Source organism: Amblyomma maculatum, chromosome 6 (genome assembly GCF_055883805.1).
Source record: "Amblyomma maculatum isolate TAMU_Amacu chromosome 6, ASM5588380v1, whole genome shotgun sequence".
In the NCBI taxonomy this organism is placed as follows: Eukaryota; Metazoa; Arthropoda; class Arachnida; order Ixodida; family Ixodidae; genus Amblyomma; species Amblyomma maculatum.
In genome coordinates, this window is record NC_139349.1 from 19016121 (window position 1) to 19088209 (window position 72089).

Below are 72089 nucleotides of genomic sequence, written 5' to 3' on the forward strand. Positions count from 1 at the left end.
TGTCGTTGGGTGGCTTCGGGTTGTCTGGTGGCAACCAGACCCATCAGGACGATTTTATGGAGGCTACGCTCGGGAAGTTAGCACACGACGTATATGTGGTGTTCAAGTGAGAGCAGGCGCTGCCCACTTTACATGGACTAGAAGTGGCGTGGCCGCATCATTCTCGAATGCGACGCAGGCGCTCATTTTGACTGGTCTGAGGTGCACATCATGAGTGTCACATGTAATGCATTTTGAACGTGTCGCTGTGTATATTATGTTCATTTCATGAACATCGTATCGCGTCTTGCTATTCGCCAGCGCAGATGTAGATTGCAATCGCTAGTACGCGCAAAATGCATGTACGTCGTCAGCATGTGAAGCGCGATGCGAGCATATGATCTTTCACGTTTCAAGATGTGCAGAAATATTTCACGTCCCAATTTACTTGCCTTATAGCCTTACAAAATAGAAAAGCTTCCCAGTATAGCCATCAGCGTGTATGTAAGCGTAGAATGCGTGAGGTGCCGAAACAATAGGCCGGATAGTCATGCTTTTCATCAAGTATTCCCTCACTATAGCGAATCTGTGGCGCGTAGACACAATAGGCCGCTTTTGTTCATATTCAATTTGTAATAGAGAACTGATCAATATTATGCTGCTAAATGGTGTGATAGCAGTGAGGCCAGATGAGGAGTTAAAATCAAACTGTTTATTATTACTTAAAAATAGATTCGGTTGATCTGCAGAGGGTCGCCTGGCTGGATGTGGTGCGCCTCCGTGCGCGTCCGTGCTTCGTCTCGTCTCGGCTCCGAATGCCTTCTTCCCGAGGCGTCGGGTCCTCGCGTTTCTTCTCCGAAGTTCGAGGGGAGACATAACTCAGGCGGGGTTCGCGGGGCGCGAAGTCTCCGCGCCGTCGTAACGGTGGTGTGAATAGACAGACAACAGACCGACAAGGCGAACGTGCTCTTCGCGGTATCCGCGCGGTCGTAACGGAGGTGTGGAGAGATGAACACACCGACCGAGCGAATGTGCTCTTCGCTGGGTTCCGCGTGGCGTAAGCACGCCCTCTCAGGTCGCCGCGGTTACGGGAGAGTTGGGTCGTCTTGAGCGTTGTCTGAAGTGATGAACTGCGTGCTGACAGGTGTGTTGACTGTGCACACGCTTCTGTAGGAAAGCGTTCGACCGGCTGGTGTATGCATGTCGAGTTTACGCGGGAATACGGCGGGCGAGAAGGTACAATTAAGCGAAACGTTTATTTTTCACTGCTCGTAACCCACAAGAATAAATTTACTCATGCAGAAATCAAAAGGCCTCATATCAGAGCGAATAACAAGGGATTGCTGCTCTCCTATGTAATTACTGCGCCATCGACGGTCGTAAAAACCTCAGCACACCATGTGTCGTTTACTCAGAAGCGCGCGAGCAACGTCTTTCACTTGGTGCCAAACGAAACATATTACAACACGCGCACGGTTTTGAAGAATTCTCGAAGCTTACATGTATGCTTTATGACCAAACTTACACCACTCGCCTCGCAGTCTCGAAGCATACAGAAGCGCAATCACCTGTTTGCGGCTGTCTGCGGTTGTTCTCGATAAATTCTCGTCGCTTCGTTTGCACCCAAATAACATATTTCCAAGGTAAGCATGCATTGCAACGAAACGATGCTGCACGCAAAAGCAGCGTTCTTGAAGGTAACATTCGTGGAAAGCAATTCGAGGCAGTTTGCAAGCGTTGCATTTGGCCGCTGTTATATTAGCGTCCATTGTGAACGCTGTCTAGGCCGGCTGGCTCGTTGACATGGCCGACAGCCAATATCACTATGGTGCCACTTCCAGTCGGCAGCGAGGTTCCTGGTAGCTACCTCGTAGCCTGTGGGCTGCCCAAGCTTGATAAATTGCAGAGGCTAGACTGAAGATTTTGACTTTTTGGTGGCTCATTAACAGCACTGCTACGGTTATGGCGGCATTCCTTGTTTTATTCGTGTGAACCGGGGGTCAGAGATCGGTGTACTCGATGGGCTGAGAGAAGAAAGGAGGTCATCACTCTGCCATCAGCACGACGCTCTTCTGACTGCCTCGTCGTCGCCTGTTGACATTAGGATAACTGATATTCTCCACGCTTAACTTCCTCTCTCTGAGTAGTAAAACTGAAGGAAAGCGTGAGTATCGCAAATACAGCAAATAAGGGAGATTTCAAGCCAAAAATAATATCGGTAACTGCTCATCACGATTCTGCAGGCTCAGTTGCGGTAGTCGCGGCCACATTTCGATAGGTTCGAAATGCGAACACGTTCATGACCTGAAAATTTCAGGAGGCTTTGAAACACGCATGCTGTCAAAATGAATTCGGAGCTCTCCACTTCAGTGAGAGGTTGGTATTAATTTGTTACTTTAAAAATAACCAGGGGCATCAATGTTTACGAGAAGAACATCAGTCCGTTTCTAGATACTGCAAACTTGAACGTACCTTTCGAAATCCAGTTCCATTTCTTGTCAGGCACCTTGAATTGATTTTATGTAGTAACCTGTAATAACCATCCTATAACAACTCACACCACCCCCTGTATCCTAAGTACCTCTAACTCAATACGTTCCAGTCGACCACATGTTAAAGGATGTTTTGTAGGGACAGCTTTCTTTCAAATGGAAGTTTGCAATCGTCATTCTTAATGGCCGCTGAATGAACGCTGCTTGTGGGTCATCAATAAAGGTATTCGCTACTGCACTTTCCTTTCTGCTATCAATTGCAGAACTGCTACGTTTAAGCCTAAAAGCTGAGCAAGTGGTATGGGATGTGCTTTGATAGTTCTAAGCTTGGGTCGTCTCCTTAAATTTTATTCAAGTGTGACAGTGTCTTTTGGCTGCTATGTACCTTTTACCAGAAGTGTCGTTTGAAATACATTTTTAATATAACCGGTGCTGGGCTTCGGAACCAGGGCCCGCTTGCACAAAACAATCTTAAGACTGTCTTAGCTAAGTCCAGACTTAACTGGAGTCTAAAGAATAGGCCACTAGCATGGCCGCTTAAGATTGGAGTCAAGACTGGGCTTCAGTCCTGACTTGAATAAGTCGCTTGTATGATTACGACTCTAGTGCTGTCTTGGTTAAGACACAAGGACGCCAGGTGTCTAAGTAGAGAAATGAGGGAAATACAGGGATGCGCTGGCACTGTCCCTGCTGTAAGATGTACACATTCCGTCAATTTTGCGTTGTGTAAAATCCGTGCCATTGCTTTTTGCGGCTTAAGATTGTGTTACAAGGAAAAATGCCCCAAGTGGGTGCTGAGGCCGTTCTGGGAAGCCACTCTGGTGAACATGAACCCGAAGCGTTCGACGTTCGGAACACGAGCTGTCTCAAATAAGCGTGGTCTTTCTAGAGACACCCTTTAAGTCTGGACTTAGCTCGGACTTTATCGTGCAAGCCGGCCCAGGTGTGACTAAAAATTGTAGAAGCTCAACTATCATTGAACGAAGTTTCAGGAGCTTCAGCCATCGGCTGCCATCGATGTTGCAGCTTCGATATTGACTCGCTTCCGCTCTTGCTAAGCTTCTCAGCAATTGCTAGTCTGACTTCAAGTTGTTTGATAGTCTCGGCACCCTATCTAGCATGGCTGTGGTCGCTGTCTCTAGAAAGATGGTGTACGTGCATGGCGTGTTCACCTGAGTTAAATGAAGGAGCGCCCCACATGCAACATCCTGAAGACGCCGATATTAAACGCACATTGTGAAAGTGTGCGGCAATCGGAACTTGATGAAGGTGGCAATGTTTACTGCACAGAGCGAGAGTGTGTTGCAGTTTTACGCGAGGCTTGATCAGCTGCGATGACAGCGTACTGTTCTCGTGCGTGGGAATGACGTTCAAAGCGACGATGTTTGCAGCACAGCGCGAAAGTTGCACCGTCCATGGACCTTGAGGTTTGTGAACGGGAGGAGTAGGTCTAACACCCCATCCCGCCTGCTCACATCTACGAAAAATATGGCTTCCAGTACGGCTTAAAGTATAAATTATGTTTTAGAATAGCACAAGAACATTCAGTTCCTAGTATTGAGCAGGTGCTTCCATATATGAATACAACACCAGTAGTCTCGCAGTCCATATGTGCATAAGAGCGGATCCTTTCAGGGACAACGTCGAGATTGAGGAGCGTCAGAACAACCGTCGTCACTACTTCGCTCTTAATGAAGCATAAATGGTTCTTTTTTTCTTTTTGGAATAGTTCACTGATGCATGCCATGTGCATAAAACTAATAGAAGAGAGCAGACAAAACCACAGACCAGGTTCTCAGAAGCAGGATATATATATTTGAGAAAATGTAAGCATGTGGTACAAAACACAAATACAGGCCGTGTTTTTAGAAGTGTCAAGCTCTGCTTTCAACACACCATTTCCACACTGTGAGGAGCAGGAATGGTTACAGCGGCACCACTCGCATGTCTAAAGCAAGAATGCGCCGGTGCGTGCGAGAAATCAAAGCTGGAAGGTGCAGTGTAAAAAACTAGGCAATGTCCTTTGTGTTGAACACTCAGGCGCCACATCCTCCTCTAAAATGTTGTGGGAGGCACTAGCGCTAGTGAGACTAGAATAATTGTGACTTTCGTTTTAGTCCAACTTTGAATGTCGGAGACTGGGCGCTAAATTGCAGTGCCTTAGCATGTGGCAGAAGAGAGGAAGAACATGCGAGTGCATGGGTGATATGATCTTCCTTTCTCAATTTTGTTTCTACAGTTAAATTGTGCCCCGAGAGTACGTGTGCCCAGGCTACTGACTTTCTTTTGTTGCTTGGTAGAACATCACACTCTGCACAATATTTGTGGCATGGTCATTTGAAAATGAAAAGAATAAATGGGATCGAAGATCTGTCGGTATCCCTGAGAAGGTATATACTTCTGTGCATGCTCTATTGTGTGACGTGCTCACGCCGTAGGAGATCGCGCAGGGCCCCGCACCACTCATCGCGAGATTTTTGCCTGTTAAAACCGCCTAGCATAAGCAGTAACATCATGCTTCGGAAAACATATGCTGCCATTATTTTTTGTTTACTTGCCTTTACTTGCCTTATGCATGTAAGAGTGCCAAGTATAATTTCTAGACTGGTACTGTTCAAATCCAACGAGGTGGGCACTGGGCAGTATACCACAATCACCAATTAAATTACTGATTAAAGGACCAAATCTGCTTCATCAGCTTGGTTCGGTTCTGGCTGTAAGGACCTGCCGAGCATGATTTCGCGCGCAGCTATTGAAAAATAACTGGAATGCAGTCGAGCATCAAGAAGCGATTTTTTGCTTTCGTTCGTTTAGAGTGCATGTTGTCAAGTACATCTAGCATGAAAACTATGGAATAAGACCAAGTTGAGATGCATTTCTACGAGGCTATTCAAGTTTGTATAGCATTTTACGGTCTGTTTGAATGATACGCAACAAAATGAGAAGCCTGTTATAGATTATGTCCTGGTTGCTCTGACGCTTTTCAAGGAAGTGTAGAGGCAAGCACGTTTTCCCATATTAGCCATTCTGCCTCAAAACATATCTTTGAAACAATAAATACCGCTTTAGTACATGCAAAAGCACGATGAGAAGAAATTTTCTCTGCAAGATTCCTGGCGTTGGCCATTTTGCAGGCAAAGCCTTCTATCTGTTGCGCTTGTTATAACACGACAGATAGGATGCATTACTATAACAATGCTATAACAATTCCTATCCGTTATTGTTATAACAGATAGGAAGATTTAGCCTGGCAGTCACTGTCGTGATGTCCCAGGCTAAATTTTCAATCAGCTTTATTATAAATTTTGAATTGTCGCAGCAGCTGAGATGCAGCGTATGACCATATTTTGTTCCGAATGCTCCGTGTGTTCTTTTTAAAAGCCAGAAACATCCTTTGCTGGTGGCAAAAAGAAGTTTTTGCATGACGCTGCACACCAAAAACGAAGTTTTTTTTTTTCACCACAAAATACATCAGCAAATCCTTCATAAGGCGATACTAAAGTCAAAATAAAGTAAAGAAACAAATGCTTGGGCAACAATGCACAATGTATTTCGATAAACAAAACAAAACAGCTCACACAGACAATTAAACAACACAAACGGTGTTGAGCACCGGAAGGTGAAGGCATTAGAAACTGGGCCGCCATGTCAGCTTCTTTCAGCCAACGAAATACACAGGTTATGTTACAGTCTAACGGCATATTTATGTTCATGATTGCTCACAAAACACACAGTAGGATATATTAGAAAAAAAAAATCTCGGGAAATGTTTAAGAGCAGTGATCACTGAGTGCATCCTGACTAGCATATTATCTGTCCTTGAGTGTCCCTCCAACACCACTGTTGTCTTTACGTTTTGAGAACCGTTCTCTGCTCCTACAAACTACAGCTCGTTTGCGATAAACTCTCTGCATGATTTTTATGTTGCGAAATATGCCATGCGCCATTTTACAGATGCCCTTACTGCCCGGAGTATCAAGAACCTTATGCGAAAAATAAAGCAAACCTATAGTAACCTAATATAGAAGGCATGCTTGGCAGATGACTTGAAAACATTTTTTTAATGTCCCGCCAGTAAACTTACAGATCGCGATAAAATATATCTCCATCAGGAGGCTTTGAATTATTTCTTTATAATATAACAGCAGTACAAGATATGCTTAGTTTCGTGTTCCACCAATATATATATATAGTTGTATTTCGCAGGATACAAGATGTTCGTGTCAATATCGAACGACGAGAAAAAAAAAGAGCGCTCAAATAATGTTTTTCTTAACAAAAACTATTGCTTCAAGCTCTAAGCTCTCGCTTACGACTTGCGAAAATACCTACTGCTAAATATTTTTTACATAAGAACTATTTTAATCATCACTGAAAGATTACTTTTACTGCCGAAGTGGAAAAGGACGCTGTACTACTGTGTTGTGGAATGCGCTGCTTGCCGAAGCGTGTATACAAGTTTTTATTTCTTGCGACGTTAGATAGGAAAATATGTATATTTTTACACTTATCAGATGCTTAAATTGTGATAGATTCTTGGAGGGCTTGATCATGGTGGTGTCTGCTCGTCTACTTAAGAAACAGTGACTTGCTGAATTTACAGACTACGTACTAGATCCACGTGTGCGCGACTACAGTGTGTGTATTACAAGTGAGTGTGGCGATGATGACGAAAACAAGAAACAGCAAACAAGATAAACTACTTAGGCATTCAAACCTAAAGTATAAAAGCAATAAATAGCATGACTCATGCAAAAATAGACTCAAGGTTGGTAGTAGCACCTTCCTGCCTTGAGATCTCGGCAAATATGATTTCTACACGCTAGAGTGGCTGTACAAATCAGTTATGAGGCATGCTTTGTTAAGTGGACGAAGAAGCGCGCAAGTAATTATTACACTTTCTATGAAATAGAGATATAAATAGCTCAAACACACCTGTTATTTCAGAGTGTGGCTTCTTGATTGTAACTCACATTAAGGACCACACATTTTAGCCAGCCATTTTTACAGTAGGAGGCTGAAGAACAAACAAGAAAAGTGATCTTCGCCATCCCTCTTCGCCGTCACCCAGGCAAGATGTGTGGTTGATTTAACAGCTTCAACATCAAGCGTAATGCACATATTATGTAAGGCTATTACTACACTTCCGCATGTTTTATATTTTCACATAGGTTTCAAGAAGGACAAACACTGTTTGGTATGTGCACTTCTCTCACCGAAACACGATGCAGTGAAGTTTTAGGGAAACATATTCTGTATCGTGACTACACGTTCTTAGCTATGAAGTTTGCTGACGCAAAAGCGACCTTTTACAGACAGCCTTGTTATGCACTATTTAGTGTCTAAAAAGACAAAGAAAACTGTGGTCAAGGCAAGGTGTCTTTTTTTTTCTTTACTGCTACGGCAGTGCCTTAAGCACAGGCAGGCGAGAAAGCAGTGCGTCATGGTAGAAACTGGAACCAATTAGCCGGCCGAAGGTCACCCAAAGACAAGGTAACTTTCAAGTAAGCTGCGGTAAGCTGAGAGCAGATAACAAAGGCCTGGTCATGCTAGCCTTATGCAAATGTTATGCAAAAGCTTTACGATGACAAATGTCACAGCAGCAGGTGAAATACACTTCGCAATAGGCTGGAGTCTCGTTCCAGCTCAAATATCAGACGGGTATAGCCTGATGTGGGAAAGGGGGAGAGGGAGCTATACGCATGCACCGTTTGTGTGAAAATCTTGCTGTTAAAAACAGCCTACTGCCATACTTTATACCGCAATAAAGAATCGCCAGAAAAGGGGAGCAAGGGATGTTTAAGTGTTCATGGTTCTTCCTAAAAATTTCCTCGACTTCCCTGTAGCAGAAGATTCTCGCTCTTTCCTCTCGGCCGACTTCTCCTCGCTTAACAGTGAATGTGTGGAGGCTTTGCTTTGAGCCGTATTTTGTCAACGGGTGTTTAAAGAGCATTCATGGATGCTGCAATCATGTTTCATGTCATGGGGAAAATGCATGCGTTTAGATTTCTCAGTTAGATAAGAGGTATGCCATCAGAAAACCAGCCAAATTGCCGCCTCTCGTTGAACAGCAGGTAGGGAACATAACTCAGGATATCCACCTTTTGATCTCTGAGGATTAGATGTTGATGGAGAGATAATGAAAATCCATGGCAAATTTTGACAGCTGCCTTAGCTATGCTGCGGATTCGCAGATAAAGGAATAGTGTGGAGGGACATCATGTAGCCCAAATGTCACACAAATAACTCTTGAATGCCACGTATTTTATCCGGTCCGTTTTGCAAGCAATATTTTTCATTGAACACTGTAGCGCCAACAAACACACTGAAGACTAGGCGTAGATAATAATGCAGCATTCGACTGTCATGATGCGGAGTGCATGTCACCTGCAGACGTGATAATCGAAGACCAGAAAAGGTCCTTTCAGATTCTATTAAATGTTGACAACTTCGTGCAGCAAACTTCAGTAAGTAAAATAAGATGTTTTCTGTGTTCTTAAGTACTGTGGATGTCTATATGCGTAGCACGTGTTCAGAGTTGAGCTAAAACACGACTTTCAAGCACACACAAGGGTTGATTAGAATTATAAATGCTGCCAAAAGACTTGGGCCACGGTATCAGTGTGGCCAGCACGTAGGTTTCCTCATTGCAGGGCTTTATGCATTCGGCTATTTATCAGTCGCAGAGTCTAACAGCTACAAACCTTTCGGACGACTCATAAGTGCATCGTTTATGCGAACAAAGATAGCAAATGAAAACACAAGTTGGCAGATGATTTTTCGAAGGCAGGTTTGTAATAACAAGAAATATGTTATGAACACCTTATACTTCAAAATGCGTTCGCAAGGGGTTGCATTGTCACATCGTAGAAAATGAATCTTACATCACAAACTTATAAACGCAGGCAGCTAGCTGGGCGCATTCAGAAAGTATGCTTTAGCTTCGTGACTGATTTAATTTTCGGTATTGCTATCTTCGCGCGCGAAGCCTTTAGCTTTGTACGCTGTTCTGAGAGCAAATTATGTAACAGATTTAGCGAGTCTAGTGCAGCTATGTAATAAAGCTGTAGACAAGTGAAATAATTTTTAGGGTGCATTTGATAGATGGTTTGCTGCAGCAATATACAAGGGCAGGTCTAGTCTACCAAAACATATTCCCGTCGCTCAACGTAACGCTTTTTCTCCGATTGATAATCACAAGGGCTGGCTGTTGAACGCATGCTACAAACGGAATAGCATAACAAGTTAATCAACACAGTCACGTGCGTCTAGCGAGAAATGATTTAGATTCCTGACTACTGTGAAAAAAGAAAAACGGTAGCCAGCTACTAAAGAGCGTTGGTTATACAGCCGAATTATTACTTGAGTTGCATAACCTACCGCCAATGCTAACATAATGCACCACTACATATATAATCACAGCTTACCATACGCAGAAAGCCCCACAATGAGTCCATAATCGTGCCAACTTTGCGTCCCGTTTCAGAGCTCTTCGAAAGCAAACAACAATCGCTGAAACAGCGATAGGTCCGGACTCTTGGAACGACCTTGAAGGAGGCAGCGCGACGTCCCGTGAGTATTCGTGAGTGTATAAGGCCGGTGGCGGGGGTCCCAGGCACACCGCCGAAGGGTAGGAAAATGGAGAAGGAGCAGGTTTGGAGGAGCCTTTCTGCCGAGCGCTTTACAGAAAATACGCTATAAGTCACGAATCCACTCATTTTTGTGTTTCATAGATGTGAAAAAATATAAACAAAAAATTTTGCGAATTTAGAGATTTACAGTAGATAATTCCGGGCCCGCGTAACCGCGCTTATGAAAAAAAAAAAAAAATCTGATCACGATGGCAGACATCTGCTGCGGGCCACATTCAGAGTACCAGATGAAAGCATCCCCTCCGATACACCTGGTCGGCATTTCTCCAATTCTATTGCAGTTTTGGCCTTAATTAAATGGCACAGATGGCGCAGAAATTCGCTAATTTACACGGACCGATGAAGTCTAAGCCTTCACAGTACAGGGGCCAGCCGGATAATCTCAACTAGTATCAAGGCTCCACTCCTATTCCTTTCCTTCCTCCATGCGTAGGAACGATCGACCGCCCCTGGGAGCGGGCTGCGAGAAACGGGGGTGAAGGATTACGCGCTGAGCGGGTGAGAGAACCTGTACAAATGCACGCGGAAATGCTGCGACTCAGAAGGCGGTGTCCCGTGCGTGCAGAGGAAGCTTGTTGACCAGAACGCCCCACTTGTTTCGCCACGTGTCCTGAGCATTCAGAGTGGCCTCGATTCGAGCCTTTTGTTCCAGCTCCCGCCTGTAGTGCTCGTCTTGCTTTGCGTCCTTGTGCTGCTGATGCTGCAGCAATTGCTGCTGATGCTGATACTGCTGCTGCTGTTGCTGCTGCTGCTGCTGTTGCTGTTGTTGTTGGCGGTGATGTCGCTGCTTGTGACGCTGCCACCAACGTTGCTGATGCCGCCGCTGTTCTTGTTCGTGGTTTTGATGGTGCTTGTGGTGCTGCTGTTGCTTTTGCTGTTTCTTTTCTTGTTGCTCTTCCTTCTGTTGCCGCTCGAGCTCAAGCTGCATCATGTACTGCTTTCGCTTCGTAGAGAAAAGAAAAAACGGGGTTGGAAAAAAGGGGTGAGGGAAAAGGGTGGATAATATGGCCGTTAGAGATCCTTTCTGGCTATATGCACACAAAAGAAAATAGTAAGAATAACTCTGCAATGGCGTACACCCGCCATACAACTTTCTTTTTGCCGCCCTAAGACTACTCTTAAGCTCATATAAGAGTTCTTCAATGCTCAAATAAACCGAATATACTTCAACTGCTTCAAAATTATAGCATCACTGACAGCAACGATGATTACTAGAATGGCTTAAAAAATGGGTATCAATTTATAAGAAACGAGATAGGACCACTGGGAACACACACTTAAGGCAGGCGCATAACAATCGAAATACGAAACACAAAATGCGGCAGAGGAGCATCTTTGATTATAAAAATAATTCATTTCACCTTCAACAGCAGTTCAATAACGTTTCTTAGTTCGTAGAGTTCATTAATAGTATAAGTTCAATTCGACATGATCAATGATGAGAACACTAGCGTTCTTTTCTTGGAATAGGGCGGAGAGAACTGCGACGGTCAAGAGGGCGTTTGCACTTGACGTCTGACTGGAGCGCAAAAGCAGCAGCACACGACGAGCGCCGTTACTTGATAATAATGCTATCAAGCGAACGCATACAATACGCAAAGGGAAATCACCCATATCGTAGATGCAATGTCATTAGATCAAGGATCTAACGACAGACCAGCTGTGCCTATCATCTATCGTTTCATTATGGGCTTATTGGGACTATTTTCTGGAACAGTGAATAAATAACCCATAAACGTGGCCTTTCTTATACTGAAAAAGTTTCGGCTTAAAGTTTTTCAGACTGAAATTAAAAAAATACAAAATATTGCAACGAATTGATGCCACAGCTCGGTTCATTTATCTCTCTCAAGCTCAATTGCATCTAACAAGACTGCATACACGTTTATAGAACCATCTACCAAAACTCTCACGCATTTTATTAAAAGCGAAATTTTTATATTTTATTAACAATCTGCTCTGAAATAAACACTGAAATAAAAAACAAAAATAGTTAATTAACTTGGCACGCATAAGCAAATGTATATGCTTCCCGTTAAGTCTCAAGCACCGGGCTGACCAACGTGTTCTAAGCACAAAGATAATACCTGCGCTTTGAGACACAAGGAAACCCCCCAACCAAAGAAACAGATGAAGATGATGACTACGAATGTATGGTCAGTGACTTAGGTCTTGTTGGTATGATACATTTAACGTTTCAACCTCGGCGGTAATAGGAAAAAAAGTATAGCACAAAAGAACTTTACGCTTGCACTTGTTTTCAGTAAAAGAAAATCGCCAGAAAAGAATTACGCGCTTGAAAGCATGCGAAAATGATCCAAGAAAGCATTACCTCGAGATCCTTCTACCAAGCCTGCATGAAAAGGAAGGAGTGAGCAGAGCAGAGTGAATGTCAAAAATCTATGCTCAAACAACAGTTCTAAGATTAAAGTTAACAAGTTTGTGTTTCTGAGAGTGGGAAACATCTGCAGCGCTGACACAACGCTAGCAAATAAAGACTGAGCCGTGGTAAAGGTTACTTTCGAATTATTATACTATACTGTAAGTCTTTGGGCCCCATCTAATGGCTTCAAACGGGCGCATGCCAACGCTTTCGGTTCTGTGGTCGCTTCAGCACACACTAAATGAAGGCAATTAATCGTTACATCAAAGTAACCTACATAAAAGACAGGGACGGGATTAAAGGATGCAGGGAACACGGCGCTCGGCTCACGCCGTGGCGCTGCAGTGGTTAGTGAGCTCGACTACAGAGGATACGGGATCGATTCCCGGGCGCGGCGGCCGCCCTTCGATGAAGGCTAAAAGCAAGACACCCATCTGCTGTCCATGTCAGTGCACATTAAAGAAACCCAGGTGGTCTAAATTTCCGGAGCCCAGCATTGCGGCGCCTCTCATAGCCTGAGTCTCTTTGGGACGTTAAATCCCACAAACAATAACATTTCTTCGCCAAAAAAAAAATTTAGGGGGCACTTTGACGACCTAAAGTGCGCAGAGGCGAAAACCGATTGCGCAAGTATGAAGTCATTGCGCATGAGCAGTTGTGTTTGCTAATAGGTGTCGGTAGAGGCTCGCGCACGAGGACACAACGCATGCGCAGTGCGTAACTAATTAACTTATTATAATCAGCGACTAATTAACGCATTATCATTGAGCAATTAACTAATTATCGTCAACTAATATTCATACCCATACTAATACACCCTTGATTCATTAACGGACGGTTAGTACTGAAACCATCCTAATCCTTCCGAAGATGATTGACAGCGGCCGGAGACTAACGGACACACGCATGGGCACGCCGGCGAGTCATGAATTATAAAAAGCTTCCACCTTAAAAGTATGTATTCGAAAGTTCCTTAAGCATTAACTAGCACACATCTGTACTCACTCGTAAATGCTTTTTAGCGTGTCCAGATATTTCGTTAGTATTTATCGTCACGGGTTGCTTGTTCTTCGTCGCGCCTCTTACTTCCTGTCTTCGGTGGCCGAGATTTTATTACTAATGATGAACACCTTCCGGAATAATGAGTATCCCGTTTTTTCAAAGCCATACATCTTTAAACCCGCTGTTGAACCGCAGAACAAACCAGTCCCAAAGCAAAGTAAATTTCGCACGAAAGCGATCGTTACTACCTTATCTCACAGCCAGACCCTACATCAGGAGGATCGCACGCTTCACAAGAAGGACCGCACAAAGAACAACATTTTGCGCGTGAATTTGGTCCATGGCTAAAAGGCCAATAGATGCGAGCCTCCCATTTTGCCTTGCTTATTCCTTTCCATCATCCGGAATTGCCTATCCTGAAAATTCTGTTCGTGTTTCAACAGACCTGTAAGTAAAAATTATTTAGCGGTTGTAGTTACTTCAAGGCATTGCAGTAAGCCTATATATGTATGTGTATATATATATATATATATATATATATATATATATATATATGTACAATTTATTTATGCTACGTATCTTTTGCCGATATTAACATGAAACCGACACGCGTCTGTACACTGTATTCCCGAGGCTGGCCCATTATTACCTTGTACCGTTCATCGAAATGGAACGGATCGTGAGGCGGCGGCGAGTGCAGGTCCTCGGTGTCGTAAACGCTGTCTGCAGCGAAGTTCTCGTACGACGCCGCTAGCTTGCTCTCCCAATCCTTGCTGGGAGATGACGTTACGTTCTCCAGGTCGTCATCTTGCAACCGGCTGCTGTACTTTCGCCGCTCAGCAGTGCGACCGTAGATCTGCAAGAGGCCAAAGTATCAGGAGAAGAACGAAAGAAGAGATCTCAATGGTACTGAGAGGGCTGCTTGTGCTACTGTGTCGGTACTGGCGCTAGATAATGTCAATATGACCCCCTTCCCCCCCTCCCCTCCCCTTTTTCCGCCTCACATACATACATACACAAAGAAACTCGTACGAAAGTGAGAACACTTGCGCACATGTACACTTTCAAGTAGGGAAACCCGTCGTGAGCCCTTTGGAACCTCCCGACGGTACCTGCATTATGCATCCATTACTTCATCACACATCTTGCAGGTTTGCTGTTATCTGACCCGCAAAGAGAAGCCAGTCAATTGAAGCTGAATAATAAACATAGAATGTGGATGGAAGATGGCACAAAAAAATATAGAGGAATGCGACCGCGCCTTTGCTTCTTTTTGTTGTACGCCACGGCAGTACCCATACACAGGCTCCTACTTGACACAAACACTGAAAGGGTTTCTTTAGGCTCTCTTCTAACACGCTTGGACCAACGAGCATTATACAGCCCGGCGACTTGAGCCATGAGCTATTTGAGTTTCGTTCCTAAAAAATGTTCCACATGAAAGAAGTTGCTAAAAGAAAGAAAAAATTCATGCACTGCGTGTAGAGTGCTCGTTCGGCACACTTAGAATTTTGACTGGATGTCCAACACCCGTAAATAGCACTACATTATTAAAAGTTTTTGATTTTCTGAAGTACATCTGTTGCAGGATCCCCACTGCCACGCTCGAGTTCGTTTTTAGCCAGCCTCTAATTTATAGGCTTCAGTTTCACAATCTCGAATCCTTGTTTTCGACGGACACCGGACGGAAGGCGCCGAATTTTCTCCGGCAGGAGCTCTCGAACGCTATAGCAGTAATAGGACAAAAATTAGAGATTGATGAGGTTCTTTAATAATTTACGTGCGTCCACCGCGCAGTCCTAGACGTTCAAATACATAAGCGCAAAGGTAGACACGCGCAGGCAGTAAGTAAAACAACAAGAAGCAAAATTTATAATCTTCAGCGTGGGCGACAACTTTAGCTCATTGTTAAGACCAGACACATGGTATCTAAAACGAAAATATTTTTATTCTGTTTTCCATCCTGACGTGGCGCACGTCATTTATATATGCAGTGGGGTATACCTCTTCAGCGAGAGTTGTTTTAATACAATAGAACGAACTAGAAACTTCCGAACAAAGCGGAAAGGTGTCAAAAAAAAAATAAATAAAAAGAAACATAAATATAGTCTAGACAAAATAAAACTATAGATCACGTAACAAAATACTTCTCTGAGCCGGAAAGAAGCCACTGAAGAGCGGAAGAAAGCATGAACAGAGACCGGATGCAGAAAAACACCGAAAATAGATAAAAGGCAAGGCATGGGAAGTGATGGCTGCGCACAAAAAAATAGTAGTTTCTTTGGTCTTGACAGTAGAGGGATGTTGGCGAGGAGTCTCCGGAAGATGGGGAACATTGAACCCAGGCCCCGAGTTGGCGGGAAGCGCGAGCCTTAAAGAGCACCAACTTCCGGATGAAAATCCCCGGCTCTCGCTCGAGAAAACAGGCAGAACGAGTGAAAACCCCAGCGTAGTCCTCACCCACCCGTTTATTTCTCCTCTTCAACGCGCGCCACGAAATATACGAGAAGCAAAAGCGGTCTTCGAGTAGTGTGACCACTTTCTGAATTTCTATTTCTTGCCCGCGTTGTTGCCTTCCCACTGCCCTTCACTGTTGAAACACGTGCGCTAAAGTATACGGGCGCATCGCAAAAGGCGCGATGTCTGAAACAAAAGCTTGCGGGCTGAGGGAAGGCCATATTTTACCCGACTTATCTTTGATCGCTTTGAGAAGAGCAATAAAAAAATTCAAAACAAAATGACTAAACTTCGGACGCTGCGAGTGCGGAAATCTCGTCATGACGTGAAGCTGTCTTGGTTTTTAAAGTCGCTCTTCTCAGGAAATAGCCCTACCTTCTCGTCCCGCTCGCAAGGACCGGCGAATGCTGGCATTGCACCTAGATGAGGCTAAACGCAAGTAAGTTATTCAGATTTTTGAGCGTAAGCTCTGGCGCGTTGCTCTCGCAAACGGGGCACTCCTCTTTATATCAAACAGGCACAGAGTTCGTAACAACCTACAACTGGAGACGGGGTTATGAAGTGTAACGCGGTTGAATTATGCCATGTGGGAAATTATAATGTTGAAGCGCACCGAACAATATTTTGCGATAATAAAATTCAGCATTATACTGAAATGTGCACGATGGAAAGAATAATCGTGGTAATTTTATTTGTACTTCTCCTCATGCGTGGTTCAAAGGACGCTTCAGCGTTGGGAAGCTAGCGAAGAAAATATAGTCGTTGCAGTTACCAATGTACTTGTGCTACCGTTCATAGGGAGCAGCAGAGGGCGCAGTTATTACGCATACAAGCTTAACCCCTTTGAGCAGAAAAAAATTCGGTAAACGTTTTAGCAATGTTGGCATTCTTGTCTCCTTACGCTTCGCTTTCAAGCGCCACGGTTCCCCGGCGCATGCTTTGCCAGGAATTTTTTAAGAGGCAAGTAAAGTGTGAGCACAAAATATGAGGGTACGATTTTTACTAGTTACTATTCCAAACAAGCATGGGTGACATCGCGCCACGAAAGTTAACAAACCAGCTCCAGTCAAACCATGGCAGCTTTTTCAATAGGCTTACTTAAGTTGAATTATTTTTATTTATTTGTTTTCTGACGTACAAGCCAAAGTGAGAGGAGTTTTGTTCTCCAAGCTTATAAGGGAGATCAAATTACCTGTATTAAATCTGGGTTCTTATAAGCGGCATATTATTTCAGTTCCACAAGATTAAGTCATCTAGCAGTGTGCTTTTTGACATTGACAGCCTCTGTTGTTGTTGCCCTGTAGCGGTATTTATGTGCTGCCGCCACAAGTTTAAGGAATTAAATTAAGTACGTTTACTGGAAAGAGAAGGCGCAGTTTCTGCCACACTTTTGCCGTTAACCCCTAAACCGAGCCGCGAGGGAGGGAGGGAGGGAGGGAGGGAGGGAGGAAGAAAGAAAGAAAGAAAGAAAGAAAGAAAGAAAGAAAGAAAGAAAGAAAGAAAGAAAGAAAGAAAGAAAGAAAGAAAGAAAGAAAGAAAGAGAGAAAGAGAGAAAGAGAGAAAGAGAGAAAGGAAGAAAGGAAGAAAGGAAGAAAGGAAGAAAGAGAGAAAGAAAGAAAGAGAGAAAGGAAGAAAGGAAGAAAGGAAGAAAGGAAGAAAGGAAGAAAGAAAGAAAGCAAGGAAGGAAGGAAGGAAGGAAGGAAGGAAGGAAGGAAGGAAGGAAGGAAGCAAGGAAGGAAGGAAGCAAGGAAGGAAGGAAGGAAGCAAGGAAGGAAGGAAGCAAGGAAGGAAGGAAGCAAGGAAGGAAGGAAGCAAGGAAGGAAGGAAGCAAGGAAGGAAGGAAGCAAGGAAGGAAGGATGCAAGGAAGGAAGGAAGCAAGCAAGCAAGGAAAATGAAAAGAGAGAAAAAGGAGCCTTAGTGGAGGGCTCTGGAGTAATTTTGACCACCTGGGGATCTTTAATGTGCACTGACATCGCACAGCACACAAACACATCTCCGTTTCATCGAAACGCACCCGCTGGCGGTAGGGTTCGAACCCAAGAATCTTTTCATCTAGTGCGTATTGGTGGCCTGAGTAAAGCAAATGATCAAAGGTAAGCTTGAAGTGGTGACCTCGGCCCATAAATACCACCAGAGGGCAAGAAATAAGTTAAGGTCAGAAAGTGCATAGTTAGATGATTTATTCATGTGAGAGGCTGAAATAATACGCCCCTCATAATATATATATGAAGGGGAAATGAGGGTGCTCGTTATAAGACATGAAGGAAAGAAGCCAACAGTCGGCGAGGCCAAGGAAAGCATTAGGGATTGTATTTTGTGTCGTTTTTTTTTTTACTTGGATAAGCACAGAAATTAGTAATGTAATATGTTTAGGGGAAAGATAATTAAACACAAAGTAGAAGAAAAAACAATGTGCCGATGGTGGGGACCGAACCCACGACCTCCGAATATGGCGTCCGGTGCTCTTCCAACTGAGCTACATCGGCCGCTGTCCCCCCTGCTACTTTCTTGGGTATTAATGTTGTCTGTATACGAACCTTGATAGTGTTCACCAGCGCCACCCTCAACCATAGCGGCGGACGTGGAACGTCCAGTGTTACCGCCAGCGTCACGTTGCGCTTCGCGTGCACCAACCCCTTTCCTGGGATGCTCCTCGATAGGACAAGTATTGTTGAAGCACTCACCGTGACGGCTCCGAAGAGGACAATGAAGATGAGAGATGCTGTGGCAATGACGATGACGGCGATGGCCCACTGCGGCACAGGAGGCTCTGCAGAGGACGATGCGAGGGGTTTGGGCCGCACCACCCCTACCACTGGAGAATAGGAAGAACGCAAGCAAGGAGAGAACAGAGGAAAGCCATTTTAAGTAAGAAGTACGAACACCGTGTTTTGAAGGAAAAAAAAAAAATGGTTTTGTGGCACCCGGTATGCGCAGCAGCACGTCTGATGAAAGGTTATGATATGGCAGCGGAGATGTTAAGCACCGTTTCCACTTCTTGCTGAATGAATCTTTCCTTGAGCAAGCATTTTTAGCACCATTTGTCAAGCCTAAATAACATGGACTTCTACACCGCCGACAACAGAATTGCGGAAAGGGCTCCAGCATGACTCCTAATGGGAGTTCTGAAAGCGCAAACCAAAAAGCGGCAGCCCTAAACAAAAAAATACCGCCGTGCATAAACGAGGGAATCTGTCACCACCAATATCGGGAGACGCGTTCAGAAGTGGCGTTTTCATCTCTGATATTCGCTATTTCTTCCCGTAAATGACAAAATTACGTTTCTATCCTTACTTTCCTCACACCTATTATTCAACACTCTTCATCTAATCATCTTCTCACTTCGCGCACTCCCACAGATTGCGTTCGATTTCGGATTCCCTCCATTTTTCGGAGAATCGGACAGATTTAAAATTTGGCGTCATTCTTCGTGGTCCGATTTATATTTTATTTCGGTTACAAAAGGCTCCACTACCGTTCGCGAGAAATGTTCCCGTGCTGCCAATGATACGGAAATTCGCGTGCCGCCATTTTGGAGTCATGGACGTCTCTATGAGGAAAGCGCTGCCGCATGTTACGCTGTTTCGGCCGCGACCCACCCGGCCGCTGGCGCAGAACATTAAAGGTACTGAAGGTGCGTAGCATCCATTCATGCCGTCTACCCTGAATGGATGTCCGGAATCAGTCAGGACCCTCAATCATCTCAATTTTGGAAAGACGAAAGGACCGCGCACCTGTTTCTGCAGCGAAACCATAACAATTATTCTTACAACACTTGTCCTTACAAAGTGACAAAGTTTGTGGCGAGACTACTAATGCATGCGGCTACTCTTTCTGGGCTGCTTGAATTGACGTAATTCCGAGCATCAGAACATGCAAACCTGAAACGGTGGCGCCACTAAACGGAAAGGGGAGCTTGTAGAGGGAGAAAGTAAGGCTCGGCGAGCCGCGTTGTGGCATCGACTGGCAGGTTACCATACAAGACCGGACAGCTGACGGAACGCGTTCCTGCAATGCTTCGTTGACGAGAGCGGGAAAATGAGGTGCCACCCGTTGCTGACGTTCGCACGCAGAAACCCGGAAAAATATTATAAATAAATAACGGTTAGAACGGGTGCCGCCGCAGCGCATTTAATGATGCAGACGCGTGCGTGTTGTCGTTGCGAGCCTAATCGTTCTTGAAGAGTTTTTGGCGTTAAGTTTAGCGAGACTGTGACAGTGTCGGCAGTGTGTTCGTTATATCGCTTTTTTTCGTTGTTCATGACCGCGAGGCCGTTTAACTCGTCTATCTGACAGAAAATCTCGTCAGCCCGTTCGCAATACTTATAGGAAGCCTTCGAAATTGGTGTTTCGGCACGTATATGCCCCCGAAAAACATCTGACGCACTGTTAAGCTACAGAAGTCTTTCAAACAACATTAATAGCCTCCCGTAACAATGAGGCGATGAATAATGCGTGCTAGCTTTTGCGCAGAACCAACTCAAAAGCATGGATCGCTCTGCTTTCCGTATACCAACGGGCACCCGTTGCTAAGCGCAAATATGGCAGTCTGTGAAGCGCGCCGCCGCAGTACTGGAGAAAACGTTCCTCACGGTAGCTACGATCAGTGGCAGCAGTAAGCTTGACAAAGCGGGCTTCAGGAGTGACCCCCCATGACATTATATACGAGCGCGCCTAGAAGATTAGCTTTCGTGCTCGAAACAATGGTGACGATTTGAGTCTACTTAGGGAAGGCGATAATATTGTTAAGTGAAGATTCAATCTATTTCCAGTATATTTACAAGATTGCAACTGGCATAGCAGTGAGCAGCACCACGGAAAAATAGTACGACTTCGTCGTTATCTATCTTGCCGCGAGGCAAGGGAGGAAAACACGTTTTGTCTCGAGTTATCGAAGACATCCTCCGTTCATGTTCTCCGAAGCATGAGCTCGCGACCGCGTACCATCCCCAAACCAACGGCATTACGGAGGGTTTCAACCGGACGCTCACGGATGTCTTGAATGATCATCACGACTAGGACCTCGCTCTGCCATATGTGACCTTTTCCTATAATTATTCCAAGCACGACACGACGGGTTCTTCACCCTTCTTCCTGCTCTTTGGCACGCTGATCCCGCCCGCTGACCGCCCCATAACACCTACGCACGTGACGCCATTGCTCAAGCCACTGAAGCGCGCCAAGTAGCCCGTCGTCGGCTTCTTGCCTCTCAGACTTTCCAGAAGTTTGCCTAAAATAGGCGACATCGCCACGTATCTTATGACCCTGGGTCCTTGGTTCTTCTGTCTCCTGCACGCCGGGTTGGCTTCTCGCAGAAACGTTTGCCCCCCCCCCCCCCCCCCCCCCCCCCCCACAGTGGCCCTTATCGTGTGGTGCGCCAAGTGACCGATGTGCCGTACGAACTTGCTCCTCTTATGTCTGCGCCCTCCTCCTCTCGCTCCGCTACTGACATTGTACATGTTTCCCGGCTTAAGACATACCAACTCATCCCTTCTTTGGCAGTTTAGCGCCGATACGGCGCTTACACCACCGGGGATCATGTTACGCGAATACGAAGACGAGGTGTTTTCCTCCCTTGCCTCGCGGCAAGATAGGTGACGACAAAGTGGGACTGTTTTGCCATGATGCTGTTCGCTGCTATGCCAGTTGCAATCTTGTAAATAAACTCTAAATAGACTTAGTCTTCACGAAACAATATTATTTAGGATTGTGAGCTTCGGATATAACGAAAGCATCCTCGCAATATGAACGCGAACCACGTACAGTGCAAAATCTAGAATGTTGTTTCACAGACCACAGACAAATCCTAAAGACCTGGCTTAACAGTACGGTGGGGAAAACCTCTGTTATACAATTGTGGACCACAGCACACAAAACAAAAAAGGAAACTAAACACAAGCGGGAAGCTTTCTGATGCATTGTATTTACAAACAGTTGGTACGGATTACTGGCCCATAGTTGAAAGCTAGTAGCTTAAATAGCGCCTGAACTGCTCGTTTTATTGCTTCAAAGAACAACTGAAGAAACTCTTACCTTCGAACTGTGTGTACGTGGGGTCAAGATAAAACTCCTCTCCAAGTGACCCGTTGGTACCGAGCTGAGCGTTGAAGGCAGAGGCAAGCTCCACAGGATCAACCGGACCGCCTCGCTGGTAGAACAGTACGAAGTAGTCCACGATGACACTGCCAGGACTGAAATCATAGAGAAGTATCAGAGCCGTATCAGAGTATCAGAGCTTGAGCCGTATTTTGCGCGCTTCTATTTTTCATTCCATTTGTTCGGACGTCAATACGACAGCATTGCGGAAGGAAAGCAGCGAGCGGCCAGTCACAGAACTCGTAAGATAGCAGGTGCCGCCATCGGCGACAATCACTGCGATTCGCCGTAGGGCCAGATTGCCACTGGGTGCATTGCGTATCTAATTATTACGTGCATCCAGTCGCCCAAAAGCCGAGGCAAATGATAGGATAAAATTGATCCGAAGTGGAAAATAGAAAATGGGGGCTTATGGAATACGGCTCTTCGACATTTGCAAAAAATAAAAAGGTGGCTGGGGGAGATGATTTAAAGAAGCTACTTACCGCAAAGATGGGATGGCCTGCACATAAGTTACGAAAAAAGCCTTCAATAAATGATTCCTAACTGCTTTAACAAGGCAAAACAAAACCTCCATTTTCGAGCAGATATTTATCGCTCACACCAGTAAACAACTTTTGCAGTTGTGTTTTTGTAATGCAGCTTAGGTATCATTAAATATGAACTGGAGTCAACGTTTACGCGCAGTGCGTAGAAACCTGCGTCGCATTAAAGGTTTGAAATGCTGAGACAAGATACGAACTATTGAAAACCAGAAAAAAAAAAAAAGGATTCACGTTGTAAAAGACGCAAGAAAAGTAGGCTTCCACTTAGCTTTGGTAGATGGTTTTAAATACACAACAGAAAGGAAACTAAAGGGATACTAACACGTGAAATACCGTCTTAAGATGCAACTGCACATTTCTATAGCAGAGGCCGAAGCATTATTCACATCTGGAATACAATCATGAACGAAACATTACGTGTTACTTTGGGAAGAAAAATAAATGGCAAGGAAGTTAGCGGGAATGAAGGGACAGTCCGTCTAGCTCAGTCGTTGAGTTTAAAAGACCAGCCGGATGCATAATGAAGAAAAGCACAAAACGAAGCGAGCGACAAAAACAAAGTACTGCAGCCGAACAAATAAAACTAAAGGGTGAGAAAGATCATTATATCGCTCGGGAAGATCCCAGGCTAGGGTTATTTAAGAGGCATAATAACGAAGTCTCAATCAACGCATTTCAACAACTAAAGGATATTTTAAATATTGAGATAACCATAAAACTGGGAGACAAAATGCTCGAATTTTAATTCTGGAGAAAAAAAAAATGATCCCGGAATGGGGGAGGGGGGATGTCCGAGACCAGGGGATAAAGAACTGTATCGCTCAAGATAGGTGGGAAGAGAGTTCTAGTTGTACAGCAATGGAAGAGCGTGAGACTGGGGAACGTATATTGCCGGGAGCTCGCTCACACTATAAGAGTAGAGAAAGCCGCATGGGTAAGCATGCTGCAATGCAGACATGAAAGCTTGCTGAAGCGTCCTGCGCAGTTATCGACGTTTCTTCAAAGCGCGCGAACCGCCACGCGCTCGAAGCGAGGAGAGCCTACTTTCACGAGGAGGGATTTGCCGATATTAAGTCGTAAGCTCTCTTGCCTTGCAAAAGAGCTATATCCGCGTCCGTTCCATCGACACTGCCGTTGTAGCGTCCTTTTTCTTTTATATATCCTTCTGGCTCATCAGGCAGGAAAGCATGTCGGACATCAGATAACAAAAAGAAGAGCCTCGCAAAGAAAGTCAAAGGAAAATAGCAAGGAAAGTAAGCTGTCTGTACATTCGGCGAACACCTTCTTCCTTGGACACGTGATGAAGACTCTAATACCGATATGATAGGCTCCCCTGCCACAGAAGGGGCTTTCCGGAACAGAGTGAAGAGACCAAATAACAACATTTTATTTCTTACGTAGACACGCAGCAAAACCAACATCTAGAGCGGATTTAAGTCACGGATTCTTTTGAAGCGACGGACTACTTTTCCTTGGTTGTAATTAAGCTAAAGAAGACCAAGGAAAATTGGAAGATTGTTAGTTTTTTCATGACAGCATTGAAAATGGAGTGCCGTTGCAGGACTATAGAGGAAAAAGAAAATGCACTCGCACTAACAATGAAGGAAATCAAAGATAACAGCGAGTGACACAATAACATTTTTATGCTTAAAATATTCATAGCTCCAAACCTCTGCAAATTCAGCAAAACGTAGTGCCGAAATCGCGGCTAAAGTAAACATTAAAGAAATTACGGGACTACGCTTAATTACGTCCGCCTCGGAGAGGAAATGGCGGAAGCCACTTTACAGGACTGTTTTCATTAACTGTATCGTCATTGTCATCCCTTCTACCATCATCATCATCTTTACCACAATCTCTCTGTTATCATCACTATTATCATCATGTTGTTATAATTTTCATCACCACTATCACTATTATCATTGTCACTGACCGTCATCACAACTGGAGGGGATTACGATCGGTACCTCACGAGTCAGGCGTGAATAGCTTGAGCGCTCGGATGTCATCGAAGGGATAGTGTTTCGAATCCCGGTGGATACATATCTTTTCCTTTTTTCTGTCAGTTAGTGCGAACATTTCCTGCGAATATTTCCGCAGCCCATGAACCCAGAAAGGTCGCCTTAAGAAAAGACGGCTTTGAGGCCGAATTTTCAGCCCAGATTATTTCTTGCCAAAATATAAGGAAACCTTTCCTATATAGCTCACCACGCGTGATTCGATACGACGCCGGTGAAATTCGAGCATCTCTACCGACCTGACGCCTCGGGTGCCTCTTTCCGAAATGATACACAATGCACTGTAATCGCAGTTTCTGTCACACGATGCCACCAACTGCAAGCAAGCAAAATTGTGCTCGGTTAAAATGCAGCGCCGTATCCAGAATGTTGGCACTTACGCCCCAAAGAAAATCATGATAGCAAAAAATAAGAATGTTATTGATCGTAATGATCAGATCTTATAATTTTAACTGTTGTACCGAAAGGTAGTCGTTGATGTCAGCTCCAACCGCTCTTTTCGATTGACGCAATGGGAAGAGTAAAAAGTCATTTTATTCGTCCTTTATCAACCTTCATGCCTTCTTCATTCTGCGCCTCCGCGTGCTTGGCTGCTGCATTTGTGACACCGTACAAGAATGAACAGGACGATCCAGGAACGAGGAAGCGTCTTCTAAACGGGGATCGACGGGGATCGATATGAAAGGTTTATAGTAGAGGGGAAAGTCACGGCTGTGTAGCTCTGAGTGGCGCCACGCGAAGGTGAGAAAGCGGCAAAAGCTGCCTAACGCATCGCTACGGCTGAAGAAAAGTAGGCGAAAGCTGCGCTGTGTTAGGCAAAGAAAAGAGCGAGGGACGCCGAACGCGCTGCCTAGCGGGAAATGCTAGCGGCGGCGGCAAGTCAAACACTCAGAAGATGTGTGCGAGACTGGCTTAGGGGAAGTAAATGTCCCCTCCCAGAATGTGCCACACGGGCCCTGCAAAGCTTACATCTCCGCCTGATGAGAGATTATGTCTTAAACATACGTATGCGTCCTTGTCGATGAAGTCCTGTCGGACAATACCATCTAAGAGCAAATTTCTTGCCCCCCCCCCCCCCCCCCCCACCCCCACCCCCCCTTCCCAAAGCGAACACACGCTTTCTTCAATTCCCCCGCGTAGGATAAATGGCAAGACTAGCTCTTCCCGAAGGTGTTCGTTTCTGACCACGAAAACTGGGCGTTCGCGGAGGTAAAAATAAATACTAAAAAACTGGCCCACGGCATCCTATCCGGCTAAGTAGATGCGACGAATCGGGGCCAGCTGTCTTTATTCGTTTAAAACAGATGATAACGATTTTTTTCACGCACGTGGACAGGCCTCTCGCCTATCGGATTCTACCATGTCACCGCTTCGAACTCTGTTGGTCTGCAAGACGAAGATGAAGGCACATAGGATAAGCACGCAAAAGATGGCCATAATGAGAATAACCCGAGAAGCTATGCATAACATGGAGATATAGCTACAAATACGATTAGTAGCCAGTCATGTCACGATGAGTACGCCAGGCTGCGCCGTTGGGGGCCCCTCCGTATCGCTCTAGCGGGTAATAGGTACTTCCCTCGGAATTACCGCCGACGAGCGCCGTAACTTTTCTTGCTGATGACTTGAGTTTGTGCTCAAACGCATGCTGAAAGTAGTTATTTTCTTTGCGTGATCCAATGTGAAGGAATTGCCTGAATGTTCCAAGTGGAAATGAAATGTGCGATTTCGCCAAAACGGTAAAGAGTCACAAATGGTCACACGCAAAAATTGCACGTCGGACTTCTGTAATGAATTTCCGAAATACTGCATTTGGATTCTGCAAGAAAACTGAAAAAACTTGGCTGAAGGAACCTGGAGCACCGATTCTTGGTTGCGCAGCAGCTTCAAGAAAAGAAAATTAATATGCAAAATACTTTCACACTAAACACATTTTTTAGGTTTAAATAATAACCACGGAAACGAGCTTACACAGGAGGCCGCACCTGAGAGTAGGAGTCGAAACATGCAGCCATATAGATTTAAAAAAAAGTAAATTACGCACAGCTCTGCCTAGTTATGCATAAAAATAAAGGTAAGAAATATGGACTTCTACCGGGTGATCTTATTCTAGCTTTTGTACACTCGAATTCCAAAACGCATGAGAGATACCTGTAGGGGGCCTTTTAGACGCTACAAAGATAAATATTTTAAAAGCTAACGATGAAGGATGTCCATGTCATAGAAATTATATACGGTTTTGGGGATGACGTAAGGAGGTAGCAGCACGGCAAAGGAGTGAACCACCAGGAACCCTATAGTTATCTTTGGAAAAGAAGGTGCATCAGAAAGCATAACGATTGACGATTACCTATCTAAATTTCGTAACCATTTATTTATTGAAATGTATTAAAAAGCACTATTACAGGGCGTAGATTGATTTCTCGACTGATATCTTGAAGTACATGCGTTAATCTGATATATTATGTAATCAAGTTTGCGTTCCAGGTGCATTGCTTCAAGTGGGTGACCAGTGTGCAATTGCTATTGCGTTTAATAGCTGTGCGACTCTATACATTTTTAAGCAGTGTTTACCAGCTTTCGTATCCTTGCTGAGTAAAACACATAGTTGTGGGGCCATGTATACCTTCGCGCTCATCAGAAAATCCATCGAAAGGATTACAAAGAAGTGCAGACGCGTAAAACGCACACTAGTTAGCACCATGTAGCTGCGTTCGCTCCTCGAAACAGAAGGTAATGAAAGCACAGAGATTAGAGCACAGACACACTTTTACAATAATGCACTAATCTCTGCTATCGACCGATAAAACCTGCCGCGCTTTTGGATCGACTTGAATGACAGGTGCTATCAAACATTTACAAGAGCTGAAGAACTGGTTCAGAGAACTTCACCCCATCATGTACTGATAATCCATTGGTCAATTCAGATTCTTCGCAAACCTCACCTGAATCCGTCAATGTCCACACGGTACAGGTATCTGCCTTCAGTAGTCCTGCGGAACACTGAGGCGAGCTGGGATAGAGAAGGAAAAAAAACCTAAACATATATGTTCTTTATGACTGCATCGCTTTCGCTCTAGAAACCAGTGATCATGACCACGCTCGCGTCAGAAAATCTGGTTATCGGCAGCATAATGTGAACCCAGCAAGAAGAAAGTTTTTCTGCAAAAATATAAACTGGGGCAAGCGACGATTATTTCAAGCTCGACAGTAAGCTGCCAGGTTGGGGCCCTGCATAAATGCGTTTAATCTTTCTGCTTTTGCAAGCCAGAAACTTACTTCGTTGGTCATGTTATCCAGATCGGGAGCGTTAAGCCTAACTAGAAAAAAAAGAATTACACGTGCTATTCTGAAACTGAAATATATATATATATATATATATATATATATATATATATATATATATATATATATATATATATATATATATATATATATATATATATATATATATATATATTGTGAGCCTTCCGTGGATGTTCTTTAATTTGTACATGCCATGATCTTCCTCTTTCATTTGTACATACCATCATCATCGCCCCGCGGCGCCGGCTCCGGCACGCGCCTGGGTTCTGCCACCGGATTAAAACGCTAGACAAGGCATCGCTGGCCTTGCCGTCACGACCTTGCCGTCTCAACCTAGCCTTCTTTCAATATATATATATATATATATATATATATATATATATATATATATATATATATATATATATATATATATATATATATATATATATATATATATATATATATGAGAACTTCTTAACGCAATAGCGTTAAATGCATCTTTTTCCAAACACTGCGGCGCTTTTATTGTTGGACGTCGGCGCTGTAAGTGAGAGATGTACAGTCGGAAAAAGAAAGATGAGAATCTAGCTGAAAATACTCACTCACTGAAAACTCGAGGAATCGGCATTTTTTTCACTTAATTATGAATGCTATATTTAGGTTTTTTACTTTTGTGACAAGAACAATCATTGAGAGATCTCATTTCATTTTTTTTTCTCTAACTTATAGCTGGTGGCTGGCATGACCGGACACTGATTATCTGCAAGGCTGTCTGACGTCATGCGACCGCACGACATGGCTTCAAAGTCAGATGTACGGGTGTGATCAGAACTCAGCCTTAGAGGACCCTTGCACCCTGAGTCAGACGCGCTGCCCTTAGCTCACGCAAGCACGTTGGTGCGGCTTGGTTTATCGAGGCTTTATATCTATACTGAGTGGCTTTTTACATACTCGAACGACTGTACGCTAAAGAGTGTGCGTAGGGTACTAGAGGAACCAGCTAAGGAATCAGTAATTCGGCCAGTAGTAATGTCCATATACGGAAACCAGGCCTTTAAAGGGCCGATTAAATATGCTCGCAATCCTTTGCTGGTCTTTTTGCTATCCGTTGTCTACGCTACGAAATATATTACTTTCGGCAACTGAGATGACACTCGAAAACACATATTCCTTGCTGAAGTCATTCCCATTACGGGATGATAGATAGTGGTATATATTTGAGGTGTTGGGAACTGAGTTTGCAGTCAAAGAACGCAGCGGGTTTGCGCAGAAGTTTCAAGGCACACTCCCCCGAGAAAGCTGACCGAAGGACGTCGACGATTCTACCTTACGACACAACTCTTTACTCACAAGAAAACCTAATTATAGAAAATAAAATAATATTATGTCTGTGCGTGTTAAAAGGAGCCAGAAATTGAGCAAGGGATACAAGAAAAAATTTGCAAAACTGTAAAAGAAAGCGCTCTCCACCATCAGCTAGACCAGTCTACCGCTCTAGGACGTGCCAGTTGTAATTATAAGGGCAATACTGGCACAACATTACTATATGACAGAAAAAAAATCGTTTCGCTTACTTGTTCAACAGACCTGATTTTTTCTGCAAAAATAACTAATAGTGCAATCGTCGATAGAAACTTAAGTTGTAAATAGCAGTAAAGGCATAGTACAAAAAGAATCTACAATACGCCCAAAAGGGAAGAATAAAATGAGAAAGGCCGAAACGGTGAACTGGTTATAGCCTAAACTTCTTGCCCAAATGATTCTTTTTCCGATCTATTCGTTTATAAATATGCCACAGGCCGGCCCTATCTTCGATGCGTCACCGGCGATAGCATTCGGAAACAAGTGGTCAAAAGAATGGCTAGCAATAATATAAGGCCCTATACCATTCGCTGGGCAGGGAAAGCAAGTTGGGAAAGGAGAAATAGAAAAGAAAGCCAATCCCCGCCCTTAGTTAAAAGTTTCCGGGCAGGCAAGTCCCGTTGAGTGCACAAAAGGAGCCTTATTAATCTCCTTAGCTCAGCTAACAAGCCGCAGAAAGCTCGGATACTATGAGCGTAAGACTGCAGATTTGTTTACGCACACTGGATGAAATCAAGCTGTGAAAATACTGGCTTATAAGTGGTCAGTTTATTAATTTAGTGAACTTTGCAAAACTTCACCTTTCTTGCTTGTCCTAGTTGTAAGGAATTTAACGAGTAGCTGTCGTCGCAAACTGGGTTTTCTGATCGTTTCTTTATTAAACCTATATTCCCAAAAGCCTTGCGGCTGATTCTCTGACGTGATGAAGAAAAACTACACTGGTGCAGAGGCTTACCAGGCGCCGAGTGGTGTAGGCAAGATACCGGTACTCGTGGGTGTTATGATCGCCTAGGAGCGGCGACCACTCCCAGCCCTCCACGATCTTGGCGATGCCAGCCACGCGAATCACGGGCGCCTCCACTTCGTTCGGTGCCGGTGTCGGGTCGGTCAGATTGAAAAAGGTCGTCCGCCACGTCGGCTCGGGGGGCCGCGATGGTCGCCTGGTCACGTGCAAGAGGCGCGTGTACGCGTCTAAGTCGAAGGCTGTCTCGTTGGCCAGCGTCGGCTTCGGTCCAATAGGGAAGCCCTTGCGCACAGGCTTGCCCGTCGTGATGCGCATTCGAGGCCCACGGCCTGGCCGGGGCGTGGTCGCCTTCGTGTGAGGCCGCGTGCGTGCTCGGTCGAAGATCTTAGTCAGTGGCCTGATGGTAGCCTTGGTCCCCAGCGTCGTGCGGCGCGTGCTCCCGATGATGCCGAATGGAGCGCGTGTGCCACTGCGGCCTATGTGTGGCTTGTGTGTCGAAGAGCCCGAAGCAGCCACGGTCGTTTTGCGCGTGGGTAAATGCAATCCTGCTCGTTGATGTTGAGAGAATGCGGGACCCTTCGGGGCGACGGCAACGGGAGTACTTAGCGATGGTGCGACTGTGGTCTTCCGTGTCGGAGGGCTGTACTTGCGGTGATGCTGGGAGCCTGGGCGAAAGACAGAGATGTGACCACCGGAACTATTGGAACTGCTAGCGGAAGTGGTATTACGGTCCACTTCTGCGGAATCGGCACTGACGTTTGAGCCTAGGTTCTGTAAGAGTGGCGGCTGAGACGGCTCTGACACTGGTATCGAAAGCGTCGCGTTGTTCTTCGTTGTCGTGAAGGTCTCATTTTCCTCGTCGGAAAAGGAGACGCTCACTACGACTGAAGTTGACGAGTTCAGACCAGACACGTTGATCGGAGGCTCTGGAAATATGTGCCGCGTGATGTTTTCTTGTCCAACCGAGACAGGTGGAGAAAGGGGCTGCAGAGTTTGAGATGCAGCTGGATGTGATGATAAGATCGACTGATGCGTATCTCTAGTAGAGTACTCGTGAAAGTCTATCGTTCGCAGGTCCGTCTCCTTGCCATTTTCGACAGTTTCTGCAGGCGAGGACTTCACCTGAGAAGTGTCATCGCCAGCTTCATCTGAGCTGTAGTTCACGTATGAAACTGGGTAGCTTCGCACTGTTGCCGTAGTGCTTGGTAACGCCAGTCTCACCGAATCAGTTGTAGTCTCGCCAGATTCTTTAGACGTAACGTTTTCTGTTCCTGTACCGCGTAGAGAAAGCTCAACCTTTGGTTCTGGAACCTCCTGTTCCGGTATTATGGTGATGCTGACCTCCTCTCCTTCGGATATGTTCGTCATTGCTGCGACCGAGAGAACAGGGTGTCTTGCAGGGGACGAAGCGGAGCTTTCAACTTCTCGGCGTGTAGATTGTGTGGTAGAGTTTGCAGAATCTGCATTCGTCTCAAAAGTATTAGTCGAAGAGGTCTTTGGTGGCTTCGCGATTACCTGAGGTAACTCATCGGCCTTGGGAGGCGTGTTGTCAGATACTCGCGGACTGCCTTTTGCCGGCGATGCTTTTGGTAGCTTGGTAGTTTCAGTTCTGCTCGCAGGCATGGTCGCTGGTTCTGGTCGCAAAGGTAGTGCCGTCACCTCTCTGCTACTGGGCTCGGAAGAAGAGACCGCTTTCTGAGTCGTCGAGGCTTTGGTGGGAACCGTGACTGCCACGCTCGGAGCCTCCTCGGCTCCTTCACTAACGACGTCTTCTTGCAAAGGTTTGCGGCTAGTTGGGCCGCTGAAAGCGACGGTCGGCATCTCGGACGAAATATTTTGAACGGTAGTCATCGAAAGTGGCGCTTCTGAGGAGGCGACGCTGCCGGCGACTTCTTCTGGGGCAGCAACAACGGAGGCTGGTTTTGATGACGTCATCGAAGTGTCATGAGAGACTCTGCCGCTCGTGTTCCTAGTGCTAGAGTTTTCTGCGGGTTGATCTACGTTAGCAGGAGAAGGAACATTTCGCGACGAAGACGTGGTTTCGACGATGCCCACAGCTTCGTCGCCTGTGCTGTTAGCGCTCCTGGAGCTTGGCGCCTGGGTGCTTGGTTCATCTTGTTGTGGAGTTGTAAGTACCTCGACCGCAGCTCGCTCTGAAACGAAACAAAGGAGGGCATTTGCTGTGGTAGGTTGTCTCTAGATTTAGATATTGCGTGAGAAATCAGCTGAACGTTTCCTCACGTCGTCCCTTATGACGAAGCAGATAAAAATGTATTCCTTAGAAGATTCTGTATAGAGTTTTATAGCATAGCGAGAGATAATTTTTCATTGTTAGTGAAACGTGTCAAATCCTCGTGTGCCCAAGCGCTGCCATAGCGAGCAGCACTACGACTGCTAGTTGCTGGGTTCAAACTAGATTGCTCAAAACGCCACCGACTAATTTGTCACCTGAAGCTAATAATGTGGCAATTCAGAAAGCCAATTCACGCTTCAGCCGTCACAATATATTAAGGCGAAAGCCGTTCCTAGCTCGTGAGTGGCGCCAGCCGAGGTGTCTCAAACGAGACAGATCTAAAGTCAATCCAACACAAGCCACGTAACAAGCCAGATAAGAATTTAACATGAAAAATAAAGCGTTCTCCACAGGGAATTGAACTCCTACCCCTCTCATCACAAGCCGAGGGCGATACGCCATGATAGAATTTTGTTTCTTCAATACACAAACACAAACAGAGTTATGAAGAAACTGTACAAGTTATGCACACATAAAATGTACTAAAATCAGGAGCCTGTTTTCGGCTGACGCGGTCGGTTTAAAAATCTCTGATATTTGTCAGCAGTTCAAAGTGCGCTAGTCATACTGAAACACATTTCTGCACTTCTTCCTTACTTACGTTTTTTCGAATGGCTTCTGTAAAGAACTGTCGCCCTGAGTGGATATGAACGGCACCATGGTCAGTAGATATTCTGCTTTTCCTTATGCAGCGCAAAGCAAGTAACGTAATAAGGTCGAAAAGTGCGCCGTCAAGGGTCTACAGGGAGGAAACGGATACTGTGTGGGTTCAGGGGAAATTGTTTCTGAAGCTCCGTTCAAGGACATGCCAAAAAAAAAAAAAAAAAAACGTGCCTTAGTGAGTGTTACATCTTATTTTTCGGCATATAGTACGATGCACCTCCCACGATACGTTTCTCACATGCCGGGCGTGGCGTTCCTTTTGGGGCGCCACGCCAGGCACGCGATAAACTTATCTTCATTCTCCTTGTCTAGCATTCCTGCCGTCTCTATTAAAACGTAGGGCGCAACAACGACGGATTCACCTCCGTCTCCAAGGGGGAGCGTGACTGGTCGCAGCTGGACGTCGAATAGAGCGTCGACCACCTACGCACGCCACCTGCCGTTGCTGTGAAGACGCGCCATCGCCGCCCGTGGTCGCCGAAAGATTTCCGCCTTAAATAGGTCTTAAGTGCCTCATAGAATTTTTTTTTTATTTGGGGGCGGCTTTTAGACATTGGAGTTAATGTTAAGCACGAACTTCAAAAGCTACTGGGTGGTAGAATGGTCGGTCCATCATTCATTTGTTGCAAAAGAACCAAACATAAAATAGGCGCTTTCTTTGCTTGTTCATCATTGGCTACTTTTAAATAAAGATGTCACGCACTTTTGCTCTTCGTTTGATACTAGCCGCTGTCAGTGCCCATGCCTTCTGGGCCCGTGTGTCTTTGGATTCCATTGATTCAATAATCCAGGCACACCCAGGTAATCAGTAATATAGCCTTAAAAGAAAAGAAAGCCCTGAGGAGAGGCCTAAGATTTATAGTGCAGATGGTTGTCTGGAAACAGGTTGGCGTTTCTCAAACTTCACAGCGTTTTCCTTGGAGGACGAGGCTGCCCATATTCGACGGAGATGGAACGCAAGACGCTCTTATATTGAAATTGTTGTTCACTCGAAAAAAAAAAAAAGCAATACGTGATGAGCTTTGATATGAAGTCTTTCATTGCTGCTCCTTTGATACAATGATCTTGCAGTTCGGCAAAAGAGTACAATAGTTCTATCATTTATTGAATGAAAGAGCAAGAAAAAAATGCTTTAGTGTTTTTCAAATATCTTACTAAGCTATCAAAGTCTTCTGATTTTGTTTGTTTCATACGGTCAACTACCCCAAGCTATGCAGTTTAGAAGTGACGTAATATATAATGGAGCGCTCCATGAATATCGACTATGTGGGGGTCCTGAACTACTACTATCGGTTTTTACCTGCCTCTGCAAGATGCATATCATGTGATGCTGATTTTATTTTATTGATAGTTTCTTGAGACTTGTTCATTATGTTTATATAAGCGTGAATATTTTAAAAGTATATATGTTTGGGGCCTGTGTACGTTATCTTGTGCACTTTTTCCATGAGATCGATCTATAGGCATTTGCTAAGGGCCAAGATTAACTTCTTACCCATGTTGTGTAAGCACATTTAAAAATGAATGAATGAATGAATGAATGAATGTAAAAACCAGCTTGTGAATTTATTGCTCAACTTTTGTCCATGCGGGTGTCTGATGCGCACTGATTCAAGTAAACGCAGCTAGGGAGCCGCGGTGAAGAAAAGCAGCTGCTTGCCGGCGTCAACTTCGGGTAATCAATACCGCTGACCTGCGCCATAGCTTCGTTCCCATAGAAACGGCGCGCGAGCACTTTCAAAACATTCCTCTTCGGGACGTTCCTTAGCGTATAACATTCTTGCGTATACCCTCGCTTCTCTCGATGCCGGAGAAACGATCGCTTCAGTGTCACGATGACAACGGTCGCAAGTTTAAGCGCGCGGAAAACACACAGTGTCTCGAAGAGGCAGCGAATGTTTTGCTTCTAAGGCACTGTTTTTCCATTTTCTAATACGATCACTGAGAAAGGGGTTTCATTTACCGGAACTGTGGTCAAACGAAATAGAACTACACATTTTCTCTGTTCAGATTTCTCGCGGATCGGCACTGATAAAAGGCGACATAAATTTATTTGTGCTGAAGGTTTTAGTGTGAAAGCAATGTTATATGGTCAAACCAAACCATAAATTTTGTGCGAGGCCTCTGCCGATCTCAAAAAAAAAAAAAAAGAAAGAAAAAAAAAAAACGGTCGGAGTGGATTCTAACGCAGGAATTTCTCGTGGGAGGAGTAGGGACTTCGTAGATATCATCACAGCCGGTTACGTTACATGTAAAATTGCAACACATCACATCACATCCCATCACATCACTCTATGTTCCTTAAAGATCCCTTTTGGTGGCATTACATAAGAGATGGGGTTTACAAAATACAGGAATCTACAGTGCTTGAAAATGTGATGAACTTGTTATGGCAGCCACATTGTGGGGAAGGCCGTTACAGTCAGCTGTTACGCAAGAAAAAATGAGTTAGCAAAAACGGTGGTTATGTGCACATGGACGCTAAGTTTGAAGAGAATGACCAATGTAATGGGATCTGTGTTATGGGAGTGCGCAAATGTATGGTTCTTGTTTTAGTGGTGAATAAAAAAAAAAGTTTGTGAAACAAGACAAGACTTGCTATACGACAGCGAGTAGAAAGATTAGCTGGAACTGATTGCGATTTTAGGGATGATATGCTCACGTCGTACGAGTAAGAGGAGTGAAGGAATCTGGTGGCCCTGGTTTGAAGAGGTGTGATGGCGCTCATTAAACATGCTTGATGAGGCTTCCAGATGGGTGATGCGTATTCCTGTTTAGTTCTAACGAGTGAGATGTATGCTTGTAGTCTCACATGTTGTGGGGATTCCCGCAGGTGACGTTCTAAGAAGCCTAGTGTTTTATTAGCCGATGATATTAGGTTACTCACGTGCAAATGCCTAGACAAATCATTAGAAATGATGACAGGAACGCTGTCCCGCCACACTGCACGTAGTTGCCTCCATCAGCTTCCATCTGGACGCAAAAGCTTCCGCACGTCCTACTCGACTTAACTAGTAACACAATGGAACCACGTTAAAACCCTACCATTTTCATTTCAACGCCACATGCTCATCTTCTTTTCGGACAAAAAAATTACGGCGAGATTGCTGTGCGTGCGTAACGCCATTGTCTAGCTTTCCGAAAGGAATTTGTTGCTATGCTGGCTTTTCGGCGCTTTGGAGAGGGCGTTTGGTTGACGCGAGGACGAGAATAGGAATTAGCTTCAATAACTGGCAATAATTATGGCCGATTTACGTCTGCAGAATAAGCAAAGATTTTGGTGGGCCTGCTTTCTTCAATACGCAGGCGTTCCGTGCAGGGCAGCTACAATATTTGCACTTAGGTTTCTTGTTAGATCGGTGACGCGAAGATGAGAGGATGTGTGAAGAAGGGACATTGCACCGCCGCAAAATGCAAATCTTTAATCTTTACCCGAGCAAAATGTTTGATATTTTGTTTTCAAAATTTTGAGCGCTGATGCATGAAATGTCGCCTTCACTGCGACATATTCTGTCTAGTCTTGTGAGAGGCCTGAAAGCGGCATTCAATAGTGTACTACTGCACAAACCTTGCGGTGGCGCAACAGGAGTGCTGGGGTAAAAATTGTTCAACAAATCTTCATTCTAAGTTTTGGACATCATGACTAATTAAGTCTGTAATCTCAATGTGAAAATGCTTTGCAACAAAGGATATAATTAAGCACCCGCAGAGACTGGAGCTTGGAAAACTCTTGAGATCGGCAAACTAATTAGAATCAGTCTGCAGTCCGCAGCACTTCAGGCATGATGTGAGCAGTAATAGGAGCTTTTTAATGAAGGCACCTTGCGCAATAAGTTATTATATGCCGCAGCGCTTTTGACAGTTTTGTACTAGGTACAGCAGTGCAAACAGGATTACTCAGCGATAAAAATGCGTGATACTGTGTACACAAGTCCAACCAATGTCGAATAATTGCTCGACTAACTTGACCTCGTACACTCGCTGATGCACGTACGTATGTGGCCGGGGCCACATACCTTATAGGATGCGGACAAAGCGCAATCATACTTTATACACGAATGACAGACCAGTGTTCGCCACTTTCCCATCCTTACGGACTTCTTTTCTTTGATAAGTCCTGCATGTATGTGTCGTCTGTGCCAGAGTTAAGCAGGCTGCCATGTATGCTCCTCATTCGTACAGCGGAGCCCCTACCCTAGCACTTCAAAGCTCCGCCGCGGCGGTTGCAGTGATTAGGGGCTCGTTTACTGTCGGCAAGGATGCGGGATGAGGGGGGACTCAGAAGTTGGAATATATTAAGGTTTCTTGGCTCATGAGTGACGTCCGCGGAGGTGTGTCAAACGATACAGGTCCAAAGCCAATCCAACACAAGACACATAACAAGGCAGATAGCAAAGTTAACTTCTAAGAAAAAAGTCTCCTCCACTGGTGATCGAACTCCTATCCGTCTGTTCGCCAGCTGAGAACGCTAACCAAGTACGCCACGCCGGGCATTTTTTTTTTCGTTTGTATTATCGCAATGTTCATAAAACACAGACAGCGTTAAAAACAAAGAGCAAAATGTAACACACATAAAAGGTACTGGAATAATCAGCCTGTCTTCGGCTGATATCATCAGTTTAAAATTATCAGATATTTGTCAGCAGTTCAACGCACGCTAGCCATTCTGACACATTTCTACACTTTTTTACTGATTGACATACCTTCGAATGGCTTCTCTAAAGAACTATCGTCCTGAACGGTCATCAACATCACCATTCTCAGCAGACATTCTGCTTTTCTATATGCGATGCAAAGCAAGTAACATAATAAGATCGAAAGGTGTGCCATCATCAGCACCGTGGCGGCTGCTTTTCGATGGAGGCGAGATGCTAGCCTCCCGTGTGCTGCACGGTGTCAGCTAGTGGACGGTAAAGAAGTCAGGGTGTTCAAAATTTCCAGAGCCCTCCACTACAGCATCCCTCATAGCCTGATTCGCTTTGGGAGGTAAACAACATAAGTCAAACCAAACGTTTTCAAAACATCTAAATATCTATTAGGTAATGAGAACAATGTTACCTAATAGATATTTAGATATTGAGGGATGGAATAAGTGCTACGGTATAGCAGTTACAAGGAAAGCATGAAACCTCGTTACCGTTAACAAAGAAGGTGCACGTAAAGTAAAACCACGACGGATGGGTGGACGGATGGATGGAATATAGGAGCGTCCCCTTTGAAACGAGGTGGTAGCAGTTGCTATCATGCTCGTTTTTTCTCCCATTATTTTAATTATTGTTTTAGGTCACTAACTATATTATCATTTTATTTATTGAATTTTTGCTTCTACGTTACTAAGATCATGTTACTTTTCTGCTTTTAAGCCACCAATCTTCCAATCGTTTTTTGCTAGCTTCGAATGAAAGTTCATTCACCCGCCCACTGGTATCTCCAAACCCCAGGGCCTCAGGAAGAGTGAGTGCGCCTGCATCGAGTTCCGGATAGATACCATCACATTTGAGTATAAGATGGTGACACATACTGCACATGTGTCATCTTCATGGTTAAATTCCTTTTTGTAGCTGCGTGTTCTAAGGAATCCCAATCTAGCTTCAAAAAGTAGGGCACTGCCTCTTGAGTTATCAGAGAAAGCTTCCTTCCTGATCTGTCTTTTGCACTTTTGGTATATTTCTACACTCTGTTTCTTTTCCATAGAATTTATCCAATTTTTACCTTCTGTGTTTTTCACCTGTTGCTTAACGCTCTATTTCTTCGTCCTTGTGACCAGAATACTTACTAGTTAGTTTCTTAGTTCTATTCCTTCGTCGTGAGTCAACGCTTTTTAGGTACAGGTATTTAAAAACTTTACCTGCCCACCTGTTACTGTACAACTTCCTCAGGCGTTCCTCACATAATATTTTACTCTGAGCTCTCCGTACTTCGATAGATGCCCAGCCCATATCTCCCTGTACCGCCTCATTTGTGGTTTTTCCGTGGACACCCAGCGCTGATCGTCCGATGGCTCTCTGATTTATTTCTAATGTTGACTGTATCTCTGCTTTTAGGCCCAAAACCGCATTTCCGTAAGTAAACCCGGGAACCATAATTCCTTTCCAAGTACCCCTCAGCAGCTGATACAGCTGATAGCTGTTGTATCCCCACAATGCTCTATGGTTCATTACCTCGTATTTCTTCGCCTCTTTGCCCTAAGTGACTGCTCATGCCTTTCAATGTATACCAATCCTTCGTTTACCCATACCCCGAGATATTTATATTCTGCCACTCTGTGTATTTCATGGCCCTGTATTTTAAGACCCTGATCAGTTGAGCCATTGAAAATCTTCAGACCCTACTTAACAGTTCCGTTTATGAGCGCCGTCTAGAGGCAGGAAGCTCAGGGGATGAAATCTTTGAGCTTGCTTTCTGTCCCCTCTTCGATTAAGTTAAGCTGCCATTCTGACACATTTCTGCATGTTTTGCTGGTTTACATCTAAGAGCTTTAATTCATTTATCAGCGCACCGAGAGTACAACGTATAAGTATTGCAGGCAGGTATTCGGGGCAACAGGCAAGGCGTGGGTTTATTTCTGAAAAAATGTTTGTTTGATTGAAGATTGAATAGTATTGCGCGACTCAAGCTTGCCTTTACAAGCGCGGCAAAAAAAGCAGCATTAAAAATACGAATGAAATGAACGGAGAAGAAAAAAAATGTCATCAAAAGTTTTAGCGCACATGTCAACTAAAGTCGAGTGTGATCGTTTGAGGCCGCCCGGGCCTTTGAGGCAACGGCATAAGTGCACTTGGGCGCGGTATCCAACTGCAGTGCCTCGGGGCCATTCATATCCATTAGGGGCAAAAAGAGCACGAGAATGGAAGGCAGTGGGAAGAGAAGTCATCTCGTTTTCCCCAAATGAGAAACGTCGGCGAGCACCGCGGCTGTTGTTGCCCCATACCATGCACGCCCAGCCCGCTGCGCGGAACTCAGTGCGCGGGGCAATTTGTCACGATTATACGGCGAACCCACCGTTTGCTTCAGCACCGCGAGGTAGCGCGATGTCGCCTTAAGAAGGCGCGAAACGTAGGTCCTAGTCTCCTTGCGTTTGTCCCTCCGTAATTTGAGCGCTGCTTGCGTGAAACCCTACTTGCTCATTGCCAATTTCATTGCCAACGTCTTTTTTTTCTTCCCAACGCGCTGCTTGCAGCATCATGTTTCGTTTAGTTAAGGAGTAACCACCATAGTGGTGGGAAGTAGACGGGTCGTTTCATTTCATTGGTTCCCGAAGTCTTTGAATAGAGCTGTAAAGTTTTGGACCAATTAGCCAGGTTATGAGTTTTCTGTTACAATGTAGCGTTGAATTCAAACAATCCTGGATGGAGGCTTGACGAGATTTCCGTAAGTTATTTATTTTATTGATTCATTCAGATAGCCTAAAGGCGTCCTGGGGGTATTACATATATATATATATATATATATATTTTTTTTTTTTTTTTGGGGGGGGGGGGGCAAGAACAATCACCGACAAAAGGCTGAACTGTAGAAGGAATATTGGCAGTTATATCATTAGTGTATATTAGGAACAAAAGCGGGCCTATTACTGAACCTTGAGGGACAGCAGACCTGACGGGTGTTGGGCTGGAAATAGGACCGTTCTGTTTAACCGCCTGAAGACAATTGGCAAGGAATTCTTCAATCCATCTGGCTGTTTTATTATCTAACTGTAGGTTGCTTATTTTCATTAGTAATATTTTATAGGATACATGGCCAAAGCCTTTGAAATATCAATAAAAATACCATCCACATAATGAATCAGGTGTAATCATGTTTGATTGCCTGTTCCTAGTTCGTAAATTTGAGGTTGGCATAAAAGCTTCGGACGGAAACTGTGCTTATTGTTTATCAGCAAATTATTTGATTCCGGCGGGCCGTATTATGGGTGCAAAGAATGCGCTCGAGCAGTTTACAGCTGATTGACGTTAACGAAATAGGCCGGTCGTTGCTGAAAATTGTATTATAGGCAGATTTAGGTATTGCTAGAGCATAAGCTATTTTTCCGTCATCCGGCACACATGCAGAGTCAACTGATTGCTGAAATATAAGGAAAGGTATAACAGCTGAAAAAAGACAATGGTGGCAATATGCTATGTCACTGAGATCCCCGGGTAAATGGTACGCCAAAAAGATTTCATCGCAGAAGAAAGCAGCTTCGTACAGCTTTCAGTGCCGATGAGTGCTTTACGGTTCCTTTATATATATTCAGGAAAGGCGATATCACTACAGGTTTAAAGCTCCCCAGAGGTGTGCATGTCCAAGAGCATTCCAGAGAATTTGTTACTGCGCTGATATAACTTCCATGTGCACAACCTAAAGCTGGCAAAAAAATGAGCGAGGGTGCATGGTTCGGTGCGTGGCATTAACTAAGTCTGATCCACATAGAGATCGCAGTGGAATGCGAAGGGAATGAGGTAAGGGATCTCCGGCATAATCATTTACTTTGACCTGTAATGCACTTGTAATGACGTGTAACTCTAGGCGGTAGTAAGTGTAGCATGAGTTAAAAAAACATACTTCAGTGAATGATATTTAAACCTGACATCAAGAGATAGAAATCAACTTAAAAGCTAGATCTAACATACCAAACAGGTAACAAGCGGCCTATTATAGCTATGCAGCAAACAAGAAATGGAAATCTAGTCATTGTGTACGATAGAGAAAAGCTAATTGAAAAGGCTGGAAGTGTGCAGGCATGGACCGTCCACGGTCAGTGCTAGACAGTATTGTGTGAAAACCAATAGAAAAAAAAAAAAGCCATGACCTTGTAATCCACTTAGCTAAGCTTCTAATTACCATGACAGTTATTGTGACTAGAAATTCCCGTTATGAAACTAATTCAAGATATGCTGGGTAGAAATTAAATATATGAAAAAAAAAAAAAACGGCAATATGTTCGCCTTCAGTCGCCAGCAAGGTTTAAATGCTTAAATATGCGCGCTTTTAAGGGTCACAGTGGTTCGACTTATCACACTCTAAAGAACAGCGCCGCACGGCACTGATAAAAATGGCGAGTACCCTCTGTGCTGCTTTTGTTGATGGGGAGATTTCAAAGGCCTTGAGCAGCGCGTATGCAAACGGCAAAAGAAATACTCTTCCTTTTTGTGCGCTCGTATCCGCACTGTGCTTCGTTCGTTCCATGTCCGGCGTAATTAATGAGGCACGTATTCGAACGGAGATCGACAAAAGGCAAAAATGAAAGACTTAGTCGCGATGTAGAAAAACAGGAAAAGGAGAGCCAATAAAACATGAATGGTTAAGAAACGTGAAGGACTCTGGGTCACAAGGTTTTCGATAATTTCCGCCGCTTTTGTTTGGAAACAGTTTCCGCCCTTTCCTGGGGCTCAGCACTGAAGCCTTGCTGGCCACTTCATCTATGGTGCGCCTTGTTATTTTCCTATCGTTGACTGGTCGCGAACAAGAAACTAGGTGTTTTTGTTGAACAAAGGCTTTTGCGTTTGCGTGGATTATTATCAGTTAAAGAACTTGTGGGTTCTTTTATTTACTGTCCTAAATCTCGTGTCAAGTCCTCTCGATGCTGCCTTTGTTCCTTCCTTTTAACTGAGCATTGCCTTTTCCTTACTTGACTATCTTTATCGTAATGCAGCACAACATCGACGTCGTACTGTCACCCATAAAACAGTGCAATGAGCCAAACATCAGTGTGTGTATATATATAATATATATATATATATATATATATATATATATATATATAATAGCGGTTCAAAACCTATGGTATGAACATCAGGGACTTCGGCTAGACACTAATAGCTAGAACAAGCAATGACTTTAACAGAGGGACACGACGCCAAAAAGATTCTTTACACCTGAAAGTTCTTACATTCGCAAAACATTTCTCTCAGCGCATGGTCCGTCTAAATGTATAGACATACCTGTAATCGCGATGTCTGCAATACACGTACACCTGCAAAAGACTGAGTTGCGAAGTAAGTCACGTTTGCTTTCTTCAGTGCATTATCTACGCCGCGCTTTGCGCCTTGTTCTCATCTTTACAGTTTTGATTCCGGAATAAGGAGAATACGCTGCATACAGCGTTGTCATTCCGATAGATTGATTGGACAATTGTTTGACAATTGGTCGACAAATTTCAAGTCTGGTGTTCGCGTTTTTATCAAAGCAACCATAGCTGGTGACGTTAAAGTAAAAAAAGGTTCACGGGTTCAAAGGGTTCACGATTGTTCACGGGGTTGACCTTAAATAGGGCAAGTAATCGCACATTATTGTGCACAGGAAAAAAAAAAAGCAACTAGGACGTTCCTGCTGAATGACTCCATTTAAGTGTTCTCTTTCTTCTGGAGCAAAGATGGCAATGAGGGCGAGGAAAGCAATATAAAATCACGGATAAAACCACATAATCATGTGACCGCCAGCATCTCTCGTTTTTTCTTTCCTGCTCGCAGCATTCTTTATATTTTATATTACTGCCAGTTTCATTTCCCCATAAACGTTCTCTTCTTGCTTCAGGACAGAGAAGATCAAAGTGAATCCCTGAAGCCAGCCACGCAGACGACTTGGAAGCGCCCTCAACATGGTTCGCCTTGTTTCTCTTTCGGAAAGCCACTTTCTTCTTCACTTGCCTACAACAACCGTCCACCGAGCTTGTTTTGTCGAATGAAATTGTTGCGTTCCCCGTCTCAGGCATCCTACACGCAAAAGAAAAGAAAAAAGAGAAATCACGAAGACGAATTGAACGTCGGTGTCCGAGGCAATACTTATTTTATCCTGTACGGTTTCCAGAAGCCTACAGAGCTTTTCGTTTGGGGCCCTTTCCTCTATTTCTTCTGCTTTGCAGTATCTTTTACTGTCTTTGTCAAGGGCCGGACGCAAGGGTCTAAACTATACCAGGAGTTCTATTTTATTTGGTGCGGAACTTTGATTACTTGAAAAGTTTCATTCGTTCATCATCTCATCGTTATATGAATGTAATATTGCGAAGCACAGAAGCATCACACAAGTAAGTTGGACTAAGGAGCGGTGTGATTTGTAGTGCTTAAGTCTTCACCCTCGTTAGAACAGGGGCGAGGGGGGGGGGGGGGGATGGAATCGATAATAATTCTACTCATGAACGCATTTAGAGGGCTACGGACAGGCAGGAATGGTGCGACACATATATATTCGGCCATTGAGTAGACTTCTTCAAGAATGTAGAATTAACTTTTTAGAGCGTTAAGACAATGAGAGAGCGATATCATTTCGCAAAGCAATGGGGATACCATAGCATGCATGTTGGAATGAAACTCATTAGCATGTATACTATAGATTTGAAGTAAGCCCAACACGGAAGCTGCTTTTACAGCTTCCGTGTTGGTTTGGCTAAATCACTAGGACGCAAAATAAAAAGAAAAACAAACAAATAAAAACAAAAATATGGAGTACATCACTGTTCGTTGGGGGCGATGAGAACGTACGTGCCCTACTTTTTGAAGCCAGATCAGGTGCCTTAGAATACGCAGCTACAAAAAGAAATTTAACAATGAAGATGACGCATGTGCTGTATGTGGTAACTCCAGTGAAACAATTGACCATGTTATACTCGAATGTAATGGTATCCATCCGGAAATCGATGCAGGCGCAGTCACTCTTCCTGAAGCTCTGCAGGGTTTAGAGATACCAGTGGCCGGGTGAATAAACCGGCGCTGGAAACTAGCAAAATACGACTGGAAGATTGGTGGCTTAAAAGCAGAGAAGTGACATAATGTTAGTAATGTAGATACAAAAATTTAATAAATAGAATGATGGTTTAGTTAACCAATCTAAATCAATAATTAAGATATAGGGAGAAAAATGAGCATGATAGCTACTGCTACCACGCCGTTTCAAAGGGGACGCTCCTATATTCCATTCATCAATCCATCCATCCAGCACCTTCGAAGTAGGAAACAAGTAAGGAGAAGGGTCATCTACACAAGAAATGTCATTAAAGAGTTAGGAATAGGCGCTTGTTATTTTCTTACCAGAACTCCTTGCGTAGTGCCCTCTCTTACTTATAAACTTGTGAAAATGTACCTGCACCTACGGTCAGAGTTCTCTGACTTCCCAGTAATGCACATAAGTGAGCTCACTGCGCAAAACTAAGCGAGTGTAAAAAGGCACTTATTTCAACGAAGCCCGCACACTAGTCATAGACCGCACATTGATGGGCTCTCCAAAAGGCGCGATGTAGAGCCTTCGCTTAAGCGGCGGTGCATACTTTATTTAGTAACTTTTTCTTTCATTGATTATGCTGATCGCAAGAATACAAAACATCCCTTCCGCCATTTAGACAAAGAAAAACAAGAAACTGCGCCGAACAGCAGCACTGAATCTAGTAATCTGTTTGACAGTTGATGATATTCAGCGCAGATTCAATTTGACAGTGCCTATTCTATTGATGCTGGGTGTATGTCATGGAATTTATGGGTTCAGAAAACTGTGCTTATAATTTCCGGAATTCTTCAAGACTGCGTTGAGCAGATTAAAAGAAAAATATGACCAGTGACACGCTGTGAACGCTCTAGAAGTACCTAGGTACAGAGTCAGAGTCTTGAAGTAAAAGAAAGTGCGTAATTTAGGCCTTTATAAAAATTTCTTGTGGACGAGAAATGGAAAGACAGCAAATAAATTCGCTTCTGGGTAAGCGTCTGGCCATTTTCGCTTAAAGGACAATGACTGCTTTGTACCCTATTCTACTAATTCATCAGTCTAGTCAGGTTTAGCGCTCCTTTATAGTGTCACTTCAAGAGAACGGGCAGTAAAATTTGTTTAAAGCTTTTCACGACGACATCCCTACTAGTGCAAAAGAAGGCTGATTTCTGTTTATCTAAATGGAACAGGTATCAATGTTTTTCTGTGTTTGAAGAGTCACAAAGAATAAGAAGTGTAGGGGTGTGTTTATTCGGTGAACCCAGATGATTCCAGCCGCTCAGGGGAGACTCGCAGCGAAGCGTCAGGCGTGGCGAAAGAGCAAGGCAGCGAACAACTTCTTCGTCCTTGAGAGCGGCAGCACGCGACGCATGTCAGTGGTTATATCGATGAAGATTACCACACTACAGTTTCCCCCCGGGCAGAGAAGGAGCCATCCTGGCGACTCATGGTGCCGAAAGGACAGACGGATCGTAGTAGGGCTTGATTCGGTCCACATGAACTATTTCGCGTCCACGGCGACGCAAGTCCGCAGATGGCGTAACGGGCTCAACTACGTAGTTCACAGGAGATGTTTTTTGAAGGACTCGGTATGGACCGTGATACCGAGCAAGAAGCTTCTTTGACAGGCCGGCGGTTGTGGCAGGAACCCAGAGCCACACCAGGGAGTTGGGCGCATATGAAGGCGCCTCACCAGTGTCACGATGGTGTTTTTGTTGCCACTGATTTTCCTTTGTAAGCGAACGAGCGAGCTGACGGCATTCTTCTGCGTACTGGGCGGCGTCCGAGAGTGGCGTCGATTCAGAAACATCAGGGCGGTAGGGAAAAAGCGCGTCCATTGTGCAGGTTGGCTCGCGCCCGTAAAGAAGAAAAAAGGGAGAGAATCCAGTGGTGGTCTGTATCGCAGTGTTGTACGCGTAGGTTACGAAGGGAAGAACGTGGTCCCAGTTGGAATGAGCGTCGTTGACGTACATGGCCAGCATGTCACTCAGAGTACGGTTGAAGCGTTCTGTCAGGCCATTCGTCTGAGGGTGGTAAGAAGTAGCGGTGCGATGAATGATGCGACATTCTTTCAGTAGGGCCTCGAGAGCGTCGCACAAGAAAACGCGTCCGCGGTCACTGAGCAGTTCCTTCGGAGTCCCGTGGCGAAGAATCAAGTTGTTGAGAATGAACAAAGCAACGTCTCTTGCAGAGGCAGAGGGTAACGGTGATGTTTCAGTGTAGCGAGTCAGATGGTCTACTGCCACAATAATCCACCGGTTTCCAGCAGGAGTAGTCGGAAGAGGGCCATAGAGATCTATGCCAACGCGGTCAAACGGACGAGCAGGGCAGGGTAATGGCTGCAACGAAACAGAGGACTTCTGAGGAGTTTTTCGGCGTTGACAAGATTCGCAAGCGCGCACGAAATGTCTTACGAAGCGGTACATTCCACGCCAGTAAAATCGCAGACGTAGGCGCGTGTAGGTTTTCAATACGCCACCGTGAGCACATTGTGGGTCACCATGGTACGCAGCACAAATGTCGGCGCGGAGATGACGCGGGATGACTAGAAGCCACTTCCGTCCATCAAGCAAATAATTGCGGCGATAGAGAAGACCGTCACGAATGGAGAAGTGGTGTGCTTGGCGGACGAGCGCTTTGGATGAATGACCGGCAGTAGGACTTGAGAGAAAATTCAAAAGTGCATTGATCCAGGGGTCATTCCGCTGCTCGGTAGCCATGTCGATAGTTGTAAGAGTCGACAAATCGTAGGCACAGACGTGGTCAGACGAATTATCTCTAGGCAATGGCGAGCGGGAAAGAGCATCCGCGTCCGTATGCTTCAGGCCTGATCGATAAATGACATGAATGTCAAACTCCTGGAGACGAAGAGCCCAGCGAGCAAGGCGACCGGATGGGTCTTTCAGAGAGGCAAGCCAGCACAAAGCGTGGTGATCGGTCACAACGTAAAACGGTCGACCATACACATAAGGACGAAATTTTCCGATAGCCCAAATAATGGCCAAACATTCCCTTTCTGTGACTGAATAATTAGATTCTGCCTTTGTCAATGTTCGGCTGGCGTATGCCACAACATACTCGCTGTAACCAGGCTTACGTTGGGTAAGGACGGCACCAAGCCCAATACCGCTGGCATCAGTGTGGATCTCCGTAGGCGCAGCCGGATCGAAGTGGCGTAGAATGGGCGGCGAAACCAAAAGGCGGCGAAGAGTGTCGAAGGCTTTATCGCAGGCTGGAGTCCAGGCGGAAAGGTCGGAGCTGCCGGCAAGGAGCTGGGTCAGAGGAGCGATGATAGAGGCGAAGTTCAAGATGAAACGTCGAAAGTAGGAGCAGAGGCCGATAAAGCTCCGAAGCTGCTTCAGGGAGGTTGGCTTCGGGAACTCTGCAACTGCGCGAAGTTTGGTGGGGTCGGGAAGAATGCCGTCCTTAGAAACTACGTGGCCTAAAATTGTGAGTTTTCGAGCGGCAAAGTGGCACTTCTTCAAATTCAACTGAAGCCCAGCGCCGGCGAGACACGTGAGGACATCCTTTAGGCGGAGAAGGTGAGAAGAAAAGTCGGCAGAAAAAACTACGATGTCGTCCAGATAACAAAGACAGGTCTGCCACTTGAGTCCACGAAGAACAGTGTCCATCAGGCGCTCGAAAGTAGCCGGGGCATTGCAGAGGCCAAAGGGCATAACGTTGAACTCGTATAATCCATCCGGTGTTATAAAGGCAGTTTTCGAGCGGTCATTATCAGCCATCGGTACCTGCCAGTAGCCGGAGCGCAAATCCAAAGAGGAGAAATACTCGGCTCCCTGTAAACAGTCCAAGGCGTCGTCGATTCGCGGCAAAGGATAGACATCTTTGCGCGTGATTTTGTTAAGCCTACGGTAATCGACGCAAAACCGGATGGAACCATCTTTCTTGGTGACCAAAACAACCGGAGAAGCCCATGGACTGTTAGATGGCTGTATGACGCCCCGGCGAAGCATGTCGTCCACGTTGTCAGCAATGACTTGGCGCTCAGAGGCCGACACGCGATAAGGACGCTGTCGTAAAGGTGCGTTTGTACCAGTGTCGATTGCGTGCGTAACGACAGACGTGCGACCCAGAGCAGTGTGAGGAAGGTCGAAGGCAGAAGTGAAGTTCTGTAGAAGAGCAGCGAGTTGATCGCGTTGTGCGGGTGGGAGATCTGCGTCAATAGCTTGTTGAAGAACATCGGGTGGTGTCGAAGCGGTCGCTGTATCGCAAGAGCTGAGCACATTAACGTCTAATGAAGTAGGCGTTGCAGGAAGAGTATTTACAAGCGCGGGATCAAGTTCTTCAATACGACCGAGACACTCGCCGCGTAGCAGGACGGACGGGCACGAAAATGGATTTGAGACGTACATTTCACTAAGGCCATCTTCGAACTTGAGGACCGCAAATGGAAGCAGGAGGCAGGGATGGCGTGAAGCGGCGTCGGAAGGTGTGAAGAAGACAGTCGAACTAATAACGCTTTCACAGGAGAGTGGAACGAGGGCAGCAGAAAATGGAGGAATGTCTGTGTCACTGGCGACGAGGAGTTTTGCAGGCCGGGTAGGGACGTCACACAAGACGGTATCACAAAGAGGTAAAAAGGAAACTTCCGCGCGGGCGCAGTCAATAACGGCATGATGAGTGGAAAGGAAATCGTAGCCCAGGATTATGTCGTGTGAGCAGCGAGACAGTACAATAAACTCGATGGTGTATAAGACGTCTTCGATGAGAACACGGGCCGTGCACGCCGCTGAGGGATGAATGCGCTGTGATGAGGCGGTGCGAAGCGAAAAGTCGGAAAGTGCGGTGGTCACCTTACGAAGACGACGGCAAAGAGCTTCACTGATGACTGATACGGCAGCGCCCGTGTCGACTAGAGCGAGTACTGCGACGCCGTCGACAAACACTTGAATTACGTTAGTGGGAGAACACCGAGGACTTGAAGAGTTCGAACCAAGCGCAGTTCTTGCCCCGGGAACTGCGACTGTTAGTTTCCCTCAACGGTGCCGGTAGAACGTCGGAGTGGGGACGGGGAACGGCGACGAGGGGAAGGTGATCGGCGAGTTGTGTACGTTTGATTGTCACGAGATACAAATTCGGAACTGGGCGGATTTCTCGGCGAGGGCTGGTCTGTATTGTAGGAGTAGTTCCATAGTTCAGGTCGAGAAGGTGGAAGGCGTTGGCGGCAAAGGCGTGCGACATGGCCCGGCAGCCCGCAAGAGTAGCAGATTGGTCGGTTGTCCGCGGTACGCCAAGGGTTCGTAGGGCGTTGGCGTACCCTTGGAATAGGGACATGGAATGCAGACCCAGGCAAAGGCGAAGGAAGGTTGGAAGGAGCGGCCTGGTAGGAAAGAGATGCTGATGGCATGAGCGGCCTGGCCGCAACTTGGGCGTAAGTCAGTGGTGCCGTTACTTGCGCTGGCACGGGGCTGGGCGGCAGCACAGGGCTGGGCGGGAGCATGGAGCTGGGAGGAAGGACGTCAGCGATGTGATCTTGAACGGCACGCCGTATGGTAGGGGCCAAAGACGGAGCCATGTCAGGAACAAGGCGGCCACTATCCTGTAACTGAGGGACCAGCGATAGCTGGCGGGCGACCTCTTCTCGAACGAAGGCTTTGATTTGCTGAAGTAAAGGGCTGTCCTCTGATGGGGTAGAACCGCCCAGCGCAAGTGTAGAGATGGCGTCGTCTCTAACACCGGACCGCCGGGTAGAAGCGCGCTTCTTACGAAGCACGTCGTAGCTCTGGCAAAGCTTGATCACGTCACTCACCGTGGCAGGATTTTTTACCCAGAGCATTTGGCACGCGTCGTCAGAGATGCCTTTCATGATGTTCTCGATCTTATCCGCTTCAGTCATTAGCGGATCGACACGCTTGCATAGGTCCACGATGTCCTCTATATAACTAGTGAACGACTCATCGACTTGCTGAGTGCGCTCACGCAAGCGTTGTTCTGCCCGGAGCTTGCGAACTGCAGGGCGGCCGAACACTTCTGCAAAATTCTTTTTAAATGCAGACCAAGATGGCAGGTCTGCCTCATGGTTGCGAAACCAGAGGTTCGCCACGTCAGTCAGATAAAAGATTACATTGCTTAGCTTGATAGCGTCGTCCCATCTGTTGTAGCTACTGACGCGCTCATATGCCGCCAACCAATCGTCGACGTCCTGGTCGGCTGTGCCACTGAAGAAGCACGGATCACGCTGCCGTAGAGCTCCAGAACACAGCACGGTGGTTGGGAGGGGCGACGATGTCGTGGCAGTGTCGTCCGGCATGCTGGAAGCAGAGGGTAACGTGCGGCTTCTTAGTTCCAGGGTGGACGGGAACGTACCCAGCAGCACCTGCACCAATTGTAGGGGTGTGTTTATTCGGTGAACCCAGATGATTCCAGCCGCTCAGGGGAGACTCGCAGCGAAGCGTCAGGCGTGGCGAAAGAGCAAGGCAGCGAACAACTTCTTCGTCCTTGAGAGCGGCAGCACGCGACGCATGTCAGTGGTTATATCGATGAAGATTACCACACTACAGAAGAATCTTTAGGTTGTAGGCACACGCAAACTTAAAACTCCTGTTTGCGGAATGTGCGGTCGATTTTTGCCCACAAGTTATTCCTGCTGAAGGTGGCCATGTCAGCAGCCAACGACGCGTAAAAGAAGCCGGGTGAAGAAGGCGGGGGGGGGGGGGGAGGGGGGGGGGAAGAAGCAGTCGACTCAAGTTGCCGCGACCTAACAGGTCATCGATCGAAACGTGGCCTTGCCGGGAGCCAAAATAGGACCCGCCTGGCGCTTCTGTTAACGCCTAGCTGTACGGACAGCTGCGGCTGATGACCGCGTGATCAACACTGGCCTCCGGAAAGAAGGGCGCCTTGTCTTGTGGGCAGGAAGGGCCAGAGCGCAGACGGCAAGGAAAGCGCCCTTCATGGAGGCACAGTCACTGGGGTGCAAACGTGCAAAAGATGTTTGCAAGAAACGTTCACAACTTGTTAGAATAATAAACCACTTGATACATAACTAAAAACTCTTTGCCTATAAGCTGTCCATGCCGGCTACAAAAAAACAAAAACAAAAAAACAAAAGACGAATGGTACTGACAGAGCACACATTTGGCCATTAGGTCCTCCTGAGGTCCCACTAAACGCATGCCTTCCAGACGCCGGGTATTCGCCAGTGTTTAGGTTAGAGCACACTAGTGCAGAATTTCTCCCTGAGAATAATTGGGCTGCGTCCGAGGTTATTCTTCACTTGCTTCGTTTAAACCCGAATTGCAGTATCAAAAGGGAGCTAATGATAAGGCTGATAAGGGAAGCAACAAGGTTATGCTTGGGCGCGTGCATATTTTCGCATAGACCTTTGCAGGCCTTAAGCATAATAAGCTTGAATACACATTCAGCGGCTGTCCCAGTTGTTCAGGCCTAGGTACATGAGCCTTGGCAGTCGCAGTAACAAGCGTGCACTCAAATTCCATTGAGTTCAGTTCAGTTCAGGCGTTTAGCCGTGTCCGACTCTTCGTGACCCTATGGACCATATCACGCCACGCTTTCCGGTCTCTCACTATCTTTCTAACATCACATAACTTTATCTGCAGCGCCTACTGGACTAATGCTTCGAACCCCTGGCAACCTCTAGGTACCGGCTAAGTGACGGGGTGGTGACGTAATCACGTACACCGAATAATCACGACTTCAACTGTTACTAGCATATGGAGGCTGGAAACTTTGGGTTTAACGGCGAGAGCTGAAAAAGGCTCTCCTCCAACTGCTGAAAACATTAAAAGGTGTGACTTCTTCCCGCAAGCGTGCTTCTCTGCATCAAGGGTGTCCATACGGAGGAGCCAGCTCTACGTTGAACACCAGCCGAGAGTGGCATCGTCAGCACAAGTTTCGACGGTATGCGACGCATTATGCTTCGTTTATGGTGAGTCTGCGCTGGAAGAAGGGTAATGGTGCAATACAGCTGATGATATTAGTTATGTGTGAAGTTAGTTAGGGAGGTATAAAGGAGAAAAGTTTTGTTTTGCCTGTACGCTGACACTTCAGAACAAAGCTACTATTTTCTTATCATCGAATGTAATACCATTAAACGTATTCATGCCTGAACGTCCACACACACAAATACGCCAATAAATATTCAGCTGATGAACTGTATGGAAGGTCCACATCCTTTAGAGGTATAGTAAAAAATCTCTCGCATGCTTCTGATGCTCTCGGTATCGTCAGCCATGGCATCGGTCACATCAAGGTGTTCGAATAATCCCTGAATTAAGCATTCCTAAATCTGAGCCTTAGACAAAGCAAACTAATTTCGGCCGATTTCATTTCAGATGCTAATATTTGATTAGGCTTCGGCTATGACACGCCACTCTCTCATGCTTGTTTTTAAACTAGAGCTTGTCACCATTGTTTTCTGTTATGTGGGACGTATATATTAAACGGAGCATGTTATATAATCTTCTAAGCCATTGAAATGCGATTTTCCCAATGTTCTACAATTATGCGCTAGGAATAAAAAGCCAGCTATTGACCACTGCTTCAATTGATATTCTTGTGCGTTTAGTGTGATGTTAAAATGTAATTTAGAACTTAAGGACTTTCAGTAAACTTTGCGCCTTGTTGACCGGCGCTTTTTGATACAATTCGGTTATTTCCCCCCTTTAGACTATCACGTGAAAGTTTTGGCCTGCAAAGAAAAGTAAACGAATATCAAAATTTAAGATGACTTTGTAGCCGCAAACTTTACACGACCAAAAGGTCATCACGAAAAGTATTCAAATCTATTATAGTTTCCTTATCAGCTGAAAAAATAAAGCATTACTTATCGAGAGAAAGACACCTCGAGCGTCCCAAAGGAACAACGAGTGCCGCAGTGCTCTAGTGACTGATTTCGATGTGGTCATGGCGTGATCGTCCACAATAACGGCGGCTTCCGGACTTCCGTCAGCACCGCTGTTGTGACGATCGATGATCACGTAAGCCACGGGACTGGCTTCTTTGTCGGCTTTGTCTCGGGTCCCTTTCTTCCACTGAAGCTGTTCGGTGTCCTGCGTTACGCCGACGAACGAGGGCTTAGCGTGACACGGGCATTTGGGCGGCTTCGCTAAAGCCTTTGAAGCACGGCCCTCCTTTTCACTCTCCTCCCTGTTCCCCACCTTTGATCTTTCATTTTCACGCATAATAGTTGTGAAGCTCCTTTAGCGGTGATAGGCCAAAGTTGGCAGTAGGCCGACCCTATATACTTTGATGCTCTCAATAGCACGAATTGCATTGTCTACTCTCTCTACTGTTCTTGCGTCCCACACGATTACCATCACTGTGAATGAAGACGAGCCAAACCCGGACATCCACCTCGTGAATATTTGGGCTCTGCTTCTCATGGCGGATCTTATGTTGCTCGTCACCCCGATGACCCATCGACTCTCCCCGCTCTTCACCGGGCTACAGCACGTGCGCGGCGTTATGCAAAGCGTCTAGGTAGGCAATGTTGGGCTGCATGGTGTGAGCGCCTGTCCTCTAAGCAGGGTAATCGACACCTTTAGCGAGTGTTTCACGACATAGAGCGCTCTTCTCATGCTTATGATTACACAGAGAGTATTCGCCTTGCGATGAATGTGGATGCTGACAAATTTCAAAACAGGCGGCCAGGCTGCTTTTTTTCACACTATGATTCCACCTCGACTTCACCACCTTGCTTACCGGTTACCGAACCCCACCCGCAATTAAGATTACTTCTGACCTAATTGTGGCAGAGCTGCTAGCCTCCATTGAACGCCTCAAATCTAACTCTGCTTCCAGGCATGACGGCATACCTAACTCCTTATTCTGTTACTTGGAAGGGACTCCTTTGCAGACCCGGCTTAATACATTCAACGACGTGTGGAATTCTGTTGGGATGCCGGACGAGTGGAAGAATTCTTTTGTTCCAAAACCGAAGTTAAGTCATCCTCTAGGCCTTTCGTCCAATTTCCCTGACGCCTACAATCTGCAAGCTTTACGAAAATATTCTCGCCGCTCGCTTATTGTGGTGGTTAGAATCTCATGATTGCTATCCAGAATCCCAAATTGGCTTCCACCCGCAAATCGGAACGGAGGACGGCCTTGATACTTTGGCTGCTGACGTGCTTTACCACTCTCCGCACGGTAACCTTGTTAGAACCGCGATTGCTAGACATAAAGGCATATGACAACATCCTTCTTTAGGCCATTCTCGCCTCCCTAGAAACTCTTTGTCTCCCTCACCGGTTTCTCCTCTCCATTCACGCCTTTCTAACAAATCGAACGTTCAGTGTGCGTGTCCATAGAAAACTCTTTGGCCACTTCCTCTCAAACAGAGGAGTGCCCCAAGGTTCCGTTCTCGCCCCTAGATTATTTATTGTGTCGCTTATTGCACTTGTTTCAGCCCTAGAGACCATCCCTTCTATCCGCGTACTTGCGTAGTCCGATGATATAAACTTATGGTGCTGCCCCTCAGATACGTCTGTCCATCAGGCGGCCCTCCAGCATGCGCTGGATGTCTGGAAATTTCGCCTCCCTCTTTTGAGTCTAACTCTCTCGCATACTGAATCATGTTTAACTAGCATTGGAAATAAAGCTGGCTCACGGAAAGCTCCCACTATACATTTTATAGTAGACAACTCCCCGATTCCTCAGGCACAAAATGTTCGCACTCTTGGTCTTCTCCTTCCTTCCCCTGGGACTGACTCCCCGTGGCTAACAGCCATCCGTAAGACCGCTCAGGCTACTCTAGGTCTGATTCGTCGCATAGCTATGCGCTCTGGCGGCGCGCGTGCTAACACGGACGGCCAGCTTTATCGCTCTGTCCTTCAGCCGCGGACAATTTACCAGGCACAGTTTCAACATCTCACCCGCAGACAGTGGGACCCCTTGAGGCTATCATTCGCGAGGCTCCCTTTCTCAATGTATGCCTTGTGGCAAACTTCTCGAATAAAAAAAAAAGAAGTACAAATTGATCAAACGCTTAAAAAACATCGACCACTTTAGCTGTACGCTTGTTTGCTGACAAAAGGAGTCATGTGGCGCATACATCAAAATTAAGGTGCAAAAGCGATGTATGAAATACGAGGATGCTACAGTGGAGAATTCCCGATTAATTTTGACTATCTCGGGGTTTTAACGCGGACATAAATTGCAACGCACAGGTAGTCTGCATTTCACGCCCACCGAATTGCTGCCGCCGCGGCAATGAATTAACCCGCTACCTTGGAACCCGCAGCCAAGCGTCCCAACCATTGCGCTCGCCTGTGGATTCGGGCGGTACAGGTGGATGCTACAGCAAACGATGCTTATTATCGTCGTGACTGTGTACGACTTTGCGCTTGCGTAAGGGGTGTGCGCGAGCTGTGCAGAATTTCGCTGGCATATATCTGAAAATTAGATTTTGTGTCAAGGGATGAATAATAGTATAGCCTAAAGGCACTACCGGTGTGCAGTATAAAAAAGAATAAAATATAGCCATCTATTATCGATGACTCCATAATTGTGCCAAACCAGCAAAGCTTTTTTTACTTTTTAGCTTTCCAGCTATTTTTTTCCTTGGCGTATTTTATTGAACGGCCATTTCAAACTTAAGCTGAGAAATCATCACCCATTTCCTAAATCATGGCAAACAAGGTCAGTAATCTCCTGAATATCGGATATTATAATAGAAAAAAAGAAATAGCGAGGGCAGTGTAGAAACATTTCGAAAATATTTCCTCATCTAACGCCAAGCGTTGAGTCAGCCACAAGGAATTATTACAGGGAAAATGAGAACGAATAGATTGAAGTATGAGATATTTCACTGGAGTTCCGACGTGCCGGAGACAAATAACGGAAACATTGAAGTCTAACGTAACTCAAATACGTTTCATGGATTTCCTTTTTAGTGGACCCTGTTCTAGAACACTGAGCAGCTCGAGTCACAAGAAGCGACTGATATCGCATACGCGAGGACGCAATGTTTGTGAACCCCGAAATAAAAATGCCAAATAATTTTAAAGAAAGAATGCATAAATCAGGTCCTTTTTAAAACCACAAAACCATAAATAAGAAGTGCAATTCCGCATTTGAATCACACATATATATTACGGCCCTATGTATCAAGATACAAAGAATAAATTACGCTATCGCACAAAATACTCATGAGGTTTTCCACCAACTCGTAAACAATACAGCATGCTGCATAAGTTTATTTTATGGAAATGTCCTATTCGCCACGCTAGTCTAACTGAGCTTAAAGTAAAAAGCACACTGAATATGCCAGACCAAGACAACCCCAAAATTTAGTAAAGTTGTTGCGACAGCCATTAAGAGCTCAGGTTTCCATTTCTATCGCACATGCTGTGTTATATATCTCAGCATTAACACGCGAATATGATACTGCGCTATCGATCCAAGTTCAAGTTAGGTTCTCCCCCAAGTCATGAAGAGGGCGGTGCACGGTTACCTCACGTAAGCGCCCCTTCCTGGCACCCAATTTGTCAGGCTACTATGAGCGCGAAGCAAAAAGCGCAGTATAACGTATCCAGCCAAGTGAGTTCCAATATTTGGTTACGCAAGCTATACCGATCTTCATCACAGAAGGAGCTGTTCAGTGCTACGAGGAGAATGATGTCGGGAGCGGTATCTAATAAACGCAGCTCTCGAAGAAAGGAAGGCAGAGGGGCGGCACAAGGAAAGAGGCGAAGCCAGTTATTTGCTTTGGTACTGAATTGTCTTCGCTTCTTCAGTGAGCGCGCGTTGGCGACCTTCATCGATGATGAACACTGTGGAGCCGCCGGCGCCACAGCACCCCGTAATTGGATGGACGCTGCATCCATGGTGCAGCCGCTGTTCTAGACGTTGTTATTGCTGCACTCGACTCTTATATTAAGAGGGTTACATCGCTGCTGAGCAGCGCAACAACATGCAAGCACATCTCTAAAAATACTGAACTGCAGTTGGACATTGGTGACGGCCTTAGGGGGGTCAAGATTGTTGCGCCATTTCGTAAATAAGTTAAATTTTGAGGTTCCGAAAACGAACGTCGAAAGGTCCTAACTTCCTTCATGAGCTCTGCATATGCTCACCAGGGATAAGCTAAACTCTTTTGTTTCATTCCAATCTTAATAATAATGGCTGTAAGCTTCTACGGGCATATCAGTGAAATTCAGAGCAATGGGACCTTCAAATCCACTTCACTCTTAAGGGGAAGGAAAAGAGACATACAGCAGCCTAAATTATTTGTCTAAGCATTAATAATCATTTTTACCGCCCTGAGGGAGAGAAAGTTTGCCGCACGAGCCTCGTGTTAAGGATAATTACGCCAGTTTTCTTCGTGAGCGTTGGGGTGTTAAGATCACTTGGGCGAAACAAAGTAACAGTGCGAAATACAAATTAGATAAAACTAGTTCGAAGGACGCCGTTGTGTGCTGCAAACCGCTGCTTTTCAGAGCCGCTACGTACGAGAATCTATTGCCGGCTCCCTCAGTAGCAAGAAACTACGTCTACTTTAATATATATTTCCTCAATTTTGTTTCTTTAATGCAGTCAGTTACACATCGAATTTCTTGCTTTGCGCATGCTAGAAAGGTTTAACTAAGCAAACCAAAAATGCAAAGAAACAGGAGCTTCAGAAACGGAAGCAGTGCACGCAGATACGTATTATACGTCCACTACATAACCCGTATAGATGCATCTCAAGGTTATAGGGCACTTAGTGTCCACCCGCGAATGCTAAGCATTGCAACCGCATTGACGGCAAAGGGAACGGCGCTAGATGTAGGAAAATGCCCGTCGGAAACATACCACTCTTCAACCTCAACTGCGAGCTCTGGAACGTCGATTTTTCCTGCACTCGCCTTTCTTGAGCAGTGGTGAGGGAAATAATGATATCAGTCTAGAGACCACATATTATAGAAAACGATTTGAAATGGACATCCATTCTGCATTTATTTTGGAGTGACGTCGGTACGATGACAGCATCATACAAAAACAGCAACCAACTATTCCCTGAAATCGCAAGGTAGCAGTATTCCGCGTAAAGCAGAGCCTTCACACTCACCGCATGCAACGGTTGACAATTGGCTTTGGCATACAGCCAGTACCGAAGTCCAGTCGCCAATAAGCCAGTGCTGCGGTTGTTCTCCATGGACGTTCGACCGCCATGGCTATGTCACCGAGCAATTGTGACAAATTCCATATGGCCAAATAGATCCTAAGTAGAAGGATAATGAATGATTTTTATAATATACGGTTCCACTAACTGCACGATGCGGAAATGCAAATTAAAAAGGCAGGGCGCCGACAATACCTGCAGGTGCTGCATGCTGCCTGCATCTCTAATGTGCGTGCTGCTCTCCACCAGCCATCGTACTGACTACGGAACTGTGTGCTCCCGTATGTTTCAACTCCAGCAGGATATGGGAAAGCTTGAACGGGGGAGTAAGCAAGACGACCAATGTTTACAATGTAGTGGTCCCAGCATTGCCGTTGTGGGGCAGGCGCACTTGTATATTTATCCGCTCATGACGCGCCCAGTAGACAAGGGCGCAAACCGATTGATACCAAAATGCGTAGCGCCTTTGTTCAGAGTACACACACCGTTGGTCCGCGGGGTTTGTGTTGCATACAAGAGCGAACAGCAGCGGCTAGCTTCAATCTAGTACAGATCTTGTAATCGCTGTCTCGTTGATTTTTAGTTCGTGTTTTCCTTCTTGCTAGAAGGTGTTCAAAATGCACTGCACAAGAAAATTTGCCGAACGTCAAAAAAATATGGCGTGTCGCTGACGAACCGCGCACAAGTAGTTTTAGGTAGCTCACCTTTTTGGGCTGAGGCCTGTTTGGGTGTTTTGGGGGGAGGGGGGGGGGGTTCCGTTTTGCAGCCTTTTTTTCTTTTTTGCTTTCGTGATTTACGCCCACACGAAAGCTTGCTGAGAAAGTCGATGAAGCTGCAAATATTGACTCGGGGCTTGAGGCCGTTACACTCTTACGCGTGGATTTAGGGGTCGGCCTTTGTCTTTGAGATGACGCGTTTTTTTTTGTTTGTTTTTTTAAAGGGGAAGGGGAGGGGGGGGAGCAGTATGTTGGTGTTAGTGCACCATTTTTGATCGGCGGTTTACTAGAATTGCCCTTCCATAAAATAAAAAAAAAGAGCCTGCGTTTATTTAGGGATTCTTTTTGTTTTACTTAGACCTCTGTCACGTACAACTGCCTCACTGATAAATGCGAGTACCATGCAGGATTTTTTTTCTACGTAGAACTGTATGCATTCTGTAATTTCTTTTACGTAGAACGTAATGCATTCTACGTAGAACTGTATGCATTCGTATTTACACTTGCAGTAGTGACTACCGGCAATGTAAACTGGATACAAAATGTGCGGCTGTTATCATCTGTGAATTGAACCTACGCTGTTGTGGATAGTTAAAAGTGGCAGAAATCACCAGGTTTGAACGTTTCTTCTTCTTCTTTCTGTTTTTATTTCTTTTTCTCTTTTTATATTTCTTTCTTCTTGTTCTTCTTCTTGTTTTTCTTGTTCTTCTTCTTTTGTTGTAGAGGAAGTCAGCGCCCGCATAGATTGAAGTATTGATTGCTCCCAACCACAGGCTTATTTGAAAGTAAAATGGAACCTTTCTTAAAAATAACGCTGATTTGCCTTCTGCTCAGCAATGATAAGCATGCATGATTTAAGCTGGCAAGTCTCCCAAGGTTAGCGACATAACATTTTGTAGCGGTATGACGTGCGAATTAAAACCAGTCCATTCCTTTCAAAAATTCATATCACCTTAATTTGTTATCTTCCTTCTCCAACTCCTTTTAACTACCAACTTCTCCTTTCATCAATGCCTTTCATGAACGCGGCGGCTCTTCTCATCCTCATGAGGCAACAAGGTATTCAAATGCTAATGAGCTCCATTACATCCAAACTCGCCGTCGATAGAAACTGCGTTTCTCTGGGCGCGCGCATTAAAATCTAGCGCACTCCAAGGAAGTTGAACAAACGAAAGCAAAATTCAGTGTAGAATAAAATAGCAAAAACACTGGACAAGAAGTTCGCTCGCTGTGTTTAATTGAAGCCAGAGAAATTGGCTGTATAATAAAAACTGGACGGGAAGGAGGATTGAAGATACACTCCACGTTTTATGCGAAGAACTCTTTTTCCAGTAAATTAAATTTTGGAGGGCCTCTGTTAACACACAAATGTACGCTTGCGTTCCTTCCAAAGAAGCCGTGCAATATGATAAGCTGTTCAGTATTTGTTCAAAAAACTAAGAGTTACCTCCAATTACATTTTCGGGGTCCAAGCTTGACATTCAGTAACCAGCGATAAGAAAGTAAAGCATAGTTATAGAATAAATTTACTGCATAGTACCTCTTTCGTTTCTTGAAAATTTTAAACGTTTATATGAGAACGTACATTTGTATTTGCCTTGTGAATTTCGCGTTCCTCTTGTAGTAAAGGCATTAGGTATTTATTACTGTCGGCGCTGCTAAGCTTCGCCATAGAGAACGAAAAAAATGTAATTTGCATAACAGTAGTAGAGCTAAGAACGTGTTTTAAGAAGCTGTTCTCAAGGCGCAGTTTATGTGGCAGCAGCCTGGTATAGAAGTCTGCAACGGTCTTCCTCGCGCGCACAGAAAATTTTCAGGTTTTATAGAACCAATTATGAACAAGCCTCTTTTTTATTCACGGAAAATCCTGCAAGCGTATATATTCGAGTGTGACTCTGTGAGATTGAAATTTATGCTGCGCTGTAATAATATGAGGTTGTGTCCTGTAAAGAATTTCCATTAAGCATAGACTCTCCATTTTTCTCTTCGTGATGTCGTTCTGAAGAGCAAATCTTATTGTCGAAGAGATTAAGCTATGGGCGGCCTAAATATTACAACAAATTTAACAGTATAATGCAGACCAGACATTACGTTATTTGTCCGTAATATTTTGGCACACCGGGCCGCTTAATTCCAGTGTTCCGAATCTCTTGACGGTAAGATGTTTCGCCCCGCCCTTTCCAATGGTAAGAACATCCACTAAGGCTAAATCAGCGCTACTGCATGACTTAGAAGCATACCTCTACACTTTTGACAAAGGCTGCACATAAAAAACTGACTTTGTGAACACTTTTTTTATTACGACCCAAGATAGTCTGCCAAGTAAGACCACGTTATACAGCAGTTCTAGTTTTTTCTTCTTAGCAAGAAGAGATAGCGGCTGAACAGCACGATTTTGCTATGTTCAAACTAAAATAATTTAAATTTACGAGTAACAAATACAGGTAAGCCGGGGAATTGAGAGGAAAGGGTGGCGCACCAGTACTGAAAAATAGATTCAGTGAACAGGGAGCAGAGAGGCAGGCATGAAGAAATTGAGGCATTCAGACGTTGGGAACTGTGACGACGAAGCTCAACAGGCAGCTCTATAAATAGCGAGCCCAAGATTCAGTTCACCATGTCTGTCGCAATGCCATAGCATAGAACATAGCGAGAGGAGCGAGCATTTTATGAACGCCATGTTGCGCTTTTTCATGTCACCACGCCAGAATATAGGAATGAGACTGCGCGCAGTGTGGATACAACATGGGGATATATCAGCGAACTGTGTGACGTTGAGAGCATGCACCTAGTCGATCCTCTAGCGGTATCTGCACATAAAAAAGATTCATGAGCTCTACAACAATGAACTCAAAAGAAACAGTATCAAGTTTGTCTCACTTATGCACAAGAACTGGCAGGCACAAACGCAAAAAACGCCTAGTTTCACATATGCAAATCGGTAGCAAAACTCTTTGCCCGCTAGACTCTGTGCATTGCTCATCTACCAACTCATCCTTTAGCATTCTTTACACGTTTGTACCTGAAGAAGAACGTCGAACTATCTGAAGAACTGCTTATAAGTGCAGCCCACATCACATTTCGCCTGTTCTTGGCTGTGGTAGAGTGCATTGCGGTTTGCTATACGATATGAACGTACATTTATCTAGCGTAAATCTTTATGTCAGCCGCTTATGTACCAGTTGAGTCAAAATGGATTGCTTCTTTTCGATTCCTACGAACATGCATCTTTTGATATCTGTCGCTCTTTCGAAGTCCTGCCACAGGTCCCGGAATTGGAATGACAATTTCAGTAAATAAATAAAATAAACGTTATCAGCCACACCGCGAACCTCTAATCTTCCAGAGTGTGGTCGCGAATATATCGCTCCCAAGCAGAAATATTTTGGCGCGGTGTGGAACGATTGCAGCGCCGCCTGTCCGAATTTGGGGTCATTATATGCAATGCCGAAATCGCACTTACTGTATGGGACATTTAGCGGAACGTACATTCTGCTAAACGTAGTGGGAATACACTAACGAGCAGGAACGTATTACCAATCTTAAGACGTTTTTGGATTCAATAGTGGTCAGGGCATCAAAATAGCTCCAGCATCACGAGCGGCACTGCTAGGGAAAGGTATCGGAATGACATCGCCGGTCCCATTTTGGTAATAATTCAGAAGTGCTAACTCGAATATCTAAAAAAAAAAAAAAAAGAAAACGTGCGCGGTTGGCTTTCGCCATGCTCTGCGGACGCTTACAATCTATCAGAGAATACCGCGATGAAGCGCTCATTAGGTGGTTTAACAAACAGTATGTGTTGCGAAAGCATAGCAACTCCTCGTATATTCACAACGTTTGTACCGGAAATCAGATAAAACCCGATCACCATAAAATATATGTTTGAATAAATGGCCAATCATTTAGGACACAAGACAAGTGCTGAACTGCATTTTGAAACAACCGGTAAAAGAGTACGGTTGAACCAAATTTTCCAATATGCACTCTTGCTTGTCATCGCTTCCTCGACAGGTAACTCTGGGTAGTCACGAGCCGTATGGCTCTGTTCGTGATCAGCGGGCTGCCCTAGTTTAGCTGCATTGATTATCGTTCACTGGTCTCGTTGCCTAGTGACGCTGTTATGAACTGCGCGGGAGTGGCCGCTTTTAGAGACGCCGTGGTCAATAGAAGCCAAGGCCGCGCGCTGCTGCCGACATACGCGCCGCCTACGGGCCCTCTAAGAAGGATCAAAGGGTCGATGAGTCATTAATTCCTGACACATGTGGTCTGGGACATTTGTTCGACGCTCCCGCTTTAGGCTGGCCATTGCTGACTTCGGTAGAAGGGGGGGGGGGGCACAATCGAAACAACCGCGTGTACTCTGTACTGCGGTTGATTGTCGACGTACAAAGGGTATATAGAGCTGCTTCGTGATAGCTTTGAACGCTCGAAGTGATCGAAGTGAGTGACTACACGAGTCGTTTTGTCATTGATGAACCAGCGGAAGGGCAAGGACGACAGAAGAAAAACAAAGTTAATTGACTTTACTAATTGCCTTTATTTAGACGTTACCCGATTCGTACGAATGGTAGCACATGGTCAACGCAGAGAAGCCCTGTAAACTGGTGGGTGTTCACAAGAAGGAATGCCAGTTGATATTGCACCTATATAGAGCATCTAATTTATTTATTTATTTATTTTATTTACTGATGTACCCACCGCGCCGTGCGACATTGCAGTGGTGTATGGGGCGACCAACTCCTGTTATTCTGTCTTCTAACGACACGGTTCATTCAACTGCGTGTCGATGTAGCAAGAGTCAAGAGGTTTAGCTTATTTATACTACTCTAACTCCAAAGGTTGAATAATGAAGACAGAACATGAGCTAGCCATGCGTGTAGGGGAGTTAAAAATTGCGAGGAATCAAAACAGTGCATTAGCAGAGTACCATAAACATCTCGGCTAGAACAATATTCTGCAAAATGTGGACAGTGACGCTAATATGACTAAGCCCGCTGCGGTGTTTCAATGACAGCAGCATTCAGCTACTCAGCGTGAGTTCACCTATGCCCAGCGAAAGCGGTGGACAAAACGTCAAAAAATGTCGCAGTACAGATACATATATATATATATATATATATATATATATATATATATATATATATATATATATATATATATATATATATATATATATATATATATATATATATATATATATATATATATATATTGTGAAAGAAGGCCAGGTCGAGACGCCGAAGTCGTGACGGCAAGGCAAGGTACGCCGTGCCAGCGTTTTAGTCTGATGGTGAACCCAGGCGCGTGCTGGAGCCAGCGCCGCGGGGCGATGACGATGGTATGTACAAAAGAAAGAAAAAGATATGCTTTTCTGTTTTCTTTTGGAATTGTTGCCCCTCCTGCCAGGACCCTTCACTGGGTCTGCAGTATGATCAAATAAATAAATAAATAAAAAAAAATATATGTGTGTGTGTGTGTGTGTGTGTGGGTGTGTGTGTGTGTGCGTGTGTGTGTGTGTGTTTGTGTGTGTGTGTGCGTGTGCATGTGCGTGTGCGTGTGCGTGCGTGCGCGCGCGCGCGCGTGCGCCCTGTCCGCACGAAGGGACCTTTAATATTCGGATCATGCACCCACCTTTTTCCTCTAGGGAAGCAAGATATTTAGGCTACGAAGAAAACTGCTAGATGTTCGCCTAATGGTTTAGGTGGATGAAAAAATAAAAAGGGAGATATTTTCTCTTTAGTGTGGCAGAACTAGAGCTTGTGATCAGCCAGTTAACATTAGCCTGATATCTGCAGCTTTTATGTTTGCCAGCAGCGACGCTCTTGCGACACGCTCATGTCTCAGTCGGCGGTTTGCGCGATGTCATTAGACATGTCATGGGTAGACCAGAAAGGGGTTCGACTTCCATCTATAGTATGGTGCACAAGTTGGCAGGCAGGAACCGCCAAACTGAGCTACACATTTAGATGGAAATCAAGCAAACCGGCACCCTTTATCTCGAGCCAGGCAGACTACTTCTAGGCCATGCACTCACTTTGGTACGGTTTTGTTACCGCGGTTTATATTTTTGTCGAATGATCTTTCATATAGTGCGGTAGATTACAAGTGTATGCTGATGAGTGCGCGCGACCCGAAACCGAAGTGAAAACCGAAGGCTAACGCTTGTATTTGGCCTAAGCACTTTAAATAAGTCGACACTCTCTTTTTAACAACGGATATGTTACGAATCATGATTACCTTCTTCAGCAAACGGAAGAACCGGAAATGGACATGGAAAAGTCCTAACGGAGAGACTAAAAATAAAATCGACTTCATAATGTGTTCAACCCCCGCCATTATGCAAGATGTAGAGGTAATCGGGAAAGTGCGATGCAGTGACCACAGGATGGTGAGGTCCCGAATTAGCCTAAATCTGAAGAAGGAACGCAACAGATTAGTAAGAAAGAAATCCATCAACGAATTTGCGGTGAGGGGGAGGGCAGAAGAGTTCAGGATCTCGCTATAGAATAGGTATTCAGCTCTAACTGAGGATGGCGACATTACCCTAGAGGCAAGGAACCATTACTGAGTGCGCGGTAGAAGTAGGCGGTAGGATAGTAAGAGAGGATACCGGTAAGCTGTCTAAGGAGACGAAAGATTTGATTAAGAAAGGCCAGAGTATGAAAGCTTCCAATCCAACAGACCAGATCGAATTGGCCGATCTATCAAAGCTAATCAATAAGCGCAAGGTGGCCAATGTAAGGAAATATAACATGGAGAAAATTGAGCATGCTGTGAAGGACGGGGGAAGCCTTAAAGCGGTAAAGAAGAAATTGGGCATAGGCAAAAACCAGATGTATGCGATAAGGGACAAGGCGGACAACGTCATCACTAATATGGACAAAATAGTCAAAGTAGCCGAGGAGTTCTATACAGATCTCTACAGTACCCAAAGTAGTCAGGACCGCAATGAGATTGGCGGTAGGGAAAAACAGTCAGACGTTCCACCAGTGACGAAGGACGAGATCAAGAAAGCACTAGAAACTATGAAAAAGGGGAAATCAGCTAGAGAGGATCAGATAACTGCAGATTTGCTGAAGGACGAGGGGGATATCGTGCTATAAAAACTGGCCACCCTGTATACGCAGTGCCTGGTGTCATCGACGGTACCGGAACCATGGAAGAGTACAAACATTATCCTCATTCACAAGAAAGGGGACTCTAAGGACCTTAACAGTTACAGACCAATCAGCTTACTGTCTGTTACGTATAAGGTATTTACTAAGGTAATTGCTAATAGAATCAGGACAACCTTAGACTGCAATGAAGCAAAGGATCAAGCAGGGTTTCGGAAACGGTACTCTACTATCGATCATATCCATACCGTCAATCAGGTGATAGAAAAATGATCGGAATATAACCAGCCCTTATACATAGCATCCATTGATTACGAAAAAGCATTTGACTCAGTTGAAACCTCGGCGGTGATGCAGGCATTGCGAAATCAGGGGGTAGACGAGCCGTACGTGAAAGTGCTGGAAGATATATATAGTGGCTGCACAGCAACTATAGTTCTGCATAAAGAAAGTAACAAAATTCCCATAAAGAAAGGTGTTAGGCAAGGAGGCACAATCTCCCCAGTACTATTCACAGCTTATTTAGAGGAAGTATTCAGAGACTTGGAATGGGAGCAGTTAGGGATAAGGGTAGATGAAGAATACCTCAGTAATCTGCGATTTGCTGATAACATTGCCTTGTTAAGCAACTCGGAGGATGAACTGCAAATAATGATTGATGACCTAGACAGGAAAAGTAGAAAGGTAGGCTTGAAAATCAATATGCAGAAGACTAAGGTAATGTTCAACAGCCTCGGGATCAGGAACAGCAGTTTACATTAGGTAGCGAAATACTGGAAGTAGTAGGCGAATATGTGTACTTAGGACAGGTAGTAACCGCAGATCCGGGCCATGAAAAGGAAATAACAAGAAGAATAAGATTGGGATGGAGCGCATTTGACAAGCACTCGAAGATTATGACTAGCAGCTTACCGGTATCGCTCAAGAGGAAAGTATACAACAGTTGCATCTTGCCTGTACTCACCTATGGGGCTGAAACGTGGAGGCTAACCAAGAGAGTTCTACTGAAGTTGAAGACAACCCAGAGGGCTATGGAATGAAAAATGGTAGGGTAACATTAAGAGATAGAAAGCGTGCAGAGTAGGTCAGAGAAATAACTCAAGTTACCGACATTCTAGTGGAAATTAAGAAGAAGAAATGGACATGGGCAGGACATGCAGTGCGAAGAGAGGATAACCGATGGTCGCTGAGGGTAACAAACTGGTTTCCAAGCGAAGGAAAGCGTAGCAGGGGGCGGCAGAAAATTAGGTGGGCGGATGAGATTAAGAAGTTCGCAGGGGTCAAGTGGATGCAGATAGCACAGAACCGGGTTAAGTGGAGAAATATGGGAGAGGCCTTCGCCCTGCAGTGGGTATAATCAGGCTGATGATGATTATTATACACAGGACCGATTCCTCCTGCAGACACAACCACAAAAGATGAGGCCAGGAAATTTTCCGATATACAAATGTATTCAATATTTGTATGCTGGGCAAGCGCCGTGTTGGCATTTATTGAGTAGGGAAGCCAGGCGTACTTACCGTCTTGCCCTAGCCACAGTGTCACCACACTTCATTGCGTAACACGCGTAATGCTAACGCGCATCTTCAGACCTGGCTAGACCATGCGCAGCCCCTTCTCTTTATTCGAATATGAAGCACTCGTTTAAAGTTCGGGTCCGCATCAACACCAGCCGCATTCTACGGATTCATATCTGCATGAACTTGCTGCAACCATCGTCCTTCTTGCGCCTCGCACTTAAAGTTTCGATCAAGGCTGTTGCTCTAGAAGCCAGTCGCACTTGTGTATGCAAATGTCGCATCTTGCGACCGCTCCGGTCCTCTTTCCTTTTTTCACCTAGGTAATGAGGCCGTTGCGAAAATCCGAAGCTTGTTCCCGAAATTGATACGAGAAAGAAAAACACTGCGCGCTGCCTCGCTGCAGTCGGTTTGTCTGCGTCGATACCATTCCTGTACGACTCTGGCTGCGGCAGCCCTCCGGGCATCATTGAGACTGCGATATTCGGGACGCAGCTTCGTGAAGCTTTTATGTTTCTTTCTTGTCCAGAGAACATCGCAGCCGAGATTCGCTGCTTCAAGAGGACATGTCTTAAAAACTGGTTTCATTGGGCGTAATAAGAGTTTCACTTTTATTCATGTGGATTTGTTGTCCTGTATCTCGCTTGTTTTTTTTTTTTTTGTTTTTTTCACTTAGCAAGACAAACCGTAGAGATCTTTGGTTTACCGACCTTTCAGGAGTACGCGGGAGGCTGGGTCTGATTTTTACAGTAATGCCAAGGCAAGTACAATCAGGCGCTGAGAGCATATTTTGTCTCAGGAAGCGCAGGCCTCCCTTCTGATTGATATAGCTGCGGCTGCCTGCTCTGTGCCTCGTGAGGTGACGTGAGAGAGCAATGGGAGAACAATGCTCTAATGCCTACAAAGTTGCGCTTTGCAGGTAAGGTGGACGGCGGGTTTGTTCCGTATCGGCTCGCCTTTTTTCGAGGGTTTGTTACCTCCATCGATAAAAAAAAAATAATTGGAGGGTCTCTTAGATGTTTTTAAAGAGGAGAATGACGAAAGCGTACGCTTCCTCTCCTATCATTTGCCTCTCCTTGTTTGCCTTTTATCGGTGTTCTTTGCAGTCACATATAATTACAATTGGTTTACAGGAAAGGAAAGGCGCAGTATCTGTCACACTCTCCGACAAGTGTTCATTTGGACGGTACACCATCGATCCAATCGCGTGGCGTTGCTTGGCTCGCGGTAAAGTGTGCGATTGCAGATGACCGGAATGCTAGACAAGACGATACGTCTGTCTGGTCGCTTCGAATTTTGCGGCTGGTGACGTCACTTCTCTGTCGACCAATCAGGTGCGCCGCTCGCGCGGACAGATGATGTCGACGACAGTATGAACCATTAGGTTACGCCTTAATATTCATCATCTCGCCTCATTTGTACTGCTGCCATAAAGGAATATATAGTTGCTCCAAAACTATCATGCTGCAAAGTGTTTTGCTGATCAGTGTAATTAAGCGTATATTAAAAAATCGTTTTCAAAAATATAGTAAAGTCAATTTTCGTCATAATCGAGGATCCAAATAATATTTCAAGAACTGGACTGAGCACCCATTGCACCTCGCAATAAAAATTAATATAGGAGAGCAAAAAGGTCAACCGTCACTTGCGTGCCCCAATGACGTTGCAAGAAAGAGCGAATTTGTTCCATTTTGAGCTTTCACCAACCCTACCAATGAGGTAACAACGACTCTATAAGCATGGGGTAGGCTTTGGATATTGTATATGATAATATATAAATAAATTCAGCAAAATACTAAGCCGAGTAGCTCTAAGCACTTCGATAAATAAAAACAATGGTTCATTATTATATTTAATTTCATGTCTTAGTTTACATAATTAAATATATTTTAGTGTCTGATATTTATCATGTATTTAGGATTGCTTTCAGGATAGTTCGATAAATATGAAAGAACCGGTGGAACATTAAATCAGGATTAGCTTTAAATGTTTTATATATAAGAATTTTGGTCCAATTCAAAACAATGCGGAGAAAAAAACTAACAATTCCAAAGCTTCAAATTTATCCAGCAATAAAGAACAGGACCAGGAGAATATAGAGAAAATTTTCAGTGACAGCAGTTTATGAATTTGTGCCAGAATACAGGGCTGAATATCTACAATTTTCGGGACAAGCGCTGAGTTTTATATTTATTTTTGTAATTATAAACAATATAATACAAACCTTTTCCAGTTCATAATATTTCTCAGGTACTGACAATTTTGGAGAGAGATATTAAAAAAAAAAAAAAAACGGCGGTGAAGCTTGACTTTTAAATTGGAATTAAAGTTGTCCTCTTTTTAACTTTTTTTTTCTTCAATTTTGGACGATTGTGATGCGTTATGGAGAAACAGCTTAGCAGTATAGAACTGCAAACGTTGTCTGAAATTAAGACGATAGCCTGCATATTAAAGAACAAAAGGTTGGATGCAATGAACTTAACGCAACATACTAGAATGCAAGGTTGAAAACAAACGTTTTTTGCAGCGCTTCCATCTAGGAGCAATGTTTGCGATACTTTCATACATCACTTGCTACAACAAAACAAGCGTATAATAGTTATTGTTATAAAAGAAAACGTTCCATACATTTATTCGATCACAAATAGTGGATAACAAATTGTTGCGTAAGCAGCAGGTATCCAAACGTGCAACTTTTTGAAATGCAAGAACGGCGTTTGCCTCCTCTAACGATATAAAATTTTTCCCCCGAGAAAACCAAGTCGTGTCATGCAAAACTAGCGTACCGTCTTTGCCAAAAGTAACCAGGCTGCGGGTTTCGCTTCTCGGACGAGTTGCAGAGAAGTCGTAGCACTCATGAAGCTGGAAAAATGTGAAAAGTAAAGTTGAGCTCCTGTCCTCACTTATTAACAATTTGTGATCCTCTGGTATTCAACGTTGGCTTCATAATACAAGCGAGAAACAAAACATGCAGCCTGGTTACTTTTGGCAAAGACGGTACATTCCTTTGTGGCGAGACATATGTCTATCCCATATAAATATTTTATTAAACACCAAGAAATTAGTTGTCGTTTAACTATGTTTAACCCTAGTTGAATTGCGATAGCAACGGCCGAAGCTTCTTTTGCTTGCTACATTATTCCTCTATCACGCCCTACAGTGTAAGGTGCTACATTATTGGGGACGCTTAAGCTCATCCTTTAAGAGTATGAAGCGAGAGCGTAAGTTTTCAGTCTGATTCTTTTTCTTCTCCCCCTCCTCCTTCCCTTCCCCTTCTTCTTCTTTTAATTCTTATGCTTCTTCTCGACTGTCCAAGGTCAAGCGTAGCCTCCTCCGGGACCACGCAGCCGCTAGAAATTTGGCGCAGCCATTAGAATTTATATAGAAATTTATATATATATATACACCGGGTGTCCCAGCTAACTTGAACCAAGGGTTACAAAATAATATATTTGAGGTAGGTCAGTGAAACCAATTGCATACAACTGCCAGCCTGTTTGCGCACTACAGGCATTTTTTTGTTTTGAAATTACTTAATTAGCTAATTATGTTAATTTCTCTAATTTATTAAATATCGACTTTAGACCAAAAATGTGAATTGGAAAGTTGTAGAGCACCTTCAAAAACCCCCATTCCATTAATTGCGATAAAGAAAGTCTCACGTGTATCTTTTTTTCCGGGCTCAGAGGAAAGCCCGCGAAATACAAATAATACCACGTGACTAGCGCATTTGTGCGCCGCGATTGTGGTGCTCTCACTCGTGAGTTGAGCGAACGAAATCAGCTGCGGC

The 72089-nt window shown here is 44.9% G+C and overlaps 1 protein-coding gene and 1 non-coding gene across 2 annotated transcripts; both read right to left on the reverse strand.

The window, feature by feature from the left end:
* Positions 1 to 10369: 10369 nt before the first annotated feature.
* LOC146185187 (uncharacterized) lies at positions 10370 to 32373 on the reverse strand. Its single transcript, XM_084606163.1, has 6 exons — positions 30231 to 32373; positions 27571 to 27638; positions 22000 to 22157; positions 18651 to 18781; positions 14158 to 14364; positions 10370 to 11066 (listed from the first exon to the last, which is right to left on the reverse strand). The coding sequence occupies exons 1-6, from the start codon at positions 32172 to 32174 to the stop codon at positions 10662 to 10664; spliced, it is 2913 nt and encodes a 970-aa protein (XP_084462289.1). The 5' UTR covers positions 32175 to 32373; the 3' UTR covers positions 10370 to 10661.
* TRNAW-CCA (transfer RNA tryptophan (anticodon CCA)) lies at positions 18380 to 18452 on the reverse strand. The gene has a single exon. It is a non-coding gene; the product is annotated as a tRNA-Trp (tRNA).
* Positions 32374 to 72089: the final 39716 nt, after the last annotated feature.

What these genes read in the sequence shown, in the direction of transcription:
- LOC146185187 (XM_084606163.1), bottom strand. Translation starts at nt 32,174, where the DNA reads ATGACGTCATCAAAACCAGCCTCCGTTGTTGCTGCCCCAGAAGAAGTC. An exon ending in CCTACACCACTCGGCGCCTG is followed by an intron (nt 27,639 to 30,230) that starts GTAAGCCTCTGC and finishes TCTCTATCCCAG; the next exon opens with CTCGCCTCAGTGTTCCGCAG. An exon ending in ATTTCGATGAACGGTACAAG is followed by an intron (nt 11,067 to 14,157) that starts GTAATAATGGGC and finishes TTCTCTACGAAG; the next exon opens with CGAAAGCAGTACATGATGCA.